The sequence below is a fragment of the Neospora caninum genome, chromosome IX (assembly GCF_000208865.1).
Source record: "Neospora caninum Liverpool complete genome, chromosome IX".
NCBI lineage: Eukaryota > Apicomplexa > Conoidasida > Eucoccidiorida > Sarcocystidae > Neospora > Neospora caninum.
Window position 1 is genome coordinate 100,874 of NC_018390.1, and position 68,375 is coordinate 169,248.

Sequence of the window (68,375 nt, forward strand, 5' to 3'; positions counted from 1 at the left end):
GAAAAGACCATCCAAACATGGATCGGGAATGAAGGAATGCTGAGCCTGAAATAACTTAATGTTTGTCCTTTACTCCGTTCCACGAAATACCCGTCAGTCGATAAAAAGGCGGCACTCAGCACACTTACCAGAGCAACTAAAGCGACGTCACTGTCATCGTCGACTCCGGATTCTAGCAGCGCAGATGAGCCGCCAGAACGACTCACTGCTTCTCGGATATCTCTGAGGGCCGCAGCATGCTGCTTTTCAAGTTCTGCAGCCTCTTCAAAACGCTCCTTCGGGTTCTGCCGGGCCAGCGCCTCTCGGCGGGCCTGAAGTTCGCGGAGTTGTTGATCCATCTGCTCAAAACGCGCGTCCCTGAACCTCGTTAGAGATCGATATCCTCCATACGTCAGAGCAGCAGAAACGGCGACAACTACCGCCGACCAGATGGCAGTATTTTTCAGAGTCCCTGTGAAGACCTTCTTCTTCACATTGTCATAAACGTCTTTCCACCCCGGTGTGGTCACCTTAGCAGGTGTACTGGTGGCAGATTTGCCCTGCTGTCTCTGTTCTCTTTTCTGTTTGAGAATCACCTTTTGCTTGTTCACTGGAATCGCCCTTGCACCGGGAAGTAGAGGCTTGCCGGTGTTCCCCAAACCTCCCAGCCACTCACCGGCCCCTCCGCTGTCGTCTTTAACCACCAAACTTGCACCTCGAACAAAACGCAGGCCCCATCCAGTCCGAGGAGCCCAATCTATCGACCCTGTTTGAGGATTTTCAAGTGTTTGTGGTGAACACATAGCTAGAAGGAATAGGAATAGACATGGACGTCGAGGAGATAAGAGGAAGAAGTAGCGACGATTCAAAGATGCGTGGTGTTCCATCTGGAGATAACGGTGTCGGCCTCCGTGACAACCGTTTGCCGTGGTGTGTTCCTCTTGCTCCATTGTGAGCAAGGCTGGTGGGACCGACAATGTTAAAGCGATGATCGGAGCTGTCACGTTGATAAATGACTTTTTTGAGGTTCTGAAACCGCACTTGAAACACCATGTAGTTGACGCTGGTATGCTAGCCGATGCTGTATTACCGTAGGCACCATCGCCGGTTCCTTTTCAGTTCTGAAGGAGACTCAACAAACACCATTTCACGACATCGATTATGGATGCTGTGAGCCCTACGAGAAGATGGATACAAGATGATACACACTTGCGTATAATCTGAAGCAAAGACGACAGCATTTTGTCACGTGGAACATTGCCAGCAAAAAAAGTGTGAGACTTCTAGATGTCTGTGCAGAAGGAACTGGATATGAGAAAATGCGTCACAAAGGCCCAGTTTGATCCCTCGATTAGTGCCTTACATGAAGGGAGCACCGCCAGTCAGCCACCAACAGCTCGGTGCGGAGAGTGCCCGACTTGTATGGACTGGCTATATATGATTTAAACACGATTGAAGTGTTTCGGGCGTGTATCCGCATTGAGCTCTGCAGCTTTACCTACCACAATGAAGCCGGAATACGTCGCCACAGTCTTGCAAACCGCCGTCATTTCCACACACTCAAAACAGTGCGAATCTACGTAGTATACGATCCAAGCCGCGTCGCAAGACGCGTCCGCGACAAAAGTTCATTCTGCACAACCGGAAAGATTTTTGTGACGTCAGCAGAAAACAAGGGAAACAAACCTGGAGTTTAGAATGACGTCAAAGAAAACAGACATTGAAAGATTCGTAGAGATCGACCGTCGAACAAGCACAAGCGTCCAGCTGTCCCCACTGTCGTACAGATTGTTGAGCAAGCTCGTCGTGGAAAGTACGGATACGCTTGCAGCTTCGGGAAAAATGGCGGTTCTACGATAGATGAAGGAGACAATTCAGAAAAACTTTCAGCAATTCAGGCCTTAAGACGCACAGTGTGCGGAGGGGGGGGCCCGAGTACGGTCTCGCGACAGGTAGCGCGCATCCATTAAGCAGCTGAAAAAACCCTGCGTCTCTGTTTAGTGAGCCCTGCAAGCGCAGATGTCGGGATCTCGATAGAACGTTCTGGCACCAGGATTCAGATCCTCGTTGTTTAAGACCTAGGTAGAAAGCCACAAACGGTTTTCTGAGTTCAGGCGTGAAGTGGGAGTGGCGTCGGGAACAGTAAGTGCCAATTTCGTGAACACGCGGAACCCCGTTGCCAGCCCCTGAGGAGTCACTTCTTGCGGGGGTGCCTAGGTACGCCTTCATAAACCGGGCCACATTGGCAAAGCGGAAACGCAGGTGAGCTCACTAACGATCGATCTGTCGTCCACGAAAAGAGAATGCACCAGGCTCCACCACTGCATCACTTCTGACATCCATATATATGCGGCAAAAGGTGGAAGGAAAATACCGTGGTCGTATATTTTAACATTCCGGTGAATCAGCAGCTGACCCCGGTGATCTGCAAGCTTCTCCCTGGTGTGCTGCTCTCGCCAGGCTGTGCCACAGTAACGCATACGACGAAAATAGTTTGTGGCGCGGAGACGTTATCGTTTAACTGTGGAGCAGCTGAATAAACACAGTTGCGAACAGTAACGGCACTTGCTCATGCAGTAGCTGCGTTCCTGTGTTTCTGAATGCTGTCTCTAAGAGGCAAATTACACAACGTGCCCCGCTACGCTCTGTATGAATGGGAAATTTCTCCGAGCTCCCGAAGTTCTGTCAGTGTTGCTGTGGCACATCATCGATCACTCCGCCAGGACGAGCAAATCGGGGCACAGGAGGCGTGCTGCTTCACACAAAAGTGTTGTGAACTCACGTGACCCGCCTTCTGTGGCTTGGCACCTGCTGGTGACGCAGCTCCCAAACTGCCACGGACATAGCCTCCCAGGCTATTCGGACGTGTCAAGGGCCCGTCCACATCGAGCCTGATAGCTGCGGCTTCGCTTGCAGGGCAGCGAAAGATGAATGCAAGCAGCATCCGAAGTATGGACACATTACCGAGCTGACAGGCCTGTGTGATCGGATATACACTCTTCCGATGCAGCTGGACATGGGAGAGGTAGATCAGTGGTGTGGGATGAACACCACGACGGGCGATAAGTGACACCCCGGGCACGTTCTACCAAGGCGGGGTAGCCAACGACGTGCCAACCGTGTTAACCCCAGAAAGCATGCTGGACCCCTGTGTCGAGTCTGTTGCAGTCACGAAGGATCTGTTCAGCAGGCTGGCTCTAAGTCGTTTATCTGCTACATGCGGCCTGCTGGCGGACGAGGCTCAGTGGCGCTGCTGAATGTTACGTCGAAGTCTATTCTGCTTCGCACCAGCCAAGGAAAGACGAGACCAGCTCTTCGCGTGAGGGGTGGTATGTGACATGGTGCAAGCGCATGCATCCATTTTAAAGTTTATTGTGTAGCCGGATCACTTTGCCGGTAGGGCGAGCGTCCACAGAAAGTTTTGTAGTTAGTGTCCAGTATGAACAGAAAGACGAAGCAACGTATGCATCCGCGTGTGCGGTCGGTCATGTAAAGGGAGGTGACACAGAAATGGTTTTCCGTTTGCTATCCTCTTCAGGTTGCTCAGGTTGGACTTGCTGGTAGAGGAGCTTCTTGAATTTGAAAGAAGCTGCTGAGCAAAAGGCGTACCCTACACCACTCATTGCAGCCACGCTCGCATGAATCACGCTAGCAACAATCTGACTTTGCAGAACGGAAGGGTAGCCTTGTTGCCCATCTTCTGCGTTCAGCTGGGCCGTAAACAACAACGCGTTGTAGACACCGAAGAGGATCCACACAATCTGGAGAATGCTCATGCATATTGCGAAAGCACCGAAGACTCCCAATAATATCGGGTCTGCAGTGAACAAGAAACATAACATCCTTCAGAAAACGATGCACGACCGTCAGGATGCGGCGACGGGGAAGCGCTTTTGAAAGTACCCGAAGTGTTAGTCTTTCTATCCCCCGTTCGCGCCTCTTGTTTTCTTGCTACAGTGCAATATTATGCTGTTTTTACCACCTGGTTCGAGGGCATCCCATTGGGTAGAAGCAAGACTTGCCCACATGACAGCTAACGTAACGAAACGGAAAAATTCACCACACATTGCCATCCTCAGTCCTTCCTGTTATTGCACGTGAACCCGCATAGATGGATACCCATAGAGCCGCAACCGAACGCGTTAACTATTCCGCCGGCGTATTACGCTCGCACCGGCGAAACTCTAAGGAATTGACGGGGCTTGTGCAAGCCGTAACCAATAAGTTTTTTGGAGTTTAAGCAAAAGGCCGCTAGATTTGATAGAAATAGATTTATTTTCCCTTGTCTAATAGGTTCTAGTTCTTTTTTAACATTTTGCGCAAAAATCAGGTCGCCACTGTTATTACTTAAACATTGTATTAATTAAATTTAATTTTAGTGAATTGAATCGGGTTTGAACCGGTGAAGAATAAATTCTACAGATTTATAGTCTATTTCTATTGACCGCGTGCAGCGTCGCCGGGCATTCTATTTCTCACGGCCAATGCCCTCCTTAACCAAGCTGTCAAGGCTGTATGGAGGCGGCTCTTAGACAAGGGATCGTCTCTTGTTTGAAATCTGGGATATGCCGAATGCCTGTAAAGGCATGCTTGAACCACACTCGCTCGCGTGTGTCGTGGGGACCAGGAACAGAGAAGCGAGACGAACATGACTGCACAGATCTCTCAGTCCTCGCCTCCCGTTGTGTGGCCTCTTACCGTTTCTCTGGATGCCGCAGACCCCCAAAGAAAACACTGCAGCTGCCACCGCGCATTCCAGCATGGAGGCGGCAAAGTTTATGGCTTTCTGTGATGCCGCAAGACTGGCGACGAAGCTGGCGACGGCGAGACAGATCGTGGTGACAATGCTGATGATGACGGACCTCACAGTCTTCTGTATTTCATTTGGCAAAGACGTGGACACGTCAGAAGGCCTTCTCGCTGAGGCACAGGAGATTTCCGAGAAGGAACCGATCGCCATTGAGCATCTCCTGTTCGCCAAAGCGGTTAGCGACACAATCCCAAATCCGCAGAACAATCTATGTACCCTACCCTCGAAGAGAATGTGTTAGCCTAAAAAGTACGTCCTTTTTCTACAAACAAAGTTGACAGTGGCTCATATATGGTGTGCTTGAACTCGCGTCAGACACGCAGTGTGTGACGCACCCAAGCAGGGCATGCTACCAAAACCTTGAGTTGTTCGGGGGCCCGTAAAGCCTAGGTCAACTACAGAGGGCATGACAAATCGACAGGGGTTAACGGTGTAGTAGAGCAGTGAGGACGACCGCCTCCTTACAAGAATTGGTTAAACCAGTAAGCTGGCGGAGCAAGTGATCCCTCACCGAGCTGCCCACAACTGAGATGAAAAGCAAACAACCATTCTGAGGCTGTATTTCATCTTGGAACATCGCTGGTACTGGTCATTGCTTTTCACGTCACCAACATGGAAAACATTCGTGTGTTAGAATAGGCAGACGCTGCTAAGCTCCGAATTTAGACAACATTTCAGACAATTTTTGTGCAGTAAGTTGAACCGCTTTCCTACTAGCCAGTGCTGAAAACCAGCAACCCTTTCATCAGTCTTCCTTGCCGACTGTATGGTAAGGCAGCACCCGACCGATTATGTAAAAAGTGGCCTAAATCTCTTGCAACATTCGCTCAGCGAGAGGACTCCATAAACGATTGAGACTGCCCCACAACACCAGCCCCACCCCTTTTGACAGAGCAGAAGTACCTGAGATAGTAGATGAACATCCTATGCTAAAGACTTTACTTGCATGTAGCAGAAACGACCAAATCGAACTATAATTGGCTTGGTCGTGATGAGAAATGGCTTTCCGTTCTCGGGAAACAGGTGCATATTCTTGGACTGGTAACACTACCCCTGTGGTCCCAGAGGAGAAAGCTGTCCTTCTTATTTGACACTAAAGTAGCACGTATATCACGATGCTTGATTTTGAGAACAGTACGCCTACTATCCCATCATGCGACGCGCCGAAAAGCCGTGTGCAATTGCCGGGAGATCTGGCTGGTGGGGGAGCCTCGAGTATCCACCGCGAGGCAACTCTCACCGTATTCTGGTCAACGTCAAGATGTTTTGGATGGGTGCAACAAGACCAAAAAAATTGTACAGGAATTTGCCATTGACTTAAATGGCAACTCTACAATCTGTTGTCGCAAAGTACTGCTTCAATAACACCGGCGAGTCAAGACTAAAGTCTGAAGTAGCATCTCTCTGTCAGAAAGTAACTGGGGTGGGTCGTCCCCATCGTACTGCTCTGGAAATGTAATCCCAGAGTAGCTTGTGCGACCCACTTACGAGTTACGTATCCAGTTTCGCTGTCACGAACTCTCGAGCTACTGAGTGAAGTTCTGTCCGGGTGGTCCTGCAATTTTGTTACAGTCGAACCAATGTCGGCTCTGTGGTGCCCACCTGGACTACCTTGATTGCTACGTGCAAGTGTAGATACGTCCTTGTTTCTCGTTTGCTGAACAGGAGACACACCTTTGCAGAAGAAAAGAAATGTGCCAACTGCTCTGCGGGGTGGATGTATGTCCACTGATGCCTTTGGCAAAGGTGGAATGAAGCGCCTTATATGATACACTGGAAAGTGAGCGGCTGCACGAGGCGAGACATCACAGCCATCAATAGCCTGAAACTGCATCAATGTAGAACACGAGAAAAATGTCAGTTCTCATTATCTATCCCCGTGGAATTCTATCGATCTTCATCCACGAAGCCCATATAAATTAACTGTGTGAGGGTCTCGCCCGGACCGAAGATACACGGACTCTGCCACTCCCAGAACAGGACACCCCGTTTAACCGTGCCGGAACATACGCAACCACTCGAGTATATTCTGCCGCAGCAGTTGCACCTGAACATGAGCGACATCCATCGCAAAGATAGTCTGGGCGCACCGTCTCCCACAAAAATTCTAAAAACGAACTGCTTCGACGGTGTGCTCTGTCCTGCGACACGAAGCAAAGCCACTGAACAGTGTGACGCGCTTCCGCTGTATGGGCCTCCGCACGCATCCCTGGCGGAGGAGGGAGAGCTTCAGCCTTTTAGCGTAAAGAAAAAACTATAGGGTTTAGAGGACCGTCGGTTGTCGACCCTGAAATTTGAAGGAGCTGCTTCTGACCAAGAGGCTGGTTGTCTGTCTTGATTCCTCTGCAATGAACGTTTTCACACCAGCACTGCCTTTGGATTGTCGGCAGCCGCGAACTGAGTAGTTGTTCACAAGGAAAGAAGCCGTGAACCACAATGTCGGGTTCCCTCTGTCTTACACCGTGCCCAGCAGTTGACGCTTTCTGCATCCTTGACATGTTCTCCATGTTGAAAGGTGACTGCTTGTATGTCCTCACGGCACTACTGCCGCCAGATTCGCCAATCGAATGTTCAATTATACTACGATAACTCCGTGTTGAGCCCAAATTCTAGACATTAGCGGCGTCATGATTTGAAACTGAGTGGGATGTAACGTGATTCATTCCTGCGTAAGAACGAATATGAGTCAAATGAGCTTGGCTTCGAACCGACAACGCAGAGGTTTGCAACTGCAGCTGTTCGACTTCATCGGACGGCAGCACAAACAACGGGCCTGGCAGCAGCAGCAGATGACCCCCCTGAAAAACACTGCCATGGACCGACACAGACCACAGCTCGTATAAAATCACAGCGAGTGTTCGGGGTGCCACACGGAGGGTACCCAACGGAGTCATATCTTCACATTACTTGGTCTTCTTTGTGATAGTGGCCTCGGGATCTTTCTGCTCTGCAGCGTCCTCGGACGTCTGCGCTCTACAGACTTCTTCCCAGTCTCTCTTTTCTTCACGATAGGCAAGAAACGCATAGCTGAGCATAACGACATTAACCAGCAGGACAGCGGCGATGTTTCCACACATCTTGGCGGTGTCTTCCAGCCCATCTTCATCGGATTGTAGTTGCAGGTTTTTTAAAATGGTGAAAACAAGTCGAGGAAGAAGAAGAACCGTGCATATCGGAAGAACTGCCATCAAGATTGCAAAGATGAAAAACTTGGTGAGAACAGGGCTGTTCTCCGGATTTCGCAGAATTGCGAGCAACACCCGCCCACGAGAAACTGGTCGATTCTTTAACTCCTCTTCTCTTCTCCCTTGCTGTGTATTCGTGGAAGGAACAGAATGTGATGAGGCACTTGCAGAAGCGGAAGCAGACGACCTCGAGTCTTCATTCACCTGACCCCCACGAGTGGCTCTGGCCCCTCGGGGGGAGGCTCCCCGCAGAGACGGTTGCATTGGGATGGAGAACTGTGGAAGATTATTTTACATCCGCAACAAAAGATTGATCGCACGAACGAGCTCTCAACCACACACAACCGGTGGCTGCGTTTCCCCGCCGCTCCTAACTGACCGGAACACGCGACTGGTCACGAAGTTGCAACACACATGCAGTGTAGGCGATAAAAGACAACACAACCCCTAAAAAACTGACTCCTTCTCACGCTTTTTCTATTGGAGCCGTCTCTGGGCCTGTGTTTTCGAGACAACAAAACCCGCTTGTACACATGCCGCTACCTCCCGTGAGCAGCAAAAGACTAAGTTGATGAGGCCGAAAGGTTCGTTCGCCGGGTCCCGTCGGAAAACAATCCGAAAGCTTCTGATTATGGAAACAGACACCTTTACCCCTTGTTCTTCAGATATCGCCGAGACATCAAAATACGTGAAAACGAGCCTCGGCGGAATGTGAGAGGACTCAGCGCTCTGAAGACACTAGCTGACGCGCCGACGCGGCTGCGGTGACACCGCACACATTCGGCGCATGCAGTGTTGCGTCCCATCAGCGTTGAGAATGCATGTCAACTTTGCCGCGGCGCGGCTCAACGCAAGTTCAGAAAAAACCATTTTGCTGAACCATTTCCTCCACCCCGCCGTCACAACTTCTCTTCTTTTCAGGAGTTTTGCTTTCTTTCCAGCAGAATCGCGCGTTCAGTTGTGGGGCGCTGCCTTTTTTGTCCGCAGTTTCTTGTTCACTTTTACCCCTCGACGGCGAGATCTAGATCTGGCGCAAAAGCTGTGAAGTCCAGCTTTGCGCTTTCAACTCGATATACAGTCGGCATCCTCATCCACCGGCTAAGAAGCGATTTAGCTTTGCAAAACCTCGAAAGGCGTCCGGAGCATCTTTCCCTGGAGAAAAGCCCCTCAACTTGCCGCAGCTCTGCGCAGTGGCGTGGCGACGGCATCGTTGGGGCTGCATGCACACTCGTGGCGACACGCTTCGTGGAATTTTCCTGGAATAAACGGGTATCCGGCGGAAAGAATGTTCCTTTGAGAACGCACCAAAGGGATCGATTTGCGTGGCCGGCTTGGCAGTGTCAAAGTTGGTGTATGGACGCGCTGCTCGGTGAGTCTGGACCTCCCGGCCTCTCTTGGTTACCACGATGGACCGGGTCCCGAGCTCAAAAGAAAACAGGGATGTGGCCACGGGTCTCTCCGATCAGGAGATGCTTGTGAAGAAGAAGAAAAGGAAGGACGACGCCGCCAAGTCTCGCGACGGTGACGGTTCCTCTGCGCCTCCCTCTTCTGCGTCTGCCTCTCCTCCCACTTTCTCTTCTCTCGGTCTTTGCGCGGAGCTTTGTGCATCGGTTTCGACTCTCGGCTGGCGCGCGCCAACAGCCATTCAGTCAGAGGTGCTCCCGTATGCTTTGCAAGGTCGAGACATCATCGCCCTGGCGGAGACAGGAAGTGGAAAGACAGCGGCATTCGGGCTGCCGATTCTGCAACAGCTCCTTCAGCGGACTCAGAGATTCTACGCTCTCATCCTTGCCCCCACGCGAGAACTTTGCCTCCAGATTTCCCAGCAGATGCTCGCCATGGGCGGCTCTCTAGGTGTCACCGTCGTCACGCTGGTGGGCGGACTCGATCACAATACTCAAGCCATTGCGCTCGCGAAAAAGCCTCACGTTGTGGTGGGCAGCCCTGGACGCGTTGTTGACCACCTTCAACAGACAAAAGGCTTCAGCTTGAAGAGCGTCAAAGTAAGACAAGCCGCCGAGAAAACATGCAGCCAGTCTGGCACTCGGGCCGAGACGCGTGTCTCCAGGCTTCTCTGTCGCGCGTGGGATCCCTGGACCCCCCTGGCCTCTATCTTTTCGTCACCGCCTGCTACGTGGTAAACACACTTACGTCGCCGCAGGAACTGTGCTGTATCGTGCGCCTTCGCTTCTCCCCTCGTCGCCCATCTCTGCTGTGTGCTCGTTTCCCTTGTCAGGTGCTCGTGTTGGACGAGGCAGACCGGCTTCTCTCCTTGGACTTCGACGCCGCGCTCCAGGTTCTCCTGGAGCACGTCGGCAGCCCCGCAGAGAGGCAAACGATGCTGTTCAGCGCCACCATGACAACCAAAGTCTCAAAGCTGCAGAAGGCCTCTTTGAAGAAGCCTGTGAAGGTAGGATGCACTGGTCGAAACCGAAGACGGCCATGCGAAAAGGCAGAACGACTGTGGAGCGCCGTCGCGAGGATCTCACAGATGGGCCGCTGCTCACTCCCGTTTATCTTGTTTCTCAGCTAGAGGTGAATAGCAAGTACGACGTTGCCTCGCTCTTGCAACAACACTTCCTGCTTGTCCCCTTCAAGCTGAAGCACACCCACCTCGCCGCAGCTCTCCTTCATCTGTCTCCGTCTTCCGTCATTGTCTTCACAAACACCTGCGCGAATGCGCGAACCATCGCTCTCTTCCTTCGCCACCTCGGCTTCCAGTCGGTGAGTGCGGCGTCTGCTCCCCTTCACGCGGGAAACGCTGCCGCTTAGCCCCGTTCCCTGCCGCTCGCACCTCTGTTTGCGGGTGTGGGCCTTCCGCGTCCAGTCCTGCCGCGTTGGCCGCATTCGCCATTTTATTCTCCCGCAACTTGCCTTTTCTCTGCTCGCGTAGGTCTGCCTGCACGGGAAGATGACGCAGCCGCAGCGTATCGGCGCGCTGACCAAGTTCCGAGCTGCCGAGACCAGTTGTTTGGTGGCGACTGAAGTCGGCAGTCGAGGTCTCGATATCCCCCACGTCCAGATGGTTATCAATTTCGATGTGCCTCTCTCTTCCAAGGAGTACATCCATCGCGTTGGCCGTACGGCTCGGGCGGGAAGGACTGGACGCGCTCTCACCATCGTGACTCAGTAAGCCCAGAGAGTCTCTCGGCTTTGTCTGCGCGTTTCCTTCTTCCCGCTCTTCGCTTCACCTGGCTGTTCGTGTTCCCCTCACTGCTCTCCTTCCTCTCCCCGCTGTCTTCTTCGTCTCCCCTTCTCGCTGGGCGGCCCCTCCGTTTTACCTCTCGGCTGCCTTGTGCACTTGACGCTTTCAGAAGGTTCTCCCCGTCTCACCGTGCTCCGTTTCCTTCGCTGGCGCCCGTATCCCCTGCACGCCTCGGTTCCGCGTTGCGTCCATTCGCTTTTTGTCTCTGACTCTCCACAGATACGACGTCGAGGCTTACCAACGTATCGAGCACGCGCTGGGACAGAAGCTCGACGAACTGACTGTAGGCGCGGAGGAGAAGGCAGGCAAGAAGCTGCCGCGGCGAGGCAGGAGGATCCGCAGGAGCGCGAAACGTGATGCGGGCGCGACAGTGGACATGCCTGACGGAAAGGGAGGGTCGCGGCGAGAACTCTACACCGCACGAGCGAACAAGCGGAAAAACAAGGGAGGCAAGAGAACAGAGAGGCGGGAAACCCGACGCGGTAGCGAGCAAAGACAGGGGGCCGAGACACCAAAGACACAAAACAGAAGAACGGAAAAAGCCCTAGGCGCGAAGCCTCGGGCGTCTTAGTGTGCTGCTTCCTTTTGCTGCGGTTGAGTACCCCCTTTCAGCTCCTCAGGTGTGTGGTCTTCTCTAGGTTTTTCTCTGTGAGCAATTCACGTATCTTTCTCATTCTAAGGGCCTCTTTGCCCCCTGTTTCATGGATCCCCTTCAGGAGTTGACGGCGACGGAGAAGGTCATGCCTCTGCACGAAAAAGTTCTCGAAGCCCTGAGGTGAGTGGATGCGTGCGGAGAAAAAAGGGAACCTCCCGCAAGACACTGCAGAAAATGTCGACACGAAGGGGGAGTGTTTACGCTGTTTTCCTGGATGAGCGATCGGTTGCCAGGGAGGAATCGAGGTGAAGAGCATTTACGGGCAGAGAGAAGGCGACAAAGGTCGGCAGCAAGATGCCGGGAGGCTGCGGCCGCAGGTTTGTCGACCACACACGGGAGGGCGGAAATAACCGTTTTTCGGAAGCCGTAACATATCGGCTCCACACACCGGAGGAGAGAAAGCGGAAGCATTCGGCACTTAAAAGGGAAAGACACATCAAGTCGGATTAGCGAATGAGATCTGGTCAAGTTGTACGTGCGCTGTCGTGGAGAATCGACGCGACAGAAGCGTTGTCTCACTTAGCCAGCGTTGCCCACCAAGACAAGAGAGACGCATGTGTGTGAGGGACGGCGTTGTGACTCGTGTGCGTCTTTCAGGTCTGCCGAGCTCGAAGCTCGAGAAGCCGACGACGCTGCGCTCGTTCAGAAAGCAGCCAAGAAGAAGCGAGGAGCAGGGAGCAAGAGACCGCCTGGTGCAGGGGGGAAAAAGAGAAAGCTCGGCTGAGAAGACGAAGAGCGAGTGACGAGACTGGATGCGAACGAACAAGGAAGGTGTCTCCCGGTCGAGAGTCGTGGGCGTCTGTTTCGCGTATACTCTCTTTCGCGTATACTCTCTTCGTCCTTCACTTCTTTCCCTTGTCCCCTCGCGTGCACGCGGCTGGAAGTGTCGTTTGAAAGTGCGGCATGCGTGGCCCGTGACGTGTGCTTCCGGGGTCCCTTGTCAACCTCCTCGTCGCTCTTCCGCGCCTTCCCTGCGCGCCAGACTCTTTCCTGAACTGACTTGTCCGACGCCCTCTTCTGTCTTCCGTGTAGAGTCGCTGCGAGGGGTGCGGCAGCCGAGTGGTTCCGAGTCGGAACACAGACAGCTCCGTAGAAGTGCTCGCGTGCGCGGCAGGACGCCCGGAGTGCATCGCGCGTGACAGACACGAACTGTTTCGCTCGCCCTCGAAGGCGCCGGGGCGCCCGCCTCGAAGTGACCCTCCCCGCTCTTCGCCAACTGCCGCCGAGCAGCGCCCGATTCCGCCGATCCAGGCTCTCGGTCGAGGACTCTGAAGGGTGCCACCAGAGTACTGAGAGGCGTGAATCTCTGTGCGTGTGTACGTACACCCCACGAGCGACATGGACAAAAAGTGTAGAGCGCGTCGGCTTTACTCGACAAAAACTGGGACAGTGGCCGCGGGCACCAGGCGCTGAACCAGCCGCACGCCTCCTGAGAACTGATATGGGGGAGAAAAGGTCCCGGCGAGAGCCTGAAAAAAGTGTCAGAGTGGGAGTGAGAGTCTCACGGATGCCCCTGAGTGAAGGGAAAACGCGAAGCAAGCTGGAGCTCGGGCCTAGGGCCCACAGCAGAGACGAGGAAGACTATAAAGAGCTTTAAACACCCGGATGTTGATTCGTCAACCGTTTATGCCTCGAAATCCATGTGGATGGGTTATTATTTGGAAGTACAGTATGGTCTTGGTGATTATTTGGAGTGCTAATCCACAAACGACTTACATCTTACAGGGTAGATTAGCAACTATCTTATATATCGTGCTACTGGATTGGTTCTATGCTTACACGAAACCAGCAGTGTGAATGGCTACAGCTTGGACACAAGCGGAGAGGGACAGGCGCCGGACGGGGTGGATTCCGCTAGCGGAGAGTCGATGGGTTTCGGGGAAGACTGTTTTGTTTTGTCGCGAAAGAGACGGTCGGGAGTTTCGTCTGGGTTTCTTTTCTTCGGACGGAACAACATGCCGCAAGCACAAAACTACACATATGTTTTTTTTCAAACCCAGTTTCGCCCACCCTTTGAGATCCTGCATCCACAGCCTCTCGCGACGGTCCGACACGAAACGTCTTGGAGTGCCCTGGCCACATCACACAGTTCGTTGACGGCTCAGCCTCTTGTACTTGAAAGAGCAAATCTTTCTTGCGCAGGAGAGGTATCTTCTGCTTCGGTTCTGAAAAAAACGCGTTTTCTCAAGTCTCCCACACACACCTCGAAAAAACCGGCTTCCAGTGGGGTGTTCCAAAACTTAATTTTCTGGAAAAAACGCATGCCACTCTGGCCTCCCGAGAAGCGGGAGAAAGGCGGGAGCCGGATATCGGTTGCCAAGAGCTCGCCTTTGCTTTTTCCACGAGGCAAAGCCTTCCCGTGTGTGTTTAGAAGCCTCAAGATGGGAACCCCACAATCACGCCAGGGAACCAGTGGAGACGGAGAGCGCGAGAAGCTGACAAGGAAGAACCGAGAAACAGAAGACTGCCTGTGCGTCCTCGAGGTGTTTTTGTTCCAGCAGTAGACAGCGGACACGGAAAACACAGAACGGAACGGAGCTGGGCCTTTAGTTCTTCCGAAGACCCCTGGTGTGCCCTCCGTTTTTCTCGGCGGTTCACACACGGAAAAAAGAAAAGACGCAACTTTTTTCCGGAGCTAAATCCGATTTTTCGAGTCCCCCTTGTTTTCCATTCACCAAGTCGCACGCAACGTGCAAACATTCAAAGAGGGACGAGAGTTGACGTGAAACACACTCTAGTGGAAGGACTCGAGACGAAACGCCTCAGCCAGAAAGAGGGAAGGTGTCTGCAATTTGCAAGGAAAACCTTTCTCTCTCCCTGATCGGCATATCTAGCCTATCCAGACCGCGGGTCTGGGTACAACAGCGACAAAAACGCACATTTTTCACAATCCCTAAACACAATAGTGTGCGTGTGCTGTCCACATCTAGGGAAACACATCAACCTATCTGTACATCCACCCACAGGCAGCCGACGCGTGCACAGACCTGCCCCCAGCTTCTCGCTTCTTTTGAACCACGGAAGCGAAAACCGCGTTTCCTCGCCCGAGGAAAAGCTGAGGCACAGACAACGGCCGGTTCCCTTCTGGACATTCCAGGTGAAAATGACAAGAAAGAGGAGAGTAAACAGACAAGGACACAACAACGGCGGCATGCACCGCCGTCTGCTCGGCCAACGGGCTCTTCACCGAGAGACTGTGTGTCACAGTGGGCAGGCTTCTTCTACACAGCACCGAAAATCCATCACGGGTATATCCCCCCCGAGGCGACACAACCGCCCGAGGCGACACAACAGAGTTCCCCACAGATCTTTTTTACATTCGCACACATTTCACACCTTTCGCATCCACACACATGCAACCCTGCACTCCACACGTTCGCCGCTTCATTCACACTTTTCTAGGCTACACCTCCTCCGAGAGTCTCTCTCTCTTCATCCCGCTGTGTCGGGTCGCAGGTTCTTGCTTTTCTCTTCCTTTCCACGCGCCCTTCACCTTTCTTGGCCCCTCCCGTCGTCATCCGAACCCGAAGCCGCGGAACTCTCGCGGCGTGCGCCCAGGGGCGGGGTCTCCAGGTCCCCCGACGCGGCATTTTCAAGTCGTCTCTCTCCGCCTGCGCTGGCGTAGCCGCGGCCTCCCCTGCCGGCTTCCGCGTTTCTGCTCGAGAAGTGTCCGACTCCCGCAAACTGCGGCGAGGAAGCGAAAGGGGACGAGCCGGAGCTTTCCGACCGACCCACCGCGCAGTTCAACGCTGCATGCAGCAACCGCGCCTGGCCGTTCTTCGACATCCCGCTGCCTGCTGAACCTGGCGTCGCGGTGGCATGGCCATCGTGGGAGTAGCCAGACGCGAAAGGAGACACACCACCCCCCCCGTTGCTGCCCCGACTCGAGTGACCACGCCCTGCAGCGCCGAAGCCACTTGGCCCAGGAGTCGCCGTGGACGACGCACCGGGCTGGAAGGACGGAGACGCGACGTGGGACTGGGAGCCTGTCGGCCTACGGCGGAACGAAGGCAACGACGCGCCCCCTGATGTCGTCCGACTTGGCTCAATGCCACAGGGTATCCGACTTGACTCGCCTCGTCTACAGAAGTGAGAATTCGCGTACGCGTGTGCCTCGTGGCAACTGCCTCTTCGTCCCGAGTACGGGAAGTCATCTTCGCCTCGGTCGAAGAACGACGAGGGCCCCACGCGATCTCTGTCGCGCGGAGACGGATACGTCGCCCCGGCGTCCCTGCGGCTCCGAGGACTCTCGTCCTCGCACATGCTGTCCGGCGTGGGGCTCTGCGGCGGCGAGCATTCGCCCGCGGGGCCTGGGCCAACCGCTGCAGGCGCACTGGAAGTCACCCACTGTGCCTTGGCCTGTCCTTCTGCGAACGACGAACACGCCTTCTGACTCGACAGGTAACCCCCTCCCGTGCTGCTCTGGCCGCTGCCTGCGGCCGATGCCGACTGGCGATCCGAACCGACGGGCGTGGCGGGGGCTCCTGCGAACGCATGGTCCAAGTTCGCGCTTCCGTGGGCGCTCTCGGAGAGCACCTTCCTGTTGTGGGCGAGCCGCCAGTGGACTTCTTCGACGACTCGGTGCCGCGTCCGCAGCGCTTCTTTCGGACTCATAAAGCTGTGGTGACTGGGCGGGTACCCAGGGTAGCTCCCAGGGCCTGTCCCTCTCTCGCCGGGGCCGACAGCCCCTGAGAGTGAGGCGTACCTTGGGCCTTGCGTGCCTTCACCTCGATAGCTCGCGCGCGGGCCTCCCTCGTCGAGGCCCTCACCAGGCCTAAACCGCACAGAAGACGCCCCACTCGAGCCGCTGGAAGCGCCACTTGCGCGACCGTAGGGCGTGAACCTTTGCTGGTCAGACGCGGACGAGGCGAATGCATGCGCACCGTTGTACGCGAAGATGCCCTGGGACGGCGGGGGCGGCCCGCGGCCGCCGAGTCTCTCGCCTGCATGCAGTTTCCGGCCCTCTTCGTAGTCGTGCTGGTCTTGGTACGCGAAGCGTTCGCGCGAGGTGTCTGGACCGGCGCCCTTCCTGTAGTTCCCGCTCCTCGCCCCGGCGAACGTTGCTGGAGCGGACGCAGACGCCACGCTCACGCCTCGCCCCTCGCTGTCTCGGCTGCTGCTCCGACTGCATGCGTTGCCGCCGTTCCGAGAGGCGTGGTAGCCGCCAAAGAGCCCCGTGACTCCCGCACTGTGGCTGTGGGGCTCGTGCCGGCTGGCGGGATAGCTCGAGGGAGACGAAGCGAAGCTCGTTCCCGGAGACGTCGCGGCGCTTTCGTGGTAGCTGCTTGTTCGGGACGAGGCGTAGTTCGGCGTGGTGCTGGAGCCCTGGCCACGGCGCGCGTCTCTGTCGCCCGTGCACGGGGACGCCACATACGAGTGGAAACCTGCGTATGAAGACGACGCCAAGCTCCCCGAGCCGCGATCCCTGTCGCCGCTGCTCGGAGGCCCGCCGGATGAGCAAGACTGAAGAGACAAGGCGGGAGAGAGAGGCGGAATCGCCAGGCCTCTGTCCCTGCCTGTCTCCCCCGGAGAGTCGACCGACAACTGACCCATCGAAGACGCACTCCCGGCAATCGGAGCACAGGCCTGGCCGTCCGCGCGTTGCCCGAGCAGTTTCTGGCGCCTCAGAGCTCCAGGCACATACAGCAGCTTCTCTGCGCGATGCTTCAGGGGAATCCGCTCGCGGGCTACCCGGCGAGAGGACGTGCTCGAAGTGCTGTCTCCGGTGGCGCCTTGCGCGGCTCCTCTCTCCGACAAGGAAGGAGTCGAGGCTGTCGGCGTGTCTTTGGACGAAGGCGACGAAGGCACCTGTGGCGCCGAGCTCGTTTCTTCTCGCTCGCCCATCAAGCGAAGAGAGAGCGAGGTATCCCCGTGAAACGACGCCGGACTCACCAGCTGCGCCCGCTCCTCGGAACCGCCTGCCACGCGCGCCGGAGACGCCACCGACTCGCCATTCATCCTCTCACCCAACCTTGTCTGCTCTCGGCCCTCCTCGTACTCTGGGCGTCTCCTCCCGATCGCTCCGCCCTCGCCAGTAAAGCAGGCACGGAGGCGAGGCGCGCCGTCGGTCCGCTCCAGCACGTCTGTGGGGGATGCAGGCCCGAAAGAACCCACGGACGACGGATCGAAGGGATGCTGGGGAGACGCGGACTGCAGGGAACTCGAGGGACTTGTCAGTCGGGCTACACCTTCGACCGACCGCGTCCTCGACGTTCCCTTCTCGAATTGCCCTTCTCTCCCTTCGCTATCGCCATACCCAGCCCCCGTTGCACCCAAATTTCGGTGGCTGTGAATGCCAAGTGGCGAACTCGGCCTGTTTCCTCGCTCGTCGTCTTCCTCGCGCCGTCTGTCAGGATCCCCACTGTCTCTTCCCGGACCCCTCCTGGCCCGGCTGGACGGGTCGGGTGCACAGCCCTCGCGGAAACTGGATGCAGCAGGCGACAGCCGCCCCGCACTCGGGTAGCTCTCATCGCTCTTCCTCGAGACGGAACTCGCGGCCTCTGTCTGGCCAGACGAAGGTTCGTCGCTGCTGCCGATAGCGTAGAAACTCACTGGGCTGGCCGGTCGACAAGGCGAGGTGCCAGCTGCCGCCTGCGACCGCTCGCCGTTCCCGCCACAACGCTGAGAGGCCCACGACTCTTGCCTTTTACCGCCCCGCCCGCTCTTCGTCCACTCGTGATTCCAGTCGTCCACACAGGAAGGCGGAGACTCGCAGGCGACACCCTGGTAGGTCGGCGACTGCCTTCCGTCCCTCGCCTGACCAGTCCCGCGTGCACTCTGCGGTCGTGTGTCTGTCTTCGGCGACGCGAAAGGCACAGACCCGTGCGGCGCCGCATGGAGGGGCAGAAGAGGCGGCGCACCTGCGAACGGAGACAGCGGAGACGGCGGCAAGGAGGCGCGCGCGTTGCGTGGATGGAGCGAAGGAGCGCCCGCTGCAGCAGCGGGAGTTAACAGGGGCGAACGCGCCGAGGCAGACGGCGGAGACGCAGGGATGTGGGGCGAAGGCGAGGGCTCCACCAGCGCAGCCGCGCAAACCGCGCCGGGAAACGCTGCTGGCCCCGAAGAGACGCCTCCAGTCGGAAGGGAAGCGTGGGAAGGCGGTTCTGCCGCCTGCCGGTCTGCCTGAGAGGCGGTGAAGGAAGAAGACCGCGGCGGAGGTGAACCCGTCCCGTCGGCGGGCGGTAAGTTGCGTGGCGGCACAGATGCGTCAGCTGGGACTCGGCCTTTCTTCGCCCTTCCCCCAGCCAGAATGCCTGGTCCCGCAGAAACGGACGGCGACAAAGACGACGGTTTAAGACCACGCGGGAGACCGTTTCGACCTCTCTGTCCTGCGAAGCCCTCGTCGAAGCGCTCCTCGCCAGCCCCCCCTGCGGCCGGCACGAGAGCGGAGGACGAAATCGAGGACAAGCTTGAGCTGCGTTCCCTTCCGGACCCGCTTCCTTTGCCCCTCTCAACGTCTCCACCTCTGTGAACTGGTCCCTCGAACGCGCCTTCACCCGAGGCCTCGGTCGATCCCCGAACCAGATCTCCCGTGCTTCTGCGGTGCTTCGAAGGCTCAGGGAGTCCGAGACGGCCGTCGCTCCCAGTCCGAGCGCTCCCATTGGAGCTGCCGACTGCCGCCGGGTCTTCTTCGACTCCCGACACGGACGTGAACTCAGGGAATCCGTCCCCGTCTCGACGCTTCTGACTCAAACCGCCCTGAACCTCCTGGTTCACTCGCAGCTCCGCCGGCCGCGCCGCATGCAGCTCCAGGAAGCCAGGACTGCCTCGCTCTTCTCCAGGGCCCCACCTGGGGACGCCGTCTCCATTCGCCTGGCGACTTCCGCCGTGCGGGCTGCCGCTGCCACCGCAGCTGCCGGTGCTTCTGGTCGGAAACCCGGGATGGTGCCCACCTCCCGCGGCCGCCTGCGCGCTTCCTGCATGCATCCCGCCGCCCGCGACTCGCCCATTGGATGTGCCTCCACTGCTCCCTGGCACGCCGCCTCGTCCCCAGTTCTGAGCGTCCGGAGACCCGAGACCTGGGAAGCCGCCGCCTCCAGCGTGGTCTTCACTGTGGAGACTCGAGAGCTGCTGAGAGCCGCGCCTGGAGTCGCCTGCGCTGCCTGCCGTCGAGACCGCCGCCCCGCGCGTGTTGGATCCAGCACCGCGACCTCCGCTGCCCTCGCTCCTCCCCGGTCCAGCGGGGCTCCCGCCGTAGTAGAACCCTGCATGCCGAGCCTTCTCGCTCGGCGCTTTCTCCTGGAAGACCAGCTGCTGCGCGCCTCGAAGATCCTCCGCTTCAAAGGGCTGCGACGGGGACGCCACCGCGGCGTCACAGTTCTGCGCAGCTCCAGGCTCGCTCGCCGGCGCGTCCGACACGCCTGCGGGCATCCGGGGCGGCGGCCTCGCGCCGGGATGCTCCACGGGGCGCGGCGGAAGCACTCCAACCCCAGGCGGCCTCGCGCCGTTGAGTGCCGCGACCGCCGCCACGTGCGCGAGCTGCTGCTGGATGAAGTGCTGCTGCAGCATCTGCTGCTGGAGGAGTTGCTGCTGGTGTTGAACGAGGAGGTGCTGCGGAGTCACCGGCAGGAGCAAGACCACGGGCGGATGAGGCTGCGCGGAGACCGGCGGAGGCTGCGGAAGAAGATGCGCGGCCGGGGCAGGGACGACGCCTGCGGGTCCCGTCACTGGAGATACGGCAGACCCGCGACCGGGGACTGCGCCAAGTGCGGACTGACCTGCATGTGCGCCCTCAGCTCCCAAGGGCGACGGAGACAGCAGCGGGTGCTGCGGTCCGCCAACGGGTGCGGACGCGACCGCGTGGAGGTGCGACGGCGGACGCGGCACAGGCGGCGCAGACGCAGCTGGGTTTTGAACTCCGCCCTTCTTTCCTGGGAGCATCGGCAGATTCGGCCCGGTCGACGCGCCCAGAGCAGCTCCGAAGCTCGCCGCTTGATGCGCACCCGCAGCCGAGTCATAGGGCGGCGACGGCCGAGTCCCCCAGGCATTGCTTCCGCCCGCACCTGGAACAGTCGCCGGTGCCCCAGCGCCTCTTCCGGAATCCGTCCCCGCACCCGCACTACTGCCAGGAGCCGGGGTGGGAGCGCTTCGTGCCGGCCGCACATTCCCTTTTCCACTCTGGTCGTCTGTGCTTCGGTCGGCCTCACACCGCTCCTCGCCTGCAGCGTCTCCGGGGGGCGCCCGGACGGACCCCGGTCCCGCGTTCGTCCCTGCCTTTGCGCCACTCCGACTGGAAGTCTCCAGGCGCTCCGCAGCGAGCGTTAAGGCGGCCAGCGCCGTCAGAGTTCGTGTCTCCTCGCGGTCGTTTTTGTTCCCAGATTCGTCCGGCGGCGAAGCCTCAAAGGGACCTTCGCCCGTCTCCCGAGACGCGCGAGGAGGCCCAGCGTCTCCGCTCTTCGCGTCACCCACGCGCGCTTCGCTCCGGCCGGCGTGGCCCGCGGAGGCAGAAAACTTTGCGTGCATGGCCTCGCGCAGCTCCTTCTCAGCCTGGTCGAGGAGACCGCCGACCGCAGCCACGCCCGAAACGCCGCAGTGGCGACACCGAGCCACAGTCGGCTGCAGCGGGGCCCGCATGCCGACGTGGAGAAGCGTCTGGTGCCTGGGGGCGGCGGTGTGGAACCACGGCGACGTGGCGGCGATGCGGTGGAGAGTCGCGACGCGCGCCATCTCCCAAGACGGCAGCACCCGCAGAGACATGGGGGCCTTCGCGCCGGCCTCGGCCCCCTTCGTCTTCCCCGGGACCAGAGACGGGAAGAGAGACAGGAGGGGACGCGCGAGCGAGGAAGGCACTCCACACTGGAGAACCGTCAGGCGCGTGACGAAATTGCACGGTGAAAAAAGAACGGGAGGCGTCACGCTCTCTGGATTGACTGGAACCAGCAACGCGGGGAAGTGACCCTCCGACGAAAAGAACGAGCTCGCCTCTTCCTCTTGACTCGCGTCTTCAGGCGCGTCACCGGCCGAACCGGCCTCACGAGACGATGATGCGCTGTCTTGCGCGCAGCAAGACAGTGGAAAGACCGAGTCCACGCCGGAGAGAACGTCGACATCTTCCCTATCTCCGCGCCCCCCACTTCCAAGAGTCTCCGCCCCACTGGCGTCTTTCCCTATCTCCGGTGGCGTCCCTGCCTCCGGTTGTCCTTCCACTCCGCGTCCCGTTGCAGCCTGCACGCGCGCCGTCTCCCCCGGGTCCGCCTTCCCATCTGTTGAGGCCGCGCCGTCCGTCTCCGCCGGCCCGTTGGCTGCGGGCCGCCGCCCCTCGCCGCGCGAGCGTCTCTGGCGCGAGAGAAGATATCTCTGGAGCGGCTGCAGCCCCACAAGGAGATAGAGGCGCCCGTGAAGCGTGCTGCGGACGTCTCTGCGACTGAGGAACTGCGTACTCCACCAGCCGCCTTCCTGACAGGTCTTGTTGCTCTCGATGACGCACAATCTGCCCTCGAGAACAGCTAACAGCCAAACCTTCGACGTCAGTGTGGCGGGCCTCATGACGGAGATGCGCACGGAATCGGCCAACTCGGAGAGACCTTTACTGGGGGGCATCCCGATTTGCGATCCGCATCCGGTCGCCAAGGCGCTCGACGCGGAGAGCGCCACAGCCGCCGCATCGCTTCCTGGCCCTGTCTGCTTCGTCTGGACTGTTTCTGACACAGGCGACGCCTCGGGAGGCGGATCCTCCCGGTCTTCTGCGTCTCCCGCGCTGAGGAACGCATCAAGCAGAGCTTCGTCCGCGGGTGCGGATTCAGGTTCCTCGTGCTCTTCTTCGTAGGTCGCAGGAAGGAGATACCGGTCGTCTGAGATCTCGTCGAAGATCGCTGCGACGCCCATCAACAAGTCGCGCCTAAACAGCTGAAGCCCCTGCGTGAAAGGGAAGGTCGGGGACGACCCTGGCGCGCCGCTGGAGGCCGCGCCTGGAGGTCCCAACTTTGTTTTCTCGTCTCCTTCAGTCTCCAACATCCCCGTCTTCGCGTCGCCCTTCACACGCGCCTCGTGCGCGTCTGCGCTCGCAGTCTGGTCGTCTCCACCCGCCGCGGACGGCCGCCGCGAAGTCGCGGCAGAGCCCTCCGGCTCTTCCTTGCGCTTCGCCGCACGTTCCTCTGAAGGCGTCTCGCCGTTCGCAGAGACCGCCGCCCGTCGTTCGATCTGCAGCGTCCGCAAGTGCTGGAGCTGGGTCTGAAGGTGCGAATTCGCGGCTTGGCTGTGGAGAATCTGCAGGAGGAGGTGAAACCGGTTGACGGCCTTGAGAAAGGAGTTGAGCAGGTGCGCAGCCCTGCCGAGCTCGTAGAGATACACCAGCCACGTGGCGCTCGAGACCTTCGCCGCGAGGTCGATCGCAGGCTCCTCGCCTGGCCCGCCGCCTGGAGCTGCGCCAGCGTTTCCAGTCGACGTCGAGGCTGCGGAGCCGCCTGCCTGGAAGCTGCCGCCGGGTCCGACCGTGTGCAGGTACGCGGCGTTCGTCTTGGGGTAGTCGTAGACCGAGAGCAAATCGTCCCAGACGCCGCCGTGGCAGAAGGACGAAATGATGCGCTGAGCCGCCTCGGTCCTCGGCTTGGGCACAGAGGACACCAGCAACGGAGACGAAGCCGCACCCACCGGCAGCGCAGCTCCGCCACTCGCGCTCTGCCGGACACCGTCCCCCCCGGGGCTGCCTCCCGACAAAATCGCCGACGAAGCAAGCGCTTGGTGCAGTTCGGGCGCGATGACGCCAGACGCGGAAGGCAACTGGCGAAGGCCCCAGTCCTCGCCAGCGGGGGGCGGCGCCACGGAGGGCCGCGGGAACGCCCCTGCAGGCGCGGCCGCGCCGGACGGCGAGCAGCAGATGAAGATCGACTGCGAGAGACAGGTACGGTTTCGGAGGTGGGCGAAGAACTGGAGCAGCGACAGAAGGAGCGGGAAGAAGGAGGGAAGAATGGGGGCTGGCAGGCCTACCATGGGCGCGAGAAACCCCAAGGGACTGACGAGGTGTGCAGACGAAGCAGTCCCGTTCCCCGCGCCCCCGTCAGACGCCTCGGGGCTCTGCGGAGGCTCTGCCTGTCCCGCCCCGTTCTTGGGACTCGAGGCAAGCGAAGCCGACGGGACGCGCCCTACGGCCTTAGGGCCCGTCTCGCCGTCGCCCTGCGCGGCTTCGGACTCGTCCGCGTCTTTGTCGGATCGTCTTCCGGCCTGCGCGTCGCCTACGCTCTTCTCTTCGTTTCCACGCTCCCGCGCGCGCCCCTCACTGGCAGCTGCGCCGAGCAGCCCCGCCGCACGGTCTGCTCGCGAGTTGCATGCGCCCTCGTCGCCAGCGCGGCTCGTTCGGAGCTGGTGGCGCTGCCCGCCGTGGCAGAAGTAGACCGCGAGAATCATCCAGACGATGCTGGGAAGACCACCCTCCTTCATGGTGGGCAGCTTCCGGTTCCGCACCCACACCTTGAGGAGACGCATGAGAGGCCGCAGCTGCGGCCGCTGCTGGAGGACGAAGCTGAAGAACTCCGAATGCCATATGCTGTTGCTCGTGTTCACGCTGATGTCGCACACGACGGAGGCGTCCGGCGTCCTCAGCGTGAGAATCGGCACGCGCGCCGAGTCGACGAGTTGCAGCTGCACATTCCGCAGCGGCCAGTCGCTCCCCAAGGCCGACTCGCCTGCATGCGCCAGCTGCTGCTGGACAGCCTCGATCATCGCGCGCAGATGCTGCAGAATGCCCCGGGCGTCGGTGGCGGGCGCCGACCGGTCCAGCAGGACCACGTCCAAGTCGCTTCCCGCAGCGTCCACGTCGTACGCCGTGCTGCCCGCCAAGTACAGACTCACTTCACTCCCCAAGATGTTGTGGACAAAGTGCACGAGGGAGTTGTACAGGAGTCGCTTCTCGTCCCGAGCCGAAGCCGTCGGCGTCACGTGGTGCAGCAGCTGCTGCAGCAGCTGCTCGGAGAGCAACAGAATGCGGCACACTTGGTGCGGAGGCGAAGCATACGAAGACGAGGGAACCGGCGCGGCGCCCACGGGGGCAAGCGCCGGGACAGGGTTCGCGCTCTGCGAGAGAGGAGCCGCGGGAGGTTGAGAGGCGGACGAAGCTTCCGGCACGGAGACCCCAGAAGGCCCCACGGGGCCCGCCGGGGAGGAACCCGAGGGACCGGGACTCGCAGCAGACGGAAGAGCAGGCGCACCGGCAGCGGGAGGCGTCGGCTGACGGGACGGGGACGACGAGTCGGGGGAAGACGTGGGAGGAGACACCGAAGACGCGCCCGAGCCGTTTTGTGCCCGAGCGCTGGCTGGTGCGGCACCACCGTTTCCAGGAAACACGGCCCCACTGTCAGGCTCAGCTTCACCCGCGACCTCCGCTGGCGAGGCGCCTCGCCCCCCCTCGGGATTCGCGGGCTCGCCTGCTTCGCCTCGCCCTGCGCCCTTCCGGTCCGCGCCCGTTTCGACGCGCGAAGGCCCTCTATCTGGGGACCCCAACCCGACAGGGACAGCGGGAGGCGCCGGCGCTGTGGGAGCATTTGCAGCCGCTCGCGGCGCCCGTCCGCCGAAAGCACGGAGGTTCCGAGCCCCATCGGGGAGCGCGGAGCTCTGAGAGGCGAGAAGCTGCTGCTGCAACCGCTGGAGCTGGTGTTGGTGGCCCAGCTGTTGCGACAGCTCCTGTAGAGACTGAATGGCGGTGTGGATTTGGTCGTGCAAACATGGTCCACCACTGGGTGGTGTGCCTGCCCCGGGTGGCGACGCGGCGCACGGCGCCTGCGGGTTGGTTCCAGCTCCGGTCTCCCCCCTCTCGCCCTTCTGTGGGCCTTCCCTGCTGGCCCCGGTTCCACACCGCATCGCCCCTTGCGTGTGGGGCGCTGGAGGGACGACTGCGGCGGGCCCCTCCACGACTACGGGCACCGGAGACGGTCCCGCCATGGGAGGAACCGGCGCGAAGCCGGAGAACGGCGGAGACACGGGCATCAGCGGGGCAGCTGGCCCCGGGCCGCCAGGGTACCCCGGCGCGACAGGAGGCGCCGACTGGGCCACCGGAAAGAACGGGAGGAAAGGGACCGCCGGGTGCATCTCCACGGGCGACATCGCGTTCGCCCCCGGGGGGCGCCGCGCGGCGAGGGCTGCGTGGTGAAGCGGAGACACTGACGGCCCAACGGGCACCAGCAGGTGCTGGGGCGCAACCTGTAGAGCAGTCTGAGGGGGTGACGGGACGCCGCCGCGAAGGGGATGCGCTGCCGTCGCCTGCAGGAAGAGCTGCTGCTGTTGAAGAAGAATCTGAGGAGACACTCCAACAAAGGGCTGTTGGGGCTGACCACCTGGACTCGGCCGCCGCTCGCCGGGAGACAGTTTCTGCGGAAAAGCGAAAGGGACTCCTGCGCCAGGCGACGCAGCCACGCCGTGCTGGTGAACTGGAGGCCGCTGAGCGGACACCTCGGACGGAGCGCCTCGAGCAGCCGCGTCGCCGCCAGGCGCGTAGAACGGGGCAGTCCTGGGGGAAGCGCCGGGAGTCGCCGAGAGGCCCGTGAGTGGGGGCCTCGCCTCCGATGCCACGGCTTCAGGCCCTCGTGAGCAGAGAAAAGGAGACTGCGGCTCTCCCGGTGGCGAACACGCGCCGCCGACCATCCGACGCGGATGCGTCCCCGGATCGGACGCTGGAGAGCCCGCCTGGGAACCGCCGCTCGGAAAGGCATATCCGGGGCTGACTCCGGGGAGAAACGGTGCGCGATTATCGCTTACCGGGAAGTATCGGTCGCCCTCTTGGCGGCGTCGCCTCTCCCTTTCCCGCTTCGGCCCCAGCCTGCGAGCCCGACCCGCGCTCTCCTCGCCGGAAAACTGCGACAGCGAGGAAACCGACTCGTCACCACTCATCGCCAGAAAGCTGTAGCGTTTCGTCTGCGGCAGACACGACGGGCTCATCGCCTGCCTGCCGTCGTCCGACGCCCCTCCCCCCTGGAAGAAGGAGTGCCGGCGAGGCCCCGAGGTGTCGGAAGCCAGGGACAACCGGCGGTACCCGCTCGCATGGCGCTCCATCGACGGCAACGTCTGGAGAGACAAACGCTCCGAGTGGGCCTTCTCCCCGGCCGCGGACGGGAACGCGAGACGCCTGGCCTGGTTTTCGGACACTGGCAAGGGGAGATTCTCCTCCGGAAACGCCGCCACAGGGACGTCTGCGTCGCCCGCCCTCTCCCGCAAAAAAACGGGACTCCTGCACTCAGGGTGAGGCGCGACTTGGGGACGGCTCGATTCAACCTCCCCTTCTTTCTCTCTCTCTTCTCGCGGCGGAAGCGGCAGATCCTGCGCGGGAAGCGTGTCCTCTGCGTCAGCCTGAGTGCTCAGAAGGCGTTCTTTCCCGTCCTTTGGAGATCGCTCAGCGGGCGACACAGCCACTGGCTGCTCGGACACCTGAAAAGCCGGAAAGCTCGCCTCGCCGTGACCGTTCTCTGCGGCGCTGGGCCCGCGTTCTCGATCGTCGGATTGCTCTCTCAAGGAAGACCGCTCTTCCGACTCCCTTGATTCTCGCCCAGAGTCCTGCGTCCCGTTGTCAAGCGCTCCACGGTTTTGTCCGTCTTCCTCCCCCAGTGATCCACGACTTTCGCTGGACTCGTCTCCCTCCACATCCCCGTTCTCGCGAGTGACAAGACACGGTATCGCCGGGAGAGAACTCGGGTCTCTGCCCCCGTCGCCAGGGCCTTCAGCACTCCGATCTTCGACTGACAGAAGCGAGGCGTGTTCCCAGGCGTGTCCTGCTTCCCTCAGAGCAGGCGCCCCATCGCCTCCGTCGAGGATTCGCGTCACTGCTGTCTCTGTCTCGCTCACGCCTGTCGCGGCCGCATGAGCCTCGCCTGCTGGCCCCGCAGCTGCCAAGTGCGTGAGGGAGTCCCGCTCCAGCCGTCGGCTGCCTCGGGCAGTTCGAAACTCGCTTCCCAAGTCCTCGTCTGCGTCCCCGCGAGGTTCGCCCTCTGTCCGCTTGTGCAGGCTCTCGCCCCAGCAGGTCAGGTCGAAGCCCTCCACAGTGAGAGCCTCTCGAGGCGTGTGAAACGACGAGGTGGGTGCGGAGGCAAGCTGTCCTTCGTACTGCGAAGACGAGGCGGACGCAAATGCGTGACTGGCTTCAGGAGAGAAGAAATGGTCATGCGCACCAAGTCGGCCGCACACGACGCCCGCTTCGCCTCTGTCCGGCCGCGTAGACGCCGCCGCGAGAAGCGAGGAGGCCTGCACGCCGTGAGCCAAGTCAGACGGCCCTTGCCAGCCGCTCACCCCCTCGGACCTGTTCTCCTGTCGCGGTTCCGACGGACTCCAGGCTGAACAGAAAGAAGACGCCCGCGCAGACTCGTCCTCTCCGCCATCGGAGACCCACTGGGACGTGGCCGACGGAGAGAACGGCAAAGGGAGATTCTCTGCCGACAGGAATCTGCCTTCCTGCTTCGTAAGCTCCCGGGTTCTGGCCTCTGGACTCCGGGACGAGTCCGGCCGAACTTCCGCGTTTCCGCGACCAGTCGCGCTGGCCTTCTCGCCGCCCAACACCGAAAATGCGACACCCACCGGATCCTCCACTCTTTCAGCCTGGCGCGCTGGACTGGTCTCCACAGCACGCTTTGCTCCCTCAGAAGGCCGTCGAGAAACGGCCGCCTCCTTTCCACCGGCCCCACAATCTGGTCCGAGAGCTGAGTCCCCTCCACCCGCGTGCCGGTCCGCTCGGTTCACTGCTCTCTCGCCCTCGAGCGACGGCGGGGCCTCCTCGGCGTCTCCCTCGGCCACTTGTCTCCTATCTCCGAGTCCCTCCGTCCTTCCGCGCGACCGACCTGCCTGGTCCCGCACGCCTGCAGTTGGATCCGAGACACCAGACGGCGACGAGACGCCTTCGCGTCTTGCCCTGTCTGTGTCTCCTTCCCACCGGACATCGACGGATGCCTCAAACGCGGCAGAAGGCCTCGAAAGACTCGACCTGCTGTCCCTGAACACGCCGATCTCCCGTGAAGAGGTCTGCCTGACAGAATCTGAATTTTCTCGGGGGGGGTGAGCACCAAGATTTGGAAGTTCCGGGAAGTGGGCGGAGCGAGACGCCTCGTCCTGGGTCTGTTGGTCCTCGGCAGCGTCGCCCTCCCTGTGTGAGTGCTCAACCCCACGTTGGGGGTGCGCAGAGGCTACTCGCCCCTCGAGTTCCTCGCGACGAGACTGACTCGTGGCATCCAAGAACACGGAACTCGCCGCCCCCCCAGCACTACTTTCCTCCCGTCTGACGCCTGAGGCCGCTTCATTCCGAGTGGACAGGTCTTCTCTCTCCCCGTCTACTCCACATGCAAGAGAGGTCGCCGTGTCGGTTCGGTCGTCTGGCCTTGACAGCCTCGAAGCCGCCGCACTCGCATGCAGAGAACCTGCTGCGTCAGAGGCCGAGGAACGAGGCGTTCCACTGTTTCGATCGCTGTGCACCCCCTCAGTCGGCTTCTCGCGGAGCGCGGACTGAGCCGCAGCCGTCCCGTTCAGGGCACTCGCCTTGGACGCTTCAGGGTCTGCTCGCGCGCAGCTTCCTTCGTCAGGAGCCGACCAAGACGGAGTTGGCGACGACGCACGTGGCGAGGCAGAGGAAGGAATCAAAGGAGAGGAAGAAGCGATACCGGATGCAGAAGAGACGAGAGGTGACGAATGAGACAGAGGGTCGGCGGAGGGCAGATTCGCCGAGGACGCAACAGAGGAGGACGAGACGCAGGGAGACGACGAGGACAACACGGCAGCAGAGAGAGAGGTACACAAGGACGCTGGCTTCGGAGAAGTCGCGCAACGGGCACGGGGTGAGTGCCGAGTTCCGCTTTCCCCCGAAGACTTTGAAATCAAGGGAGGCGAGAGGCCTCCAGGGAAGAGCATGTGGGGAGCAGGGAGGACAGTCGAGCCTGCTTCTGGGCACACCGGCCCCGAACACTGAAGCGGGGAAGGCGCCGCAGAACCTTGTCTTTCTTCTGCTCTCCTTGGCGACAGGCAGCGCAGTTTGGACGGACTCGGGTCGCTGCAGTGGTGACAGGCGGCAGAGCGGAGGCGCGGAGACACGCCAGACGGAAGAGGGGCAACGACTGGAGAGGACGGAGCGGCGAGGGGAGACGGACCTCTCCGGCCCCGTGCAGAGCACGGAGACGAGACATCCATGGTGCCGCGCGAAGTGTCCCAGCCGCAAGGCCGCTCCGCTTCGCTGCCAGTTGACTCGGGGGATCTCTCGCGTCGGCTTTGTCCTGCATTCGTGCCGCAAGGTCTCCTTCCCGGCAAAGGCTCGCGGAGACAGCTGAAAGAAGACGGAGAAGAAAAAAGTGAAGACGGAGAAGAAGAGGACGGAGAAGAGACAGAATGCGGAGAAGACCGTGAACACGTGCGACTGCCTGCAGAACCCGACGGTAGACCCTGGCGAGGAGCCCTTCGTGTTTTAGTTACATCGGCAGCGAGTGAAGAAGCATCTTCTGTCCGAAGTCCCAAAGCCGTGGAGCCCGACGAAGGTTCCGCGAACTGAGCAGCCGCAGAGGGAATTCCCGACGGCCGAAAGGACTGCGGAGCTCCGGCGGCAGTCCATCCCCATTTCTCCTCCGCTTCGCCGCCCGCACGCTGCTCCCCCGCGCCTCTGCCTCTCTCCCTTGATTCTCGTCCTCTCGAGGGAGAGGGCGACAGCTGCAGGCGAGGCGGCGAGACGGCGGAAGACGAGTACGGAGACGGACTCTCGCTGGAGAGGGGTGAGCGAAGTGAAGGCTTCTGCGCGTTCAGTTCGTTCTCGCCGCGGTTCCCGCCGCTACTCGGATCCTGGCCGCAGGCCGAGAGAGCCGCGGGCGGCGAACGACAAATCTGTATGGGACTGCCGGCCCGCGACGGAACAGCGGGACGGAGAGCGCGGGGCGAGAGGCCACTTGCAGCGTCAGCTGCTCCAGCGGCAGAGCTCTCAAACATCGCTCTCCAACATCCGCGCGTTAACGAGAGCCGTTGAGACGTCCCAGCGCCTCCCTGAGACGTCCGCCCCTCAGCCTCCTGTCCTCGTTCCTCCACAGACAGGACCGTCTCCCCCCGCACACCTATATACCGAGGACTGTTTTCTTCCCCTTTTCTCTGTACGGAGGGCGGAGCAAACAGAGAAACGCGTCCCCAGCCCGACGGGCGAAAACAGCGCCAGAGCTGTCAAAGACTCGCCGCCCTCACGCGTACTCAGTGAGGATTTCGCGTCGGCGGCGCGTCCACAGGAGACCGGACAGCCTCGAGATATCCCCCAGCAACAGTCTATCCTCGAGGGGAGACGCCGATGTCGCCTCAAAGGTGGTTCACGGTGTCGGGGAAGGGGGCCGAAGGAGAGAGAGACACGCGAAACCGGCGCCAGGGTATTCCCACGCGCGAAAAACTTGAAGTAGACGAAGAAAGGGACGCCAGAAAACAGTATATGTCAGATGTCGAGGGTGTTTCCACGACTGGAGAGTTTCTCATGGAGATACTTTTTTTGGCCTCACAGAGTGAAGGTGTAGAGGGAGCGAGAACGAAGGCCTTCCGGCTCGACGCGTCCCCGGTCTTCAGGCTACGAGGCAGTTTTGTTCCGAATCTGAGGGAAACTTTGTTCACTAACGAAACTACAGTTTGCCTTTTTTTGACGAAGATGCCGCGAGAAAAGACAGACGCAAGGTCCGCTTACAACGCGCGAGGTACGCGGGGGCCTACACTCCGCTGGAGAGAGTCGCAACACTGGCAGACTTCGTTTGGTTTTTCGATGGAAACTACGAAAGCAAGAGGAAGGCCATGGCTCCACAGAAGACGACGCCAAAACTGCGGAGCGAACATCTGGCCTCTCATGTCAGAGCCAGCGCTCGAGACAGCAGGGAGAGACTCTTTGCACTGTGGGCAGAAGAAGCGTTCTCGCCGTCGCTCTCGCGCACTTGACGACGCGCGCCACGCTGGCGTAGGCGCCACCCTGCAGCACACAAACGAGGAAAAGCGGCAGATGACCACAGATGGTTCCGACGATTTCGGTTCCACGCTCTCCCAAAAAAGAAACGCCTTCAGTCGCCACACTTTCGAATTCGCCGACACCTGCAGATGCCTGAGGAGAGATTCTCACGCTCTCCTCTAGAGGAGGAGAGAAACCGCGGTCAGTTCCGACACGCCCTGTCCAGGCTCTATGCAGGAAGGAGGTGCTGTGTGTGGCCGTCCGGGAGGCACTGAAACAGTGACCGTCGCTAAGTTTTCCTATTCAGGCTTTCAGTCTACGTGAACACCGCATAACGCACTGCAAATGTGGTCCCTCTCCCTTCGCGGCACCAGATGGATTACGCACACACAAAAGCATGAGGAACTGCAGGGGAGAAATCACACCGGGGACGAGCCTGGCACCGCTCGGATCGACGCGCCAGGGGAGGCAACACTCCAGAGATACCAGAAACGAGCAGGCAGGGGAGGAAAAGTAAGTTCAAGTCTTCCCTTTTCTAGAGACATAGGGAGAAGGTGAACGAGCGGACAAGAGAGAAATTTAACAGCGGCAGAAGGAAAACCATCTGCAGAAGGGGCGGATACACGAACTCCGCCCGCGACTGGAAAGTCTCCACCGCGAAAAAAGAAAGGTCAGAATGAGGGAGATTCAGAAAGACAGAGATGCTGAGCTATAGGAGAGACTCGCGGCAGCCCCCAGCGCCACCGCCCAGATTCGGGAGCGAGACGGGGTTGAGGGCATGGTTGCGCCTTCCTCCACAGACCGGCAGGAAGTCAAAGGAACTTTGGAAGCAATGGAGAGAGCGTAGCAGCACTGGGAGATATCACCTAGAGAGAAAAGTCTGCGTTTGCCTTTTTCCGGACAGCCGCATGCGTCGCGTCACACGCAATGGAAGCGTCGAGTAGCAGAGAGAGACACAAACCGAAGACGAGAGGCTCGGAAAGCGAAGTAAGGATTTGTGTTGTGTACAGACACCGCAGAAGAGGCAAAGTCAACTTGTCACAGTCAACGCAAGTGTGGCGTGAACTACAGGAGAGCGCCACAGTTTGCATATGATGTTCTGTCTCCCTGGCACATTTCGATGAAGGGGGACGGTGCACGTGCTGAAATTTCCCGTGTCTATCTCGGATGAGCAGCGGCTATGAACTCACCAGATGAACCAGAGAAATGCCTCGAAGGGAGCCGGAAGCGAGGCGACAGAAAAACTTTGCCCGACAGTTGCCGAAGTGATACTGTGGCATGAGACGACGGGGGAAAGCATTCACGTTCGGGAGAAAAAAACCTCCATTTTTGGACGGAGCAGAAAAAACGATGGGGCAAACGATACTGCTTCTCGTTATTCCGCTCACAGAAAATTTGCCTTCCCTCCCTCTCGTACCAATTTGCTGTTTCTCTTTTGGGAGAAACGGGGACTCGAAGGAACCTTGCGGAACACGTGGGTGTCATGCGTTTTTTGGAAACGAAATTGGGGGACAGGGGACGTCCACAGCTCCCAAAAGATGGGTAGAACAACCGAACAAAGAAAAAAAGCAGAAAGCAAACGCTGACTCGCTGTGCCGAGCCGAAAATCAGGACAAACAAGGAGAGGAAGCGGTCAGAAGTTCGAAGAGAGTCCGAACAGTGTGAGCCCGCCTTCCGCACGAGTGCGCGCAGAGAAAAATCTTTTACGAACACAAGCTGGGGGTCAGAGGCTGCCGGTCCGGTGTTCGCATAGGAGGAGTCATACTGTTTTTGTCTCCCAAAAAGCAAAAGCGCACAAAAGACCGCAAAATTCACAGGCGGGATCGGAACGCGCCCAGCAAAAAGACGAACGCGCTCGGACGGGCAGAATAATACGCTCCTTCTTTGCCTCTCTTCTCTCTGGTATATCGTCGTCTCTCCGTACACACTTTTCCTCCTATGTGTGCTGGGGGACCTCCAGCACTGCGCGCACTCAGCGGGCACGTCGAATCGCGTGTCCAATTTCTCTATCTGCATAGTTTTCGCATGTAGTTTTCTCACGGTCGCCGTCCGGCCTTTTTTCGGTCGCCGTCGCGACCGCGCTCAATGACGTCATGCGGCGCCGGAGCACCCAAACCGAAACAACCGTAGGGAAGCGGAGTGACGAAGGCAAACCACCCCGCGCCGACGTTCGCCCCCACCGCGTATGCTTTTCGTAAACGCCACACAGGTTTCGCCGCCACAAAAAAGCGTAACTTCCGCGAGCGTACCTAAAAAGAATCAGGTTCGACGTTCTCTGGGCATGTCGGTATGCGGACGGCTGAAAATACCAAATTCCACGGCTATTTTCTATCCCGTGCACACATATCTTTTTCCTCGTTCTTTTTGCCGGAGCTCGTATCACACACAGACGACCTCGGCTGAAGGCTGTGTCGTGGGCGGAGCCGAACGTGCGCCTCGTCCACTGGCTGGGTGAGGCCCTACCGCGAAAACTCGAGATGTGAAGGTAAACAGCACGTGAACATGGATGTGCACGCAAACGTCGTCCCGTACATATTGACGGAGAGACAGCCTGACTGGAACGTGGATTCCCACGTTTTTTTCCAGTTGTCCTCTAGGGAGACCGTCCAGGAGCGCGCCTTCTCGCCACGGTTTTCTTTGGCCACGGCATCTTCGCGGGTTTGCAGGGTCCTCAGCGTGGCAAGAACCAAAACAAGGTACCATCGCCATAGGCATTCTGTCGCAACAGGAGATCCGTAGCAGAGCTCACTGCCAACACCTCTCGTTTCCACGAGTGCCGCGTGTCACGCAGATTTGCGCAGGAACAGGTTTTCTCTCGACGAGAGGGTATTGAAACCCATATGGATTAACCGCTACAGGCAGGTCTAAAGCGGACCTCCTGTATGCAGGCCTGCTGACGGAGACGACAGCAAGCGCCAAGTTACGCCTTCCAGGGCGCCCTGCCTGTGCACAGACGCCCGCCTTGAGGCTTTCCGTCCGGCGTCTTCGTACAAATTCAACGCACAAAACGCCTCCTCCAGGAAGCCTCGCAGTTGCAGGAAGCGCGTTTGCACCTGAGTTCAAAAAAAAAGTCTTCACTCCTCTTAACGGTGGGGGAACCGTGAGGTAGCAGATACACGAGGGGTTTGACAGAACGCCGAGTGACGTGCTTGAATCGGTCAACCGACAACGGGCTCTCTGCCGATCTACGGACCTACTCTCCAGAGAAGATACAGAAAGTTACGGTCCTGGAGGGTAGTGTACAAATAAAGCTATGGGTGTTCAAGGCTGTATCGGTGTGTAGAGTCTCACAATGGTGAGCAGGGACCAGAGAGTCCTCAAAAGCGCAGATGAGTCTGCTTTTTTAATAGAACATCAAGCAAGGTTTCGAGAAGCTGGAAGCTCCGACGTTTTTGTTCACACGGGCGTCGTCGTCCAGAACGCGCGACACCACTGAAGAACCACGGGGTGGACACATTCTTTTCCCAGAAACCTAAGAGGGAAGAAAGACCAGAAAAAAGGATCGAGATGGCCCGACGGTTAGACCCTGAGCACCTAGGCATGCCTTAAACCACAACAAGGATACGCGTTTGATGGTATAAGTCCGAAGCTCCTGACTGGCTAATTAGAGGTCTTGCTCCACGCGTTCTGGATTTCTGCTGTTTCCCTCTCTCTGCCCCAAAATCGCAATGTCGAAAGTGGCGAGGAACAAAAGCAAGTGTCCAGCTGGTGCCCTCTCGTGAAATTCGATCCTGCACATTTGTGCCGTGTGTCCGCGAATGCGTTTCGACTCTACACTTGCTGCCTCCCCCTCGTTACAAAAAGCCCTTTCTCGTGCGTTGTTCCCTTCATGTCGCCTCAGTCCTCTTTTTAATTCTGTCGTGTCTTTTATCTTCTCACTTCGTCAAAAGCCGAAGCAACTTGCGGCGTCTGTCGCCACCACGTGGCTGTAACCGGTCGTCGCTTTTCGCATTTCGCGCGCGCGCCCTCGCGTCTCCCGCGTGGCTGCTGTTGCTCTCTTTCTGCCGGTGTAAATTTTATTGCTTCTTTAAAAACTTTCCAGGCTTGTAGTCACAGGTGCAATCTTCGAGTCATCGGCTTTTTTGGGCTTTTCGGCTGCTCGTCGTTACGCTTTTCGCGTTCCTCCTCTTGTCTCCAGACGGCTCGACTCGCTAGCCCGCCGCTTTGTCTATTAACTGAACAAGGTTTCCGAGCTAGGTGGTTTTTCCTCATCTTCGCTCACAACGGTGATAATTCCTTTCCCTAACTCATTTTGTGGAAGGTACCATCGCGCGGCGTTTTCCGCAGTGTCTTCCTCCCATTCGACGGGTTTATGGTTTATATGCTCAAGGCCCGCGCGGGAGGGAGACCTCGAGCGACGACAGTTCAGCTGGAAGAGAGGAAGGAGAGAGAAAGAAGAGAGAAAGATAGAAACAGCGAGAAAGGGAAATTTTCTTTTTTCTCTGCTTTCGCATTTTCCACTTTACCGCTGTAACGCCGCTGCGCGCGGCGACGACTCGCTGCCGTAACGAGCGGAAAGCGCCGCTACCGAAATCAGGTGTATGCGAAACTGTTTGTTTTGCTTTTTTTTTGTTTCTCTGCGTTTTATTTCGTTCTCTACATCGTGAGCGTCCATCCAACTGAGTCCCGCCTCGCTTTGAGCCTTTCAAGCGTCCTTTTCTCTCACGTGTTCCCCCTACCCTCGTAAGGTTAGGTGACTCCGAACTTTTTCGTGCTTCCCCATACCCCCCTTTGAAGTTCTTTTCCGTCGCCGTTCTCCTCCCCCGTGTCGCTCTTCTGGCCCCTGTGGTCTTCCCTTTTCATTGTATTCTTTGATTCTACTCCCCCGCCGTTTCGGCCGGCTTGTCTGTCCCCCTGGTATGGCTAGCTTCTCGCGTGCCGCATCCAGTCTCCTCCCGGGATCAGAACAGATTCTTTTTGAAAACAGGTGCACGGGATGCCGTCGTCAAACCCGTGAAATGCGCGGTTTTTGCCGTACGCGATAAAGTAGACTCGCTTTCCGCGCCGCCGGACTGTTCACGTGCAGGCGGGGCGACGGACTTCCGCACTACGGAACTTTACAAGATTTCCGCTCATTAAAATCGAAGCATGTGGGCGTATGCATGTATGCATGCGTATACGCGTTGAAAGGGATATTTTCACAGAGACAGGACGCGTTGCGGGAGTCCACAAACACATCTGGAGGTGTGTAGGCAGCAGACCTTGCTCATTTCATAAATGTAGCAGGTGGATTCTGTGTGGCTGAGAGGCCTTTTTGTTCCGTTTCCATCACGTTTTGACCTTCTTCTGCTCTCGTGGGCCCTCCTGTCCTTCGTCTCCGGCCTCTACTTTTCTTTTTTTTCTGGGTTCCCCACGCACTGGGGTGGCACTTGAAGTGCTGTGACAACAGGGGAAAGCGAGAGAGAAAAAGACAAGAAGAGAGATACTGAAGATCAGCGTGTGAAACCTTTGTTTTCCACAGCGTTCGGCAGGTATTCTCTCCTTTCCAGAGTTGCCGATGTCGTCCTTCGCGCTCATGTAATAGGCCGGTTGCATGGAAAAGGTTTTCGTCCGTGTGCGTCTCTCGTCGCCATCTCTGTTCGTGCCGCGCTTGTCTTCGATGCTCAGCAGGGTCTTTGGCTCTTCCTCCCCCGGGCCTCGTGTTTTGCTTTTTCCCGGCCCCTCATCTACATGTTTCTTCGTTCTCTGCTTTTCCTTTCACTCTCTGATTCGTCCACTTCTCACGCTTTCTCCCCTCTCTGTTGTTCTCCGGTTCCCTGTCTGTTCCTTCTTCTTTTTCCCTTTTCCCCTCGTGCTCTCGTCTCTCCGCCTGACGCCGCCTCGCTTATCTTCGCGAACCGCCTTCCTGCTGTTTTTTCGGGTGAGCGGCATCGGCAGCGTGAACCCAACGAGACACGCTTGCCTATGCATGCAGAGAAACAGTGTGTGTGCGTCGCCGTCGCAATTTCGGCTTCCGTCGCGTCGTTTACTTTCTCTCTTCTCGCCGGGGATATGAGTGCGTCCAAGGAGGAAATCTGGTTGCGCTTTATCTTCCCCAACCACGATGGAGCTACTGTGGAGGCGACCTACACGGTAAGAAAAAACGCGACAAAGACCTAAGCAGTGACAACCGGCCCGAGCGCCGCGTGACTCCGCCGTAGGTGTCGATGATTATATGGATGCACATATATCTAAGTGCACATAGATCCAAGTGGACGTTTTTGCAGAGGGGTGGCTGGGCTGATGAGCAAACACGAGCCTACGGAGAGCCGACGTCCGTTTCGCTGCTGTGTCGTCTTCCAGTTTCGGTCTCGGCAAGAGGAGCGAAAAGATGTGTTCGTTTATACCTAGGAGGAAACAAGTACAGTGAGCCTGGCTGGGTTTGAAGAGCTCGACGGGGACAGCAGGCTTGCGAACCGAACGTGCAGTCGGCTGCTTGGAGGCGCAGTGCGGGGACGGCTTGGGGCCTGCTGCCTCGTTAGATTTCTTCTTTTGACCTGGAAGGGAAAGCCTTCTCTCGTTTGTGTCTGGGCTTCTCCTGCGTCCCTGTTCCTGCAGAAAGGCACGACAGTCCGGGAGGTCAAGAGCGACGTGCTCCTTCACCGATGGAAAGACACTTTCGCCTCCCCGGAGCGCGTGGCGAAGCTTCGCATGTTCTACCGAGGGCGAGAGCTCAAAGATGCGTGGCAATTGAGGGACTGTCATTTTCCGCAAGATGCCGACTACCCCGCCGCCTGTCATCTCTTTGTCGTTCTCCGGGGCTCCGAGAAGGCCGCTGAGCACGCTGGCAGCAAAGCGTCGCGGTGCCTATGCCAGATCTCATAGGCGAAACGCCTCCACATGCAAAGGGAGTAGACATAATTTTCCTCTCGAAATCCCTCGAAACGTAGATGTAGAGAGCGCTGCAGAGATTTGGAAACGCTTTCCCATTCTCTCTCGGGAGTGGGGCACCCCGGAATCCACAGAGGCCGAGGAAAGAAAACTCTCCTGGGCGGTCTCCCGCCGCTGCCGACACTGAGGCCTTTTTGAACACGCGCAGGAAGGAAACAAAGCCGGGGCTGTGGAGGTTAGATTTGCATTGTCCGGAACGTAAAGCGCTGCTCAAGTTCGAACTCACACTACGATTAGTGTATAGATAATATATATCTCCAAATATATGTATATATAGACATATGAATATATGCATACCTATATATGAATATATATATATATATATATGCATTTGTATAGATATCTATATGTAGATATACAGATGTTTGTTCAGAAGCCGGAGACTGGGACCCCGTTTGGCGAGTGAAAATACGGAAAAGCCAGTCTCATAGTTTTCTTCCAAGTTGTTCAAGCACTGGAAGGATGCATCTTTCGGAACTCTACAATACGTTTAAACCCGCCAATGGACACCAAAAGCTTTACCTGAGAATGTATGTAAATGGAACAGCGGAGTTGGTTGCCCAAGGTGTTTCTGTGGGAGGCAAAAGAAAAGAGAACGAACACAGGTGGGCATCTTGCCTGGAGTGATGGGAGTTTCCGTCTCCCGTTCTGGCTCTTCTCTGGCTTGATCCAAGGCCTGCGCCAACCGTTGCCCGGAGAAGAGAGGCGCCGGAGAAAAAGTTCTTCATCGATGTCGTCTTTCTTTTAATGCGCTCTTCTGCACGCGCATGGCGAGAGACTGGAAGACAAAGGGCTTCCAACGATGACGCAAAGGGAATATGACTCTCCACTGGCATGTATGCGTAACGTCGGGGAATCACCACTACGTACTAGGCGGCTCCGGGAGACGGACCAAGGGTGTGCGTACATGTTTGCGCGCCTCCAGGTACGGCGGGAAAGCCTCCGTTGTTTTAGGTTTCAATTGTCAATTTCACGAGGGCTGCGTGAGGTCCAGTGGCGTTCACTGTTGGGTGGCTCTCACGGAAGTGTCTATCAAAGCATCGGACTCGGAGAGCTGAGCGCAGCTGCAGCGTCGTGCAAGCTAATGCACCCGATTTTCGGGAGATGGGACTTCTGTGTTTTCTTTCAAGATTCGAGAACTCTGTCAACGGTGGAAAAAACGGGGATCAGGCGCATGGGAAATGTGAAGCTCAGGAGAACAGGCTGTTTTGTGCACGAAATTCAGGTGGACACAGTCCGAGAAGTGGAATTGGTCATCGATTCCGTTTCTTGGGCTCATGATTAATACCGGAAAGCTGTAAACTGCTAAAGTGTCAATGTTTCTGTACGAAAACGCCTTTTTCTAGAAACACCGGGACGCACGGAGCGGGAGGCAGTATTGCCGTCCCGTCGGTTCACGCCGGCGTGTACCCCGAGGGGTTTTGCACCGATATGCAGATACACTCCCACGGCGACATGATGTTTTGGATTCGTTTCGAAATTCTTCCTGGTTTGTCAATAAAGCAGACGGAGACTTTCCGAATATGTTTGAAGTTTTGTTTTTTCGGCCGGTTGTGCCTCAAGAACGGGAAGGAAAACATGGGCGGTCTGAGACATGGGAAGCCGCGTTCTCTGATTCTGTCAACTGAGCAAATTTCCTTTGCATATAATTGCACACGATAAGAAGACCCGCCTGGCCTGCATACCGGCCGATTATTTTTGCAGTAAGTCCCGGGAAGAGCGTGGGCTCTGTATGAGAGCGAAAAAACAGGACACGCGATTTTGCCACTTTGCTTCTTTTTCCAGGTGCTCGGTGTTCGGCAATCTTGTCTCCGTCTATCTTGCTGTCAGTGTGTAGACGTGTCTCTCGTGTTCGGACTTCTCTCTGAACGTCCCTGGATGTCGGTTAAAATTCATGTAGACATTGACGTAAGCACGTACTATAACCTTTTTCTGTGCATGCAGCTGTCTATGGATATGTACGTAGAATATAGGGACGTGGAGAGGTGAATCTGAGCACACTCATGTGCCGTTTTGACGAACCAGGCTATACTGGCGGGTTCCCTCGGAGGGCGCAAAACCGTGATAGAATGCACACAAACACATGCAATTTTTTGTGAACGCATGTCGCGTTGTGTCGAGCGTTTTTATGCATGTGTAGGCAATTTACATTGACACGAGTATAGCGAAAGGCATTTTGGCGTCTGTAACACGTGACAAGGTTGTTCTGCTCCTTTTCCGGGGCAAAAGAGCGAGGCTGAGCGAGAAGCCTGTCGCCGAGCTGTTCCTTGCGACAACTCGTTCTGCTCGCTTCTCAGCTTCCTGCATCCGTGCTTGATGTCTCGGTGTTTGGTGAACGACACTGCGAGAGGATTTCATTAGACGCTTCGATGTGGAAAAGTCGCGCGGCTCCGAAGTCGCCAGGCGCCCAGCAGTCGCTGTCAGCCAGCATTGCTCCTCAGAGTCGCACGCTCTCTTTGAGTAGAGGCAGTCCTTCACGTTTAAGCGGCGAGATATTCAGGAGCGAGGTTGCCGAGTTTTTTGTGAGAAACTGGTTCCTACAGTCCGTCGGTTTAAGAACGCGTTGCGTAGCACTGAACAGGGTGTACAGAGACGAGAGTTTGTCAAGGACAGCACGCCCGTCACGTGTAAAAAGGGAAAGACAGCTTCGCCAGAAGCCGTCTTTCTCTTTTCCCGCGTCTATGTCTCGCGGTTCTGTTTCCTTACTCAGTTTTGACAGGTTCAGCCGACACGAAGGATCATCTTCACCGAGCACGGGCGTGTTTTATCGAGAAAGAACGAGCGAGGCAACAGAGAAACAAAACTTTCTCACTGCGAACGCGGCTGGCGGGGTGCAACCACGTTCTCGCAACTTCGAAACTTCTGGTAACCTCGTCTAGGCACCTCTCTGCGACGCTTTAGTAAATGGGCAAAAATCTCCGGCTTTTCCTTCAGGAAACAGGATTGTGTCTTTTCACTCAGGGTCGGGGTAGCTTCGCGGCGGTACATTTCCTTTTTCACGATTCTGGTACGGTGCAGAAAGCCCCTGTCGAAACGAGTTGTTCCATTTAGATGTGTCTAAAGAAAGGAACGAGGTGTCCTGTCTCAACACGTTTTCAAACTCAGAACAACCGAGGAGCACGAACTCGTCGTCGTTACACCACGCGGCCCCTGTTTTACGCAGGACTCTGGTCCGTCCTCATACAAGAAGGCACAACCCGCAGGCGAAGGCCTCCAGTTCATGCATGCAGAAAGCATCATCGTTCGTACTGACGGAACAGAATCTGGACTAAACCAGGTGACACGCACGCACGCTTGTATTTTTCGGCCATCCGTGATTCGTATTTCTGCTTTCGTGCTGCTCAGCTACAGGCTAAAAGCCGTACGGGAGGCGACACTGGGAAGGTCTACTGGTCAACGACAGAAAGGCACAAAGACGAGATCTGGAAGAGAGATACTCAGATGCGAATAGTTATAACGGATACTTTGTGTCTATTTTGTCTTCCCTGCTGCACAGGGATTGTCAACAGACGTGAGGGAGGCGCCTGGGAGTTCGGTGTTCATATTTTGACTCAAAGCATGGAATTGGCGGGAGAGACAGTCAAACTGTTTTTCAGCTGCAATCGTCGCAGCAAGAGTTTCACTTCTGCTCACGAGGAGCCGATGGTAGCGTTGCATGCCTTCGTCTAGAGCCTGAAGAGGCGCGGAACCCCAGCGAGAGAGACAGTACCCGTCGAGGCGGATTTGCGCAGCAACCGGAGGGGAAGTACTGGAAATATGGAAACAGATATAGCCACTCATACCCCCAGATCGAGTGCTTAATCCTGCTTGTGCCTCAACCTCCTGTAATCCGCAAAGGACGCCCACTTGTAGACGTTGCAATGGACACCACGCGAAAATGGTTATTTCTACCCCTCACGTAAATCATCTGTATAGCTACGCGAATGCAGCTACATATTTTAGTGTACATGCATACATGCAGCTGTCTACTGGTGGTCATCCTTATAAATATATATACTTAGATACATGCATGTGTCCTTAAATATACATACAGATGGATTCGTATTCACAGGTGGGCACCACTGCGTTTACCTTCCAAACACGCGTGGTGACATCCGGGAGGATTTTGGCGAGCCGCGTCCAAAAGCGCGTGACTTCTCTTCTCTCCCGCGCCAGTCGTTCTCGCTCCGATTCAGCTCGGCCCTGGAGGAAAAACCAAACACAAGACGGAAGAAAAAACAGATGACAGTTTCGATGCTCCGACGCTTCCCTTCGCCACACTCCCCAGCCAACGTCTCCATATGGGAATTACCTTTCAGCTGCACGCTGATATACATATGCATATACATATACATACGTTTATATACATATTTGTACACATATATATACATATATATGTATATATCTATATATATATATATATACATATACATATATATACATATATATACATATATATACATATACATACATACATATATGTGCATATATACATTAGCGAATAGACAAATAGAGAGGGGGAGAAAGGCGCGGGCGATGTACGGAGATACCCAGAGATGCCCAGGCGGCGATACGATGTGCATGCATTCTGATTGTCACCACATTTAAATTCAGTCAAGAGGGATCTTCTCGCTTGCCAGAGATTGCTGCCGCTTTTTCTTCTTTTTGTCGGGGAGAACATCGGCGACAGCCAGGTTCCTCTTTTCTTCCATGAAATCCTCAAGGAGCCTGAGGACGTCGTCAGCGTCAACGTAGAGCGTCTCGTCGTCATCGTCTTGACCTGGAAATAGAAGGAGGAAAGACGAGAAAAACCACCGGAAAGGGGAGACGAAAGAGGGATGAAGATACCTCGAGAAACTGGAGTGGGCATACGTCGATGGTTTCTTTCTCCTTTAAAAGTGGATGAAGATTGCCAGGTGACAGACCGGCGCACTCTCTAAGGGAAGGAGGAAAAGACGAACGGTCTATTGGATGTTTTTCGTTTTCCCTAGTATGCTTACGCGCTGTTCTGTGGCGTTCTCGTCTTTGGCGTTCGGCATTTTCACGTCTGTGTTTCTCTGCCCGTTCTGACTGCCGACTCAGTCTTTTCCACGCCTATTATTTTTACTCTCTCACGTCTTCCCCTTCTGTTGTCACCTGCCTTTCTACTTCTCGCTTATGCGTTTTTCCGCGTTTTCAATACCCTGATAAAAAATGGAGACGAGAAGGTCGAGGTCGTCCTGACATTCCACGCCGACGTTCTTGAGAATTGCGTTTGCGTCGAGCAGCTGGTGCTCCTCTTCTGTCAACTCCTCGCATGTTTGCTTCTGCCAAAAGAAAGACACAGAAAACCGCGGCTAGCGCGGGATACCGAACGCAGGCTGTAAAAGCGTATATCAGCGTGTGCTTATTTATACATGTAGACTCAGGCTTGGCTCACCCTTTGAGTCTACGACGCCAAGGCATTTGAAAGGAGACTCGAAACTTTTCGACGTTTTCCTCTGTCCAGCCGAGAGATCTACACGCACCTCGGCCTCCCTCCACCCTTCCCCCCAATCTCTCTTTGCAGACACATAAGCACACATGTATATATGTATATATATGTATATATGGGGTAGTATGCATATATAGGAGTATAGGTGAAGGTGCATCGATATGTGTGTATTTAAAAAGCTCTCGGTGTTTACCTTTGGTCCTGATAGAAAGTGGCATGCATCTGTGAGCAACTCCAGAACTTTTTTGACTTTCGCTGCAGAGAAAAGGGACTTGTTTGCGGCGCCTTCCCCGCTGAGTCGCTCGCTGTCTTCCTTTGATCGGCTGTTCTTCCCTCCTGACGCTGAAGACGCCGGGTGGCCTCGGGGAAAGGAGCTGAACCAGAATGACGCAAACGCCAGCCGACCAAAACGGAAGCAAAAAACAGACAGCCATGCAGAAAGCGACAAAAAGACGGTGAGAGGAGAGCATGAAAACATAAACACGTGTATATCCGCATACGGGTATGAGCGCGGAACTCGGAGGCTCGCACGCATTCGTTGACGTGTAGAAACATACAACTCGCGGGGGCAATCACAAATACAAATGCCGCCTCGAAAACGCATAAATCTAGACTTGTAAAGGCTCCCGTTGGTACACTGCAGTGGTGTCTTACACGCACGAGGGTCATAAATGCATATATATATATATATATATATATATATATATATGGGGAGAGATAGCGACAGACAGGGATGCTGAAGGAGTCAACACAACCACTTTGTTTATCCACGACGCATCGTGCATGCCCTCCATCCATCTATAGAGATATGTATATATACATGAATATAAATATACATGAATATAAAGATACATGAATATAAAGCTACATGAATATGAAAATACATGAATATATGCATATATGTGTACTTCTCTATGTGCTTGCGTTTGTGTACATTGTCGAGAAGGCCTTTAAACGACTCTACGCAGAGGCATGGTTTCAATCCACGTCTTCTCGCCTAGAAGAGCAGATGCGTAGGTTACCCGTTGTCCTTTCCAGAAGAAGACGCTGATCGAAATGTCGTTGTCGCCGCCTCAGAAAATGCGTCTCCACCTTCGCCTTCGTCGAGTAAGGCCCCATGGCCTCCCGCCTCAGAAGGGGTGACGTAGGGCATGCAGAGCTGCTGTTCGTGGATGCAGCGATCTGCCTCAAGAATGGAAGATATCAAGTTACGAGCCTAGGAAACAACGAGAAGAGCATCCGGCAAGCGGACGAGTGGTACAAGAGAAGCGACGGCTGAAGTAGGGACGGAAGGGAGGTAAGAAGACACCGGGAGAACAGAGGGGAAAGAGGGAGAATATGGCGCTGTCTCTCGAAAAGGAGCCTCGGAACTCGCGATGGTGTCTCTGTGTGTATGTCTTCCCCTTCACTTCACCTCCCGCCCGTGCCTCCGTCCTTCCTGTTGCCTCGAAAGTCGGTCCTTTTCCTGAGTCCGCTGAGGCGTACTTCCTGTTCGTTGGCCTGCCACACTTCGCGATAGACGCGCTCGTCGGCGGCTTTGAAATGCAAACTCTTCTCGCGAATCTGTCTGTACTGACATCTCAGCCGCCGAAACTCCTCGGTGCACTGAATGTTGAGCGCTCTGGCAACGGTTTCGAAAAACAAATGTGCACGCACTCCACGCCGTGACCGCAAAAGTCGTTGCTTGGCGTGAAACAAAACTCAGAGCCATGCTGGCGCATGTGCATGCGTGCCCTAATAAACACACACATGTGCATATATATATATATATGCATGTATATTTATATGCAGATATATATATATATATATATATATTTACGCACATATATTTATATATGCATATTGTGGTCGCAGGGACGGGCGGGAAATTTTCTCTCAAGAGCTCTGTGGATAAATATATACATACACATGTATATGAATATATATATATATATATATATATATATATATATATATATATATGGGGAAGACGTGGCTGGTGACAGATGTGTTTGCTCCAAAGTGTGCTTCTTCAGGGGTCTGTGGCCTTTCCCACCTCAGTATCACTCTCTCTGTTTGTTTTTCCTCGCTCTCAATCGAGAATCCTTCAGAGAGCTCTCGGCATGCAATTGCGCTTGTCGGGGTGCGATTCCGTCCCCTTACGAGTATTTTTGGTTCATGGCATTGAAGCGCTCCACAATTCCACTCAAGGCCTCTCGGCTTTTGTTCAGTCGACTTTTGTAAGCGAGCACGAGAGCCACGTTCTCCTTGTTTCTCTCGGTTAACACTTGCAGATTGTACTCGAGTTTTTCTTTGTTGAGTTGGTAGGCAGCAATCATCTTGTCCAGATGCTTCTCCAGTTCCTAAGAACAGAAACAAGAGGAAAGGAGCAAAGAACGGCTGAACGTGAGAGCGAAAACGGTCAGGCACCGGCGCAGTGAACAAGGTACAGGAGACGAGGGCGACATCCGCTCTCTTCTGGTCTAGCTCCGCTTGCGTGTGTTTGTCTTTCTTCTCCCTGGATTTCCTCACTGCCTGGCGGGTGTTTCCCTCGTCCCAGCCTTTCTGTTTCTCGTGTGTGTTTTGTGAGGGGTCTTCTCCCTCAGTGGTCAGTCTCTCGTGTTTGGAGAGAAAGGCAAAACCGGACGCAGACTCTGCTCACTTGAATGATAGCTTCCTGCTTCAGCTTTCTCGCTTGCGAATCCACTTCGTCTCTCTCGCTCTGTTGCTCGAGAGCCTCTGCGAAGCCTTCGAGACGCTTTTGGCGCGCCTCGATGATTTCGTGCTCCTCCTGCAACCAACAGAAGGCGCTAAGAGCTGGCGCGGCAAATGAATATTTTCATTATCACATTATAAGAGACAATATCTTCTTCTAATGTGATAATAACAATACATGGTCTAGCTGTGATCTTTATGTTCCTAATGCCGGCTTTGTCCGGAGGATATGGTAACTTCTTTGTGGCGTTCCACGCCAGTGATATGGAAATCGGAAGAAGGCGGGGCTCCCCTGTCTTGTGTGCAAACTGTGTTATCCAAGGCACCATGCGACTCGGGTAAGTTTGTTCTTTAATGTGTCGAGAAACACAGCGGCAGGCCGTCTAGCTAACCATGTTTTGTCGCTCTTCGAAGATCACGTCGAGTTCTTCCTTGTGTCGTTGCTGGAAACCGGACAAAGACCGCAGGAGCGTCCGTCTCAGAATCCATCGCCTCCACATATAGAGAGATACACTCCAGCGTAGATATAGATGTGTGCAAATATATCAAAAAAAATCCGTAAGCACGTTTACGCAGTTGCATGCAGGCGTCAACTGATACCGGTGCAAGGAGATTTAGACCGCTTGACATACACGTGACCAGCATGTGCCAAAACAAAGGCGCAAGGGCGAAAGGGAAGCAAAAGGGGAGGAAACATGCAAAAAGTCCCGCTCCGCTTATTAATATATGTAGATACTTTATATATCTGTATAGAGAGAGAGATGAAGTGGACTCCACATAAAAGGAGGGAGAGAAGACACATACCATGAGAGCTCCTCTTTCAGCGGCCATTTTCTCCTCGATGCGTTCGAGAGACTCTAAAGCACGCGTGGCAAACAGAAGAACCTTGTGGGAATTCAAAGTCACCTCCACAAGCTTCCTGGGAATCGATTTCGCTTTCATTCTTCGAGGGTCTGACTTGTCAGGAATCCCCGCAGTCCGCAGGTTCCTTCTCTCTAGACAGTCTGACACCCATATACATATCGATCTGTATTTAGACGGACTTGTATTGCCTGAAATAACTGTTCATCGTCTCTAGGATAACAGGTAGATGAATGCAGAGAAAAGGGGAGAGACATGTAATTCTGTGTCTCTTGTGACGCTCAAGGTTTTGCTTCTTCCCCTGTCCTCCGTCGTCCCTCTTGTAGCTTGCTTTTCTTCTCTTGTTTGGATTCCATTCCTTAGCTCTCAGATGCTGCGCACGTACGCCTATCTCGACTGCAGATGCATTCATAGCTACACATCTAAATATATATGCATATAAAAATATATATATATATATATGCGTATGTATGTGTATGAATTGCTTTCTTTGTAGATGGGCTATACGCCCACCCTATAAACGAATTATGGTGCCAGAATTGCTTGTGCCTCCGTTGCTTCGGACCTCGATATTTATCCCGTAGCTGTCGGTACTGCTCTCGCATTAACTCGAGGAGCCGCATGACTTCATCTCTCAGCTCGGCCAAAGCTAAAAACAGAACAACCGCAGAGACTTCCCTACCGAGCATGCACGTGCCACACCGGGCAATGGCCCGCGAGATGGCGAGACAAAAATAAGGAACCGAGAAGATGTAAAAAAGAGGTACACGCCAACCAAACGGGAGAGAAGTCGCCGATCGAACCAGGTGAGAGAGTGAAAAAGCATACGTGCAGAAAAAGAGATATATCTGTGGGGAAAATCCGTCTATTCGTCGACAAAGCAGTCTATACATTCCCGCCTCTCAATATATATACATATATGAAGGCCTACGTATATATATGTATATAGCGGCACGTGGTAGGACGGTTTTAAATGCGAAACTACCAGGAGAAAGACGTACTGCCAACAAAAGCGGCTTCTCGTAGAGTCGCTTCTTCGTCTAGGCACTTTTCTGCTCTTTCTTTCACGCTTTCAATGTCTTGGCATTTTGCCTGATTTCGTCAAAACCAGAAAAAACGCGGCTTCAATCCTTCCGTTATCCCCTTCCCTTTCACCAGATATCTTTGTCGGCTACTGAGTTAGCTCCACTCCTTCCTTGTTCTCGTTTTTCTGTGAGTTTTGTCTCCAGGTTCTTCGGGAACACTCCACAGCAAACGCGTTCACACCTGTTTGTCTCCACGTCTCTCTCTTTCGCTCTTTCCTGTCACTCAGTGTTTCTCCTCTTTCTTGATCTCCCTCAAGGCTCTGTCTCGCGCGTTCCTGTCCACGCTGCTGTCTGATGCTTTTCCAACGTATACCGGTGGTTTGTCACCTCAGCGTACCAAGGACATACCAGTAACGATGAAAAACTTTCTGATTCACACCACAACTACGAAGAGCTGCACGACATTCACACTTATTTACACTGGAAAAGTGGCTACGCTATCGTCTCCTACAGAAAACCCGTGCAGCAAAGGTAAGCAGAATTTGTAACTCCGTTTGCTCCCCACAAAGGCCCTCCGCCTGAAGTTGGCATGACTGTCGCTGTCGTCTCTTTTTTTTCTTATCCCCGTTCCGGTCTGAAGTCGTCGGTGGTGTCCTCACGCTCTTACCTGCGCTTCTTCAAAGGCTTCAGCGAGCTCGAGAGGACACGGAATGCTCAACAAGTTGTCTCTCAGAGCACCTAGGCAATTAACAGAATTCGGTGGAGACGAGGAAGAAGAACACCGGAGAGACGTCTGCAAGGCCTCTCGCCGAGCGGCGACTTCTGCCGTTGCGGCTCGAAGGTTTTGTTTCCTCTCTGCGAGAAAAAACGAATGGGAAGCAAGCAAAGAAAAAAGGCGAAACGCAGCGTGGCAGCGGGCAATGAACAGTTCTTTGCTTCAGCGTGTTTTAACGTGCTCAAGTCTGTTCTCCCCCCGAAAACTCTCCGTTCTCTCCTCTTAGTATCTCTCTTCTTTCTCTTCTCCATTCTTCTTTCTCCTTTGCCTACCTGCAGCTGTTTCCTCGCGCTGCCTCGCCGCTTTGTCTCGCTCTACCGCCAAGTTCTCCGTCAACTTTTTGATTTTTTCCCAGCCCTCTTCCTTCAGCGCCTCCAAGCTCCTCAACTCTGCCTCGACGAAGTTCTGCGCAGCGGCTAGTGGCCGCACGGCCTGCTGCGCCGGCGCGCTCTGAGCCTCTGGCGCCGCAGGCCGGTCGTCGCTCTCTTCCTCTACGAAGAGAAAAGAACCCGGAGAAGATCGAAGGGAAAACGATCTCAGAGACAGCGGGGAACCAGCAGCGTGAAAAGTGCGCGAAAGACAAGCACAGAACAGAAGGAAAAGAGGGAGGGGCCAAGGAAGCTGAGAAGGCAACGGAGAAGGAAACGAAGAAGAGAGGAGAGAGAAGAAAGATGACCTCTCTATGTGTGCCGGGATTGTCGTGCAGAAGGCCTTGGAAGAAAGAGGGTTTTCTGTTCTCTCGATTTCCCTCCTTTTCTTCTGAGCCGTGCCGCTGCGCCCGCTGGTCCCGCCGTCATTCGCAACTGGTGTGTCTCTCTCCGCTTATCTCTGGTTCATCGGTGGCAAGGCTGTGATTGTGAGGGAAGACGAAATGCGTCAGCAACGATGGTACCCGAAAGAGACTCTGCATCTCCACTTCTACGCATCGCTTTCCCCATGGGATGTTCCCGCGGGGACTACAGGCGCGCACATCACGTGTCCAACTCGCGTTCGTCTCGCTTTCAGCCGCCGCTCGCTTCGCATTCCTCCCTACGATCTTCGTATTCTGCATCTGCCTTTTCCCCTTAAATCTTCTTACTCACTTTGTTTCAGTGCCTGCGCGAGTCGCCTTTCCGCTCGTGCTCGTCGAAAGGCAATGCGCACTTCGGGGTTGGGGCTGTCCAAGCCTGAGACGGCATTGTCTTTGTTCTTGGAAGACCCCAGGCCTCCCCCTACTCCTTGACTCGTGCCCGAGGAAGAAGAAGAGGAGGAAGAAGAGACGCCTCCGTGAGGCGTGAGCTCTGGAACTGAAGAAGACGCCATCGAGGCAAGAGCGAGGAGGGGAAGGAGAAATGAAGAAAATCCAATGAAAATGAGTAGAGGTTTGAAAGGAGGACGAGGGAGGGGTTCACGGAGAAGAAGCCGCAACCGAACCTTAACCTCTAAACGCACAAAGTGTTTTTCCGCCCACCCAGGGTAAACGAGAGACAGAGGAAAGCATTCTCGTCTGAGTTGTGTGTGAAGGAAGCCTCACCCCTCAGTCTGGGCACAGAGAGACGTGCTACACCTGTTTCTCCTTCCTCTATTGTACAGCGGTTCGTTGATTCGACGGAAGAGAGACATATCTTAACTGCCTCTCCGCGCTCCTCAGACGTGGACATAGACCACATGCTCTCGGCAGGAGTCGGAGAGAGGAGGCGACATGGACGTTTTTGCAGAATTTGGGAACATAACGCCGATCGTCTTGTCGCTTCCAGCTCCCTCGCACTCAAGCGCGTTGAGCTTTGCCTAAGTTCACGGGTCCGGAACCGCGTGAGATCCTCTTTCGTTTTCGCTTCGTGATTTCTTTCTCTTCCGCAGTAAGTCTCGCTTTCTCTGTGGCACTGGTGACTCTCTGTTCTCTCGCAGCCTCTGGTTCTTGCTATGCTCTGACTTTCTCTTGTAAGCGTGCATACTTGATAAAAGTATGTCTTTGCGTTTTCTGATCGACTGCAACGGGAGCAGAGAGAGGACAGTGGCTGGAAAAAACTGTTTTTTCAGCAACGGCGAGGGGTACCATTCCGTCCCCGCTCCTGAGTGTAATGCCACTGGTGGCTCTTCGCTGTCTTCTGCTCTTGCCTGTCTTCTCTTGGCAGGAAGCAGCCTTTCCAACGAACGAAGCTTTCTCACAGGGCTCATGCAGGCGGAGCTGTCTCGCCGCGTTCTGCGGCTGCTCTTTCTCGGCTCGAAGAAACGCCGTCCCTTCCGCCGCCGCCGCCTATCCCCTGTAGGACCACACCTCTGACTCTCGAGTCGCCTCTCCCTTTTTCGCGCCAGAAATCTCGAGGCCTCTGCCGCTCTTTCGTGCTGTCTCATGTCTCCACTCGCGTTAGAAGCTCGTTGGAGCTTCTCGGGGGTGGCTTTCAGCTTTCCCTGTGGGGCATGCACTTCTGCGGTTCGTCACACATTTCTCGACTCCGTGATCTCTGCGTGCGCCATGGTCGCCAGAGACGCGGAAATGCCAAAGAACCAAAGAGAGGAACGAACTGCGAGGCGGGAGATAGCGGGAAGCACTGCGTAGACGGTAGTCAGCGAACAGACAGATCCGGAGAGCCCGTGACACACGACACCGATGTGGTGTACAGTCAGGTGTACATACACCTGACCTTGGGGCCCCTCTCCCCGTTCTTTGGGTGTCTTGTCGGCGCCGATCGCTTTTCATCCTTTTCCCCAGGTGGGCAAAAACAAAAGGCGTGCTCACTGCTGCCGCTTTCCGTCTCTTTTTTGACTCTGTCAGATGAGGGAGCGACTCTTCGCGCGCCGGCCTCGGGTGTGCCTCTCTGTGTCACGGCTCTCGCCTCCTTTTCGCCTTTTCTTCCATATAAAATGGCGTCAACTTTCTGCCTTTTCTGCACAAGTGACGAGGCATCTTCTTCTGTCGAGTGTGTGCACAAACATACTTTCTTCCGTTTTTTCGCCCGCGGCTCTTCGTCGGGCACTCTCGCGCCCGCTGTCTCGGCTCGTTCGAGGTGCACTAGGGAATAAAGGGCGAGTGACTGAAGACGCGTTTTTTCGCAAAAGAAGAAACGAAGACAGTTTGTCTCTCCTTGCTTTTTTTCTTTGTGAATGCTTCTTAACGCGAACTCGAAAGAAGCTATCCTCACAGACGATTTGCGCCGTCTACACATGGCAAGCCGCGCTGGCGCGCTGGCATGTGTGTCTCTACACCTAGCTCTTCTATCGTCTGGCTTTTTCGGTCTGCCGCGAACATCAAACAGTCTGCGGAACAAACGCCTCTTTCTGAACCCTTTCACGAAAAAGGACGAACACACTCCAACCTTTCTTCTCTTCCCTTCCCCCTTTTTTTCCTCCGAGTGGATTCGCGTCCACGAGCAGTGACCACAGGCGAGAGAGCGTGGCCGCGACAGCTCGCGAGCGAAGAAGACAGAGAGCGGAAGAGAGCGCGCGAGACGCAGAGAGAAAGGGAGAGACACAGACAGAGGGCAAGACAGGGAGAAGAGGAAGAGTGAGAAAAGAGAAAGGGACGGAGAATAGGAAGAGTGAAAAAGGAGAAATAGTGGAAGAGGAGATATGGATAAGACGATTCTGGCAGGAAGGAACGGTAAACTTTTGCCCTGTTTGTCGAAATCAAGCGGAAGAAAAGGGAGCGGACCAGAGGAGACTGTGTGTCGCTGCTTGTTCCGAACCGCACACATCGCTTGTTAGACGAAGACTTCCTCAAGTTTCTCTTCCCATGCTGGTGAGAGGAAAGTCTGGTGCAATGCTCTTTTTCGGTTTCGGAGAGGGACACATTTCTCCGCACTGCCGTCGGTCACACAGCGATGTAGCGGTCCGTGTGTACGAGACCCCTGTTTACCAGGTTCAGTCCGATTCTGGTCGTGCTGTCTTCCTCTTCTTTCCGTCTCCCTTCCTCGAAGGCACTACATGCGTTTTGTCTCTGCGATGCATATCTCAAAGTCTTTGCTTTTTTCTGCTTTCTTTCCTCTTGGGTCTTTCGAACTTCGCGTGAGCGTGTGTGCTGTTGCTGGAGACAGTCAAGACGCCCCTGCCTCCACTCATATAGCAAGGGAGAGAGTTTCCTTTAGGCCGTTCTAACTGCGCCTCTTTCCGCAGTCTCTCTCCTTTTTGTGTATTCTCTCCTTGCTCCCTGCCTCTGACGTACAAGGCGATTTTGTCGTGTGGCCTTCTCTCCCGTGCTTGTCTTCTTTCTTTCTCCTCGCCTTTTTCGTTTCTTCCTCTTTGGCGGGTTTTCCTCTCTCCCCGAGATGGGGCGCTTCGCCAACGATGGCTTCTCTTCAGAGAGAAGACATCCAGAGGAGCCCGCGGCGCCTCCCGCGTCGCCTTCCCACATTGCAGACACACAGAATCCCCCAACTCCCCTCCCTTCCTCCTCTCCTTTCTCTTCTTCCTCCCCGTCTTCCTCGCCATCTTTTCCCTCCTCGTCTTCCTCGCCATCTTTTCCCCCCTCTTCTTCCTCCGCGTCTTCCTCTTCAAAAAATTCCTCGTTTCCGCTCGCAGCATTTTTGAATGGCGTCTCGAAGGAGAGAGAATCTTCACGAGAAGGCAAGGAGACAGAAGAAACTGGGAACGAGGGCGACACTACGCGGAGCCCCGGAGCGCAGCGGGACACGGAAGATGTGAGGGAGTTGGTGTGTACATGCAGGCCCGAGAGGAAGGGCTGTTCGAGCGGAAAGGCGATTCAGGAGAGAGAGAAGGCGCTCTCGCCCGTCGCTGCTGCACGCAGATGCAGACCTTCTGCCTTCTCTTGGGAAGAAAACGATAACCGAGTTAACGGCGAAGGCGATTCTCAAGGCGGCACGAGCTGTCTGTGTTCTTTGAGGGACTTGAAGTGCAGAGGCTGCACACTGGAGAAACGAAGAGTTGCGGAAGACCGAGAATCCAAAGAACGCATGCACCAGGGAGGGGCGACGGAGAACGAGGAGATCGCGGAACAGAGAGAGACCGCGGCGGGAGAAGGCGAAGAACAGACCAGAAGTCCAGAGAGCAAAGACAAGGCACTGGAGAGACGAGCGGAAAAGAAGAGAGCCAAGGAGACACCACACACAGAGCGAACGCCTTTTCATAGAAAAAGAGACATACATGCACACACAGCCCGGAGCACCCTTGTCTCCGGAAACAGCCCAACTCCTCTGGTCTTCTCTTCCTCTAGTTGTTCCTCTTCTTACTGTTTCTCTTCTCACTGCTCCTCTTCCTCCACTTCTTCCTCTTCTGTCTCTTTCGCTTCTGCCTCTTCTGTCCAGTTCGCGGCGGTCGAAATGCCGCCACCGTACCACCTACCGCTTCTGTTTGTCTCCTGGGCGGCCTTCTGGGCCTGGCGGCCTCCAGGGCCTGCGATTGTGACTGTCGCGTGCCTCCTGCTCACGCGTCTCCATCTCGTTTGGCTTCTCTCTCGCTGTCTTCAAAGGTTAGCTTTCTTCACGTGCCTCGCTTCTGTGCATGCATCGTTCTCTCTGTGTGCTTCTACATATACTTAGATATATATATATATATATATGAATATATATGTATGTATGTATATATATGTATACACCTGTGTAGCTGGGCATGTATACTTAGATAAAGTCGGTATACCTCTATGTGCAAGTAGGCTTAGATATTCTAGCTATCTCTCTGTGCACATACATGCATAGGAGATATGTGAACGTATTCGTATATCTATGTATTGAGACATGGATATCATAGACATCCAAATCCATGTGTATGTCTCAGTACCGTAATACATGAAAATGAATATGTACATCGAGGTGGAGACCCGTCGTAGGCGGGTACAGACTAAGCAACCAGCGAGAGACAGATGGTATGAGAGATAAAACCACTCACGCGTGCCCGCTCCTCCTCATTTGTCTGAGACAGAAGTCAGATAAGAAAGAAGGCGCGATGTGAAGACTCTTTCGGTTTGTTTGGCGTTCTGGCTGTTTTCTGTGTGCTCAGTTGCTACTTCTCTCTTTTTCCAGTCAAAGTTCCTCGTCGGCAGTTCACTGCTGTCCCCTCGTTCCGGCCTCCTCCCTCATCGTTTCTCCCCGAGAAAAGACCCGGACCCGCAGCAGAGCGAGAGAACTCCCCCCTCGGTCGGCGTCCTCCGCACTCCGAAGACTCTCCTTCGGTGTCCGCTTCTTCCGCCTCTTCTTTTCCGTCTTCTTCGCAGGATCCGGCGCCGCTTCGCTTCGGCGTCTCTCTGCTCCTGTCTGTCGTTCTTCTCCTCACTTTCTTTCTGTGCAGCACGCTCCACCGTCTTCCAGGTTTTGGGGAGCATCCCTTTCTTCCCCTTCCTCTCACCGAAGGTCCTCTCCAGTCTCTCGGCTCTGCGCTTCAGTTCCTGAAAGCGCACCTCGAACAGCCTCCTTTTTCCTCGCCGTTGTCGTTTTCCTCGCCGCCCTCATCGCTCTCGGCAGGTGCCGGGGTGTCTGAGGCAGTGTACGTACACCTCACGGGAGGGGCTCGCCTTCTGGCCCAGTTTGTTGGGCCGGCCCTCTTTTCCAGTTTCAACACTTGGATTTGGAGGCCGCTCGAAACGGCTCTCGTTCCGTTTGTTCACTTTCTCGACTCTGTCTTTGGTCTTTTCGCGTCTTCGCTTCCGGATTTGTCCGTTTCGACTTCTTTCCTGTCGCTCTTTCGTCCTTCGCAGCCGCCACCTGCTGCGGTGCCTTTCTCCTCTTCTCTTTCTTCGGTTGCTTCGGCTCCTGGAGTTTTATTCCCCTCGGCCTTCCTCCCTCTCGAGTCGCTTCTGTCGACGGTCACCGCCCGCCTTGCCTCGTGGGTCTCCGTTTTTCCTTCGATCATATCCTCTCTCTCGCCTCAAACCCCCGCAAATTCTGACTTCTCGTCACCGCCGGCTGGCCCGTCGCCCTTCCTCGCGTTTCCCTTCGTCTCTCCGCCTCGCCCTAGCTTCCTCAACGAGGCGCCTTTCACAGGCGACTCCTCCGATTTCGCGCCTTCGCCGCTCCAGACGCTCTGTCTCCTCTTTGTTCTCTGGATTCGACAAGTGTACGTTTTGACTGCCTCTCTCTGCTCCGCCCTTTTCGCGGAAGGCCTCCCGGCTCTCGCCGATTCTCTGGCCGCCCTGCTGTCGTTTCTCTCGTCTTCTCTCGCCTTCGCTGCTCCGTCGCCTCTGATTTTCTCCACGCTTTCGCGCTTCGCCCACGACGCCCTTGCCGCCTTCGCCGTCCACTTCTCGCTCTACTTGCTGCTTCGCGTTCCGCTTCTTTGCCTCGGCCTCTCCTCGCAGGGCATTCGCGCCCTTGGCCGTCTTCTCGCGTCTTGCGTCCGCCGACTCTCTCTGCCTCTCGCTTCTCCCTGCGCTCTTCTCTCGCCACTGGGTGCTCTCGCTCGAAACCCCAATCGCACACCTCTGTCCAAGTGGCGAGCGATCGAGAGCAGGGAAGAAGAAGAGAGAGAAGGAGAAGAAAGAGGGGCGAAGACTCGACAGAGGGACAGCCAGCGAAGAAGCACTTCTCAGATTGAGAGACACCGAGGAAGAAGCGCAGATGCGAAGGCGCCAACGAGCAGACGAACAGATCGGGCTACAGACACGAGTGCCCTGCCTCAGTCGGATCTCCGATGCTCTGCGCGAGGCGGCCGAGTCCACCGTGAGCGAAGAAGATCTTCTTCTCTCCCAGTTCACATCAACATGGATTTCCACATTTCCTTCTCTTCGTATCCGAAAGGAAACCACTTTCCTTCTTCTTCCGTTTCTTCTTCGAATGTTCGGCGGTCGGTCGGCGGCAGCGCGGAAGAAAGGCCGCTCACGCCCAGGGGAGCGCGTCCCTGCTCGTCGCTAGCTGTCTCTACACTTCCAGAAAGAAAGGACGTGCAAGTGCGCGATGGCGAGAGACGTTTCGGCTCCATCTTCTCGCCTCGGATTCTGTTTTCGTCGGGCTCTTCAGCGGCGGAAGTGTATGTCGCTCTCATCACCTGCTACTGCTTCCTCTTCCCAGACCGAAACTTTGTTCTGTTTTTCTGTGCCTCGCTTGAGCCGCTGCGGCTGCTTCTTCTGTCCCTTCACCTTCTCCTCTCCTCGACACGTGTCGAACTTGCACTCCTCCTGGACAGTCCGCCTCCCGTGGCGACCGTTCCCCTTCCTCCGCCCCTTCGCGTCATCGAACCGGCCGCCCTCGGAGCAGCGACGGGCTCTCTCCTTTTCACGCTCCTCGTTCTTCGCTGGCATTCGCCTTCTTCCGCCGACCCGGTTCAGGCTGCAGCAGAAGCCGTCGAGCGCGCCGCGCAGGTGGCCGAGAGACGCAGGCCGAGAAACTGGTCAGTCCTCGTTTCCCGTTCCTCGCCCGCTCCTGCGCGTTCTGCCCCGCCCTTCAGTCCGTCATCTCCCCTGAACGGCGCGTCTCGCCGGTCGCCTCTCCCGCGCGTCGTCGAGTTCCTTTCCGGCAGCGTGGCCGACTCGGCGCACGTGTGTCGACACAGAAGGCGCCTTGAGTCTCGGCGAGACACGCAAAGGCAACGGCGCGCCTCGAGAGAAATGCAAGGTTACCGCGGACGGACCGAGACCGACGAATCCCTCGGAAACGGACAGAGGCGCCGCCTGACCGTCCACACAGCCCTGGAAGCTCCAGGAGATCTTTCGTGTTCTTGTTCTCGCTCTGATTCTGCTTCGGTGGCTCCGAGTCCAATTTGCTCGTGTAGAGGTGAGGCGCATGCATCTACTCACCCTCGTCGCTCGTCACCGAGGCCCGACGAACGAGGAGAGGCGCCGCATGCAGACGAAAGGGCTGAACAAAAGAGCCCGACTCCTTCTTCGTCGTCGGCCCCTCCTGGATCGGACGCACAGGCACCTGAAAGCACTACCGCGGCGACCGAAAAGACAATCCCCACTGCTGTCACACACACGCCTTCTTCCTCCTCCTCTTCTTCCTCTTCCTCTTCTTCCTCTTCCTCGTCTTCCTCTTCTGCTTCTTCGCTCCACCATCCACCTTCTCAGGTGTTTGCGAGAGAGCCTCGCCTTCCCTCGACCAGTCCCGTGTTTTCGGATCCAAAGGAAACCGTGTCCTATCTGACGACGACGCGGCTGTCGTCCGCCGCGCCAGCGTCTGCAGACGACGGGCGCGTGAAAATTCTGACAGCTGCTGAGGCAGTGCGCGTGATCTCTGCGCTCCAGAAATTGCCGTGCTCTCTGCACACCCTGACCTCGATGCTCCACACGCTTCGGCTTCCCATCGATCTTCATCTCGAAGAAAGGGAAAACACAGAAGAGAAGGGAGAGAAAGACGAGAAGGAAGAGAAAGACGAGAAGGAAGAGAAAGACGAGAAGGAAGAGAAAGACGAGAAGGGAGAGAAAGACGAGAAGGAAGAGAAGGACGAGAAGGGAGAGAAAGACGAGAAGGGAGAGAAAGACGAGAAGGAAGAGGAGGAAGCGAAAGGAGCGGAGGAGAAACGGCGAGGTGCCGTCGACCTTTCTGTCAGGAGAGAAGCGAAGGGAGACGGAGAGGGCGAGCCGCAAAGCGCTGCGTCTTTCTCCCAGGGAACCTCTCCTTTTTCGCCGCGGTCTCTCTCGTCTCGCGGATTTGCCTTTTCGGCAGCTTCGCCAGTCTCTCACCCTTCCCCGTTTCCGTGTTTCCCTGCGACGCGCGACAGGCGTTCACAGCAGGCCGCGGCGCCGCGGCCTGCTGTGAACCTCGCGCAAGTCTTGCCTCTCAGTGCCAAGAGCTGGAAGTTCCCAGGCTCGCCTTTCGCCTTGCCTTCTTCGAGAGCCGCGCCGCATGCGCTGTGCGGCCCCGACGAGCCTCTGGGTCTCCTCCAGTCGGTGCAAAAGTTGCAGCGGGCGCTGCCCGCAGACGCGGCGTGCTGCAAGCTCCGACTGATGGAAGGCGAAAAAGACAGAATGCGCGCCGTCGAGCAAAAGGTGAGGCGCACCGAGAAACGCGCACGAGCAGAGACGCGGGAACAGAGCGCTCCGAAGCAAACGACGCCTGTGGGACACGGAACAGCGGATATCGCAAGAACAGAAAGGAAACACAGGAACAGAGAAAGAGACAGAGCATGCGCGTGTTGGTACAGAGACTGAAGAAGCGAGGAGGGGTTCCAAGGAAAGTGGAAAGAGAAAAGAACGGCTCTTGCACAACAGGACGGAGAGAAAAAACACAGTAGCGCGCACCGCGCAGAGCCAGTTGAGGGGAGTCTCAAGAAGACCCGTTCTCTTCTCGTTTCCTCCTTGCGGCTTCCCGCGCTCGCCAGGCGCCGCATGCCACTCTGCCTTTTCTTCTCTGACAAAGGGAAAAGCCTCTGAGTTGTTCGTCGCTGTAAATGTGTAAATGTCGCCGCTTTCTTTCTTTCGGCCCCGCTGTCCTCTCTGCAGTTGCTGCCGATCGTGCGCCTGCCTCGGCCGCACGCGCGGCTCCAAATTCTTCACTGTGTCCTGACACTTCGCGAGAGAGAACGCGCCCTGTTGCACTTCCTGCGCCTGCTTCACTCCGCATTTGTGGAGTGTCGGTCGAGCGCTGCCCTCTCCCGTTACGTTCACCACCTTCGTCTGCTTTACCTCCTTCAAACGAAGGCCGACGCGCCCCAGCTCCTCGCCTCTTCCTTTTCCTCTGAGGCAGCCGGCGCGGGGCCCGACTCCTGTGGGGACGAGCAGGACGGGAAGACGCCGGAGGCGCGAGAGGCTGAGCGCGCAGACAGACAGGAAGAAGAGACCCTGCGCGACATTCTTCGCGCCTTGCACGAGAAGCAGGACACGCAGGCGCTCTCCCCACAGGCTCAAGTCGTCCTCGCGCAACTCAGCGCTACTCACCTCGCCCTCCTCCAGGTGGTCCATCGAACGGCGAGCGAAGGCGACGGCGCCCCAGAGACCAGAACTGAGAAGAACGGAGAGAAAACAGAGACAGGAGAGAGGCGGGACAGACTCTTTGAGGCCTTTGCAAGTCAATTGGCGCACGTTGAACTCGCTCTCGATGAATGCGGCTCCGGTACGCCGAAAAGAGCGACAGAGAGAGTCGCCTGTCGGAACATACAGAAGCAGTCGCCTTTTGGCCTTTCGCAGCAGGTGCACTCGCAACGGCGACCCTTCCCTTCTCCCCACTCGTCTCCGTGTTCCCGCCTTCGCATTCTCGTGTTTTCGACAGGCGTGTCTTCGCTTTTCGGTTTTCCGTTTTGAGTTTCTTCGGTTTTAGGTTCTCTTTTTTTGAGGTTCGTTTTTTTTGTTTCAGGCGAGCCGTGCACTGCGGTGGCGATCAGAGAGACTGTAGACAGCGTGGACGCCCACCTCGCGGGGTTCGCGGAAGATCGGCGCTTCCTGTTTGTTGAACATTTTCGCTATCGAGATGCGTACGCCCAGCCATTCACTTCGTTCCGTTCCTCCACTCCGTTTGCTTCGCCTCCTTCCGAGCGAAGAAAATCTGAGAAACCAGAGAAGAGAGTGGAGGACGAAGCAGAGCGCGAAAGGAAGCAAGAGACAGACGGGAACACTCCGAATCAAAGAAACCCTGAGAGCGAGGCAGTCGCCAATTTGGCATTCTACTGTCAACTCGGTGCGTCGTTCGCTTCGCGCGTTTCCCACTCTTTTCAAGGTCCTCACTTCTTCCTTCTGATCCCGTGCTTCCTTGCCCTCTATATAGCCACGCACACTCTCGCCTATGGCCTCTCTTCTCTCTGTCTCTGTGTCTCTTTTTGGCTTCTTGGTTTCTTCTTTGCGCGCGTTTAAACTGCTTTTCGTGCTCTTTGTCTTGCTCGTCCTACGCTCTCTCTTCTCACGGGGCCTCATGTCCCCGTGGCTTTTTTTTTCGCTGTTCGTTCCTTCCCCCTGTTGGCTGTCTCCTCGGTGCCTCTTACAATTCGCCCTCTTTCTCTCTTTTCACGCAGCTGAGGAAGCCTGGCGACGCCTGCAGGCGCACGCGGATGCCGTGGCGGCGAGTGCACAGACGCTTCTCGAGAGCGATTGGGCGATGCCTTCTTCGCGCGCGTCCTGTCACCAGAAGAGAGACTGCCCAGAAGACAGGACCGCGGAAGCGGAGGTCGAGGGAGACAGCACTAGGTGGAAGCATCTGGTGTGCGAGGCGCTGTTGCGCCTTCAAGAACTGCGAACCTACCTCGGAGGTGTTCGGGAAGCTTCGTGAGTGACGCGAGAGGCAAATACGAAATGTGGAGGGCCAGGGGGGAGAGAAGAAAGACAACAGGAACGAGGACCGAGGGCGGCGCCACAGTGAGGGGGAAAGGCAACTTGGGGTCAGAGTAGGCCGCAAAACGGGCGCGGAGGAAAGCCGCAGGACAGAAAGAAAAGAGCCCACGAAAAGACGGAACGTTTGGGCGCTACTGGTTTAGTCGAAGAAGGAGCGAACCGCTCGGTTTGTTTTTCTTTCCATTTTCTCGTGAAAAGGTTTTCCCACTTGTTTTCCTCTGTCCTGGTTTCTCGTCTTTCCTTTCAGAGTGTTCATTCAAAACCACGCGCGCGAGCTGTCAGAAATCTTTCCGACCTACACCTTCCTGCAGACTCTCGCTCCCAACTCGCCAGTCTCTGCTTGCGGCCTGTTCCCCCCCTTGCCCACGTCTCCCGCGTCTTCCTCTCTTGCCTCTGCTCCTTCTTCGGCTCTCTCTCGGACGGGAGACAGCGCTGCTCCATTCGCTGCTCCTGGCGTGTCTTCTCTTTCCCTCTCTCATTCCGCTGGCTCCGCGGCGAGTCGCGTACCCGAACGTTCCGCGCCTCTTCCCTGTGCGCCTGCCTCGAGTTCGCCTCTCTCCTCTCCCCTCTCCTCTTCGTGCGCACTTTCTCCCGTAGACGTACAGCGAAACTGGCCAACCGGAACTGCGCGTGACGCAGGCGCAGAGCGCGAGAGAGATCAACCGCGCACGTGGGCGTCCGTCGTATCTGGCCGGGTGTCTGTACACCCGAGTGAAGGCGCTCCGAGCCGAGAAGAAGAATCCGAGAAAGAAGACGTGATTGCTTCCTCTGCTTCATTCCCGCCTATCGGGCGAGGGATGCACGAGGTGACAAAGACATTGAGCGAGAGGGGGACGAGAGACGAGGCGGTCATGGCAGACGAGAAGCCAAGAGTGGAAGAAGAGAAGGGAGAAGAACAAGAAGAACAGGGTGTAGATTGGGAAAAGAGTGTGCGCGCGGGATCTCTGCTTCCAGTGTCCACAACAGCGGGAGCACAAGCTGAAGAAGACAAAATCGAGCACTTCCCTTCCTTTCCTCCGCCGTCTTCGTCGTGTGCGTCGTCTTCTCGTGATGACCTGTGCTCGCCCCACACGGCAGGTCTGGAGCCGTCAGAGACAGGAGACGCCTGTATCCCTCTTCCTGGAGAGCTCGAGAGGACCGCCAAAGAGGAGTCAGCGAGAAAAGCGTCGAAAGAGCACGAACCGGGGACCGACAGAGTGCTCGAGGCTGAGCACAGCTTAGAACACGAGGGCGACCCGGACATGGAAGAGGACAGAGGCGAGGGGAGATTGGCGACTTTTCTGGGTAGCGATGCCATGTGTCGTCGTACCCCTTCTGTTTCGCGTTCGGATTTCTTGGCGGGTTCGGCGCGCGATTTTCCGCTGTCAGTGTCGGCGCAAGCCGGTTTCGGAGTCTCTGCCGTTGAAGGAGAGAAGAGCATCAGCTCCCCTCTCTCGCCTGCTTCTCCCCCTTTAACAGGTCTAACTTCTCTTGCTGCGTCCTTCACCTTGTCGCCATGCCAATCGGAGCCTCTATCCAGAGTGCTGAATGCCACCGAACCTCAGTCCAAGAATCCATCTCCGTCCAGTTCCCTGCAAACATCCTCCCTTGGTCTCCCTGTCCCCGCTCCCTCTTCCTCGTCTCCCTTCGCCTGTGCTATAAAAGCGCCCTCTTCTTCCCCGTCTCATTTCGCTTCCTCTTCTTTCTCCTCTTCCTCTTCTTCCCCTTCTCATTTCGCTTCCTCTTCTTTCTCCTCTTCCTCTTCTTCCCCTTCTCATTTCGCTTCCTCTTCTTTCTCCTCTTCCTCTTCTTCCCCTTCTCACTTCGCTTCCTCTTCTTCCTCCTCTTCCTCTTCTTCCTTCTCTTCCTCTTGTTCTCTCTGGGCTCGCGAGCCTGTCGTTTGCGAGAGACGGGCGTTTGCTCCAGAGGCAGAGACGGTGCAAGAAAGCGAGGGGCTCTGCTCTGTTGTCCAGGAGCAAGACTTCCGCGATGACCTTCGCCGCCTCTCTTCCCTGCAGCTCGAGGCGGAGTGGATCGACGTAGGCTCCGCTTTCGAGGTGCCAGGCGGCGCTCGGGAAGACGGCGAAGGGGAAAAACTCGAAGCGAAGGAGAAGGCGCGAGGCTTTTCCGTCACAGAAAATCTGCGACAATCTTTGGTGCGCCTTCAGGAAACGTTGGCAAGTCTCCCCAGACAATCTCCAGGCAGATCCGATTCTCCCTTCTCGTCTTCTCAGCCGTGCGTCTCTTCTTCCAGCTCTCCTTCGAACTCTCCGTTGTCCGCCTCTCTCCCTGGGTCATCCCCAACTTCTCTTCCTTCCTCTTCTCTTCCCTCTTCTTCCTCTTCTCTTCCTCCTTCCTCTTCTTCTCTTCCTCCTTCCTCTTCTTCTCTTCCTCCTTCCTCTTCTTCTCTTCCTCCTTCCTCTTCTTCTCTTCCTCCTTCCTCTTCTTCTCTTCCTTCTTCCTCTTCTTCTCTTCCCTCTTCTTCCTCTTCTTCTCTTCCTCCTTCCTCTTCTTCTCTTCCTCCTTCCTCTTCTTCTCTCCCTGGCGGTGGCATCACAGGTCGGCTGCGCGTTCGCGTGGTTCGTTGTCTCGAGGGCGTCGAGGGCGCCCGCCAGGCCGACTTGGAAGCGAGACAGAGGGAAGATGATAGAGGAGAAGAGAAGGGAGACGAGAGAGAAGAAGACAGAGGAGACGAGAGAGATGAAAGGAACATCGAGACGCCAAGTAGAGAAGACGCGGAAAGCTTGGACAGCCCGGAGACAGTCGGAGTGCCGAGTCTGACCGACAGCAGTCGAGATTCCCCGCTTTTGCGCGTCTCTGTCGAAGAAGCGCGAGGAACGCATGACCCGAATCGAAAGGCTGAAACTGAGGAAGAGGAGAGATGTGGGGAGGGAGGTTTTGCTTCTCTGGCAACCATCGCTCTGCCTCCCGGAGGGCGAGGGCTGAAACATAGACCAGAAGAACTTGAGCTGGAGATGGACGCATGGGGCGAAGGCGGAGACGAGGAAGACTGTAGGGGCGAGCCGAGAGCGCAGAGCATTTCCCCCCCTGTCGAGTCTCTGCCTACTTCCCCCGTGTTGTCCTCAGCAGAGACGTCTTCTCTTCAGGCCACGGAGAGACGCGTTCCGTGCCGAGCGCCCTCTTCGCTTCTCGCCGCCCCGACGCGTCCAACATCCCCTTCAAAAAGGCCTGAAAACGCGCTCCCCGGCAGGCCTCTCGTCGTGCGGGGACAAACCGCTGCCACTCTGAGCTCGACCGTCTCTTCGTCTTTGCCTGCTTCCCGTTCGCGTGACTCCGCATGGGCTTATCGAGGGTGTTCGTCGGGCGCCTCGTGTTCTCTTCTCGTGCCTTCGAGAGCTCCTGCGAGGCAGCCCGAGAAGCGGCGGTGGAGCGTCTCTTCGGCGAATCCGTCTCTCGTGTTTTCGGCCTCGTCGCTGACAAACTCGCACCGGCAACTCGTGCGAGAGACGCAGCCCTGTCCAGGCGCTGCTTCGTCGCGGTGTCCAAAGACGCGTTCGTTCTCAGACGCGCATGCGCTGCGACGCCCGAGCCTCTCCGCCTCTTCTGGTTCTCACCTCTCTGCGCCTAGCCCGCCGATGAGTCCTTCGCAGGAAAAGGCGATGCTCGGAGAGGAGACGCGCGAGGCGTCACTCTCGGCTTCTGGGAAAGTGCCTGGAGGGGGGGTTGTCCCTCTGTCTCAGGGCCCTCTTCCCTCGCGGTCTCTCTCTCTTGCGTTCTCTTCTTTCTCGACGCATCGAAGAAGTGGGGACGCCAAACCCGGAGCCGCCTTGGCGATGAAGGCCTGTCGGCCGCCAGGGGCCGAGGCGGCGGAGCACAAGCCGGAGATGCGGGCCCCGAAAGGAGACACTGTCCTGCGGCGACGGGACAGTGCAGGACGGCTGACGCACCACCTCGTCGGCGTTGGACTCGCGGAGGGCGAAGGACGAGAAAGAGGGAAGGAAGAGGCACGCAGATGTGGCCAGGCGAAGGAGGGGAACAAGTGTGCAAGATCGAACAGCGGCGGTTTCGCTGCTGCAGAGACGAGAAGAAACGAACTGGGAGCGGGAGGTTCCCCCGCCGGCGGAGAAGAAGCGAGGGCCGGGAGACAGGGTGCACATCTCGTGTTTGTCAAGAGCGGACGCGCGACTCCATCGGACGAGGGAGACACGAGAGCCATCAAAGCAGAGCAACTGCACGCGCAGGCGCCTCTTCCACACGCCGCCTCGAGCCTTCTTGCCCCGAGAGCGGGGCAGAAACTCGCGAGGGGACGCATTAGTCTGGTCTTTCCCTTTCAGGAGAGAGAAGAGAGACGCGAAGCGGCACAGAACGGCAAAGGCAAACCCGAGAAGAAAGTGTCGAGGGAGTGGGAAACTGCATCCAAGCAGAAGGAGACCGGGACGAGGAAAGGAGCTGAGAAGACGGGAAAGAAGGCAGCGGAGACGGTCGACGCAGGAAGACGGAAGGACCGGAGAGACCAACGCGAAGACGCTGACGGGGGCAAGCAGACGGGCAACACACCTGGCGTTTTGGTGTCTTCCAAGGAGCAGAAAGGCATGCGAAAGGCAAGCGGAGCGCAGCCGCGAGGCGATCGAAAGGCCGAAGACGAGGCCAAAGTGAAGAGCGTCTCCAATACAGCGGATGCCGAAGGGAACAGGACGCAAGACGTGAACGAGGAAACCGACGAGGTAGTCGGAAAGGCAACAGAAGACGACAAAGAGACGGGAAGACAGCGTAGTTCGGAGGAAACCTGGCGAGTTAGAGAAATGCCACGTGCGTCGTCCACCGCGACTGCGCTCCACGCAACATCGCCCGGTGCGGTCCGCGGTGTACATACACCCGAGCGTCCAGGTGTACATACATTTGAGAGGGACGCAGTTGGATTTCTCCCGTTTCTTTCGCGGCCAATGTTTTCGCCGGGATCCCCGGCGACCTCTAACCTGAACCCGTCAGCCAGTGCGTCGTCTCCGCCTCCTTTCTGCGCGCAACCCTCGTCGTCGCCTTTCTGTGGTGGGAAGCCGTCGTCGCCCCGTCGCCTTTCCCCTTCCCGAGTGCTCCACACGTTCTCGCCTTTCGCCTCTTCGCTGTTCGGTTCCTTCCTTGCCTCGCGCTCGCGACTGTTCGAAGAGCGAGACGACGCAGCCGCGGAATCGAAAGACAGAGGGGAAGAAGATATCCAGCGAGTCAGCACAACTGCGTGCGGAGAACCGCCCCTCGTTCCCGAAGTCCAGTGCTTTCGACTGCCCGACGACCAGGAGAGAGACGATAGAGAAGACTGCTCTGTCCTCTCCTCCCCCAAGTTTCTTCACAGTGAAGATGACGAAGAGCGACGAGAGGGAACCAGCGAGGCGGGGAAGTTGAACGTTTCCGCCGCGTCTTTTTCAGGGTTCTCAGACGCATCTCTCCACAACGAACAAGGCCTCATCACAGAGAGAGACGAGGGTCCAGGCGGCTATGACTTCTAGTCCACTTGACACTGTCTTTCGTGCACTTTTTGAAATCCAGCACGAAACCAGCGAGGCCACTGGGTTGCAGAAGCGGCGCATGTCACACGTCTGGCTGTTTTTTCAACATTCGTCTCTTCGTTGCCTCATAATTTATCGCGCCAAACAGCGAGGAAAACACCTCTTCACATCTACGGTTTCCTCGGGGCATGCATATACTCGCATTTGGTTTTTCCGAAACGCTAAGCACTCACGTCACTTTCAACCGCCAGGTATATGCATTTCCTCTAACTCTCTCTTTCCATATATATATATATATATATATATTGTAGATATGGGTCTATATATACCTGCATGAGTAGAGTTCGTTTGGGTGGCAGATCTTTATGCTCCGAGAGAGACGAGTTTGCTGTGTGAGAAACGCGATTCATACTTTTGAGAAACGGTCCTTGTTTGTGGTTAGCGGCGTTTTGCGTTTGAGACAAATCAGCGAGACTGCCAGTTTCAGTCGGCTGTCGTTTGCGGAGACACAACGGGGAGCAGACGCCTGGTTGCATGCGCCGGCTTCTAGCGCAGCAACCCGGTCGTATCTGTTTTTTCAGATAAAAACGACGTCGGAGTTTTGGATCTCAAAAGGCTTGTTATCCGGGTTCAACTTTCCAAAGAGAATAAAACCCCCCAAAAACAACTCTCGGTGCGTACAGCATTTGCGCTCATTCCACATGCCCCGGCATCCCTCTGGATTTGTATATCTCTACAGAAAGATTAGCATGCGCGTACGCATGCACCTCTATGTGGTTTATCAGTATAATAAAATGCAGGAACATTTACTAGATGCAACTGTGTAAAAGTCGGGTAAAGTACAAAGGACGAATGTTCTTGAGTGTCTTCGGCGTCTGGTGGACGGCGAACAGATGAAAAGATTGCCGCAACATCTGCGGGAGTGTGCCGCACCTCGCAGCTATTGTTGGAGGACTTTCACTTTGGCTTTTCCCCTCTGGAAGAACTGTTCTCATCTTCAGTCTTCTAACCTCTCTCTTTGGTGTTCATGAAACCCTCGCGCCACGGAGGTTAGGCATGCGCTGTGCGCTCAGCTAGCGCTGTCGTTCTCAAGGCACAAGCGTGGGCGGCATGACTCCCCCGCCGGCACCTAGAAAGCTAAGCACGGCTAAGCTGATCCATGCTGCATCCACAAATGTACACATGTGGACATACAGATAGACAGAGCTACGTGCGTAGATTGCCCTGCGTCTCTGTTATTGTAAACTATAAATACATATATATACATATACATATATATACATATATATATATATATATATATACATACATGTGGGGTGATGCGTGGCGGAAAGGGGGATGAGAGGCACAGGGGAAAAGCTGAGGTAAAGCAGCGAGTTTTTCTTTTCCGACCGGGCACCCCTTTCCGCTGGTTAGGACGTTCCCAGGCGGAGAAAAGGAGACACATGGCTAT

At 56.4% G+C, this 68,375-nt stretch overlaps 7 protein-coding genes across 7 annotated transcripts in view; 3 read left to right on the forward strand and 4 right to left on the reverse strand.

Annotated features, from left to right (window-relative positions):
- The window catches only part of NCLIV_038440 (conserved hypothetical protein), a gene marked incomplete at both ends in the record, with an annotated part of 1,251 nt that extends 322 nt beyond the window's left edge, over positions 1–929 (reverse strand). The window contains one exon of the mRNA XM_003880753.1: positions 129–929. Within this exon, the coding sequence (XP_003880802.1) occupies positions 129–929 (801 nt within the window). The remainder of the gene's footprint in view (positions 1–128) is intronic.
- A 6,763-nt stretch (positions 930–7,692) lies between these two features.
- On the reverse strand, positions 7,693–8,238 carry NCLIV_038450 (conserved hypothetical protein; the record flags this gene model as incomplete). Its single annotated transcript, XM_003880754.1, has 1 exon — positions 7,693–8,238. The coding sequence occupies one exon, from the start codon at positions 8,236–8,238 to the stop codon at positions 7,693–7,695; it is 546 nt and encodes a 181-aa protein (XP_003880803.1).
- Positions 8,239–9,443: 1,205 nt separating this feature from the next.
- On the forward strand, positions 9,444–12,558 carry NCLIV_038460 (dead box polypeptide 27, related; the record flags this gene model as incomplete). The annotated part of the gene is made up of 7 exons (XM_003880755.1): positions 9,444–9,977; positions 10,211–10,384; positions 10,504–10,698; positions 10,868–11,103; positions 11,399–11,462; positions 11,896–11,954; positions 12,432–12,558. The coding sequence occupies 7 exons, from the start codon at positions 9,444–9,446 to the stop codon at positions 12,556–12,558; spliced, it is 1,389 nt and encodes a 462-aa protein (XP_003880804.1).
- A 2,765-nt stretch (positions 12,559–15,323) lies between these two features.
- Positions 15,324–30,704, reverse strand: NCLIV_038470 (conserved hypothetical protein; the record flags this gene model as incomplete). Its single annotated transcript, XM_003880756.1, has 2 exons — positions 15,324–24,503; positions 24,621–30,704. 2 exons carry the CDS (start codon positions 30,702–30,704, stop codon positions 15,324–15,326), a joined length of 15,264 nt encoding a protein of 5,087 aa, XP_003880805.1.
- A 6,970-nt stretch (positions 30,705–37,674) lies between these two features.
- Positions 37,675–38,487, forward strand: NCLIV_038480 (hypothetical protein; the record flags this gene model as incomplete). Its single annotated transcript, XM_003880757.1, has 2 exons — positions 37,675–37,755; positions 38,173–38,487. 2 exons carry the CDS (start codon positions 37,675–37,677, stop codon positions 38,485–38,487), a joined length of 396 nt encoding a protein of 131 aa, XP_003880806.1.
- Positions 38,488–43,142: 4,655 nt separating this feature from the next.
- On the reverse strand, positions 43,143–50,662 carry NCLIV_038490 (conserved hypothetical protein; the record flags this gene model as incomplete). The annotated part of the gene is made up of 13 exons (XM_003880758.1): positions 43,143–43,312; positions 43,715–43,838; positions 44,199–44,379; positions 45,028–45,221; positions 45,491–45,626; positions 46,148–46,347; positions 46,647–46,775; positions 47,504–47,556; positions 48,126–48,209; positions 48,562–48,652; positions 49,253–49,440; positions 49,633–49,851; positions 50,443–50,662. The coding sequence occupies 13 exons, from the start codon at positions 50,660–50,662 to the stop codon at positions 43,143–43,145; spliced, it is 1,989 nt and encodes a 662-aa protein (XP_003880807.1).
- A 3,953-nt stretch (positions 50,663–54,615) lies between these two features.
- Positions 54,616–66,922, forward strand: NCLIV_038500 (conserved hypothetical protein; the record flags this gene model as incomplete). Its single annotated transcript, XM_003880759.1, has 6 exons — positions 54,616–54,764; positions 55,292–59,210; positions 59,664–60,273; positions 60,514–60,834; positions 61,166–61,415; positions 61,729–66,922. The coding sequence occupies 6 exons, from the start codon at positions 54,616–54,618 to the stop codon at positions 66,920–66,922; spliced, it is 10,443 nt and encodes a 3,480-aa protein (XP_003880808.1).
- Between the last annotated feature and the right edge of the window lie 1,453 nt (positions 66,923–68,375).